Source organism: Eptesicus fuscus, chromosome 16 (assembly GCF_027574615.1).
Source record: "Eptesicus fuscus isolate TK198812 chromosome 16, DD_ASM_mEF_20220401, whole genome shotgun sequence".
NCBI classification, from domain to species: Eukaryota; Metazoa; Chordata; class Mammalia; order Chiroptera; family Vespertilionidae; genus Eptesicus; species Eptesicus fuscus.
The window spans coordinates 56,292,065-56,362,652 of NC_072488.1; the positions used below are offsets into that span (position 1 = coordinate 56,292,065).

Genomic DNA, 70,588 nt, shown 5'->3' on the forward strand with positions numbered 1-70,588 from the left:
AAAATTTGGAAAGGTAACACCCAGGGAAAAATTACCACCACTTCAGATCCTCCTTGTCTTCTAGAGTCAAGTATAGCTTCTGGCCTTTCAAAGGTCTCTTTTTTTGCCTTGGTTTGCATGTCTGTGAGAGCTGGTCTTTAGGTATTTGTGTCTGGTCTGTAAACCCTCAGAGAGACGATTTCAGAGGAAGCCTTGGGACCTATTAACCTGTCCAGTACTGTCCTTGCATCTACAATAGACAGTCACAGATGACTTTCACACATCTGACCGAAGGGGTTGGCCCAGCAGATCTGAGTGTGTCCACGTGGAGACCACACCTGCTCTTCTCTTAACTTCCTTATTTGGTTCTTAATTTAACAATCTGATAAAAAACAAAACAAAACAAAACAAAAAAACGGTTACTGGCTAATTACTCTTCTTCCTTAGGTATAAGCCCTCCTGGAAATGCCATGGAAATTCAGACTTGCATTTCTTGCGGTTTAGTCAGTGTCACACCGTTCCTCCTGACTCCACGCTCCTCCAGGCGTGCCCAAGCCCATCTCTGTCTTGTTCTGCTTTCCCTGCTCTTTGTCTTGGGCGGATGGCTCATCCCAGTCAGAGGCAGGGACAGACCTGCACCACCTGCCTCACTCTGCTCCTCAGTGCCTGCTTCTCCTCAGGCCCTGCACCTGCTCAGGATTCAGGTGCCCTCATTCCCTGACTCATTGCTCAGCTTCCTAACTTGACTCCAGCTCAGCCCTTCTCTGTCCACATGGAGCTTTCACACTGCTCTGAAAGGGAGCCTCCTACAAGGACAACCTTGGGGCAGTCTCTCCTGCCTGGAGGGCACGTGTGGCTGCCAGGCTGCTTCTCTGCCTCATCTCCAGTCTAGCGCTGCGCTGAGGCCGTGCTCAGGACAGGCAGCTTCTCCTTAGCCCCTGGCCTGGCTTTTGCCACTTTGTCTGCTGGAAAAGCCCTCTTCTCCACACCCCTTGCCTGGCACTCCTGATGCTGTGAGCACCATGAGGGCACAATCATGCTGATGACTCCCCACGTGGCTCCAGCACCAGCTTAGTGCCTGGCACACACTACATAGAGATGAATGAACTATGAGCTGCCCGCGGAGATCCAGGTGGCCCAGGGCGTACGTGGTCATAAGCACTCTCCCCTCCAACAGGAGGGGTTTAGGGAGGGTTTTTGCAGGTCTTTGCCCAGTTGTCAGACACCCAGGAGCCACAGAGCCTCAGCACAGCCATGGTGACTGCCTCCATCAGCTTTCTGAGCTGCTGATCTCAAGGGTCCTGGAGCTTTTCTCTTCTTTCTGCTCCTCCCACACTTAGGGAAGCCCAGGCCTGGGCCCCAGGCAGTAGGCACAACTGGTATTGCCTGGCTCCTGCTAGTCAGAGCCTGGCTGCTGGTCCCAATTTCCCTCTCTCTGAGCTGATTTCCCAAGTTAATGATCAGATGCAGGTTTCCAGTAAGTGACCAGAGGTCCTAGTTATCCAGGTAATATAAGGCCTTTGCAGAGAATTGAAAAATACGGAAAAATGGAGGAAAAGCATTATTAACTGCACCTTTCAAAAGCAATCACTGCTACCATATTTTTTTCCTGCGGTATTACAAAGCGCCCCTTAGTGCAGTTTCACTTTCTGCATCTTCAGTTGCCCATGGTCAACTGCGGTTCAAAAATATTAAATGGAAAATTTCAGAAATAACTCATACATTTGAAACTGCATGTATTCTGAGTAGTGTGATGAAATCCTGCTTCGTCCCACCCAGGATGTGGCTCATCCCATCGTCCCACTTCTCCATGCTGCACACGCTCACCACCCGTTAGTCACTTACACTCATCTCGATGAGCACATGGACATCCCCGTATAGGAGTGCTTGCGTTCGTCACCCGTTTTCTTAGTAAGGGCCCTAAAGCCATTCACATAATTTCCATTACAGTGTATTGTTGTAACTGTTCTAGTTTATCATTGGTTACTGCTGTCCTTAATTTATGAATTAATTTTGCCATAGGTATGCATTATAGGAGGAAGCAGTATATACTAGTATAGGGTTTGGTACTATGGTGGTTTCAGGTGTCCACTGGGGGTCCTGAAAAGTGCCCCTCCACAGATAAGGGGGGACTACCATACCTCTTCCTCATAGACATTTTTTATAGGAATTTCCAGACCATAGTCATGTCTGAGGTTCTTAAGTGAAAAGAATATTCAAAAAAAAAAAAAAAAAAGAAAAAGAAAGAAATAAAAGAAAAAGAATCTTCATTTAGCTGTGGAAACCAGGACAAACATATCTACATGGCCAGGGAGCCTGTAGTATTCTTTCATTTAACAAATATTATTGGGCATTTACTGTATGCTCCCGGGTGGCAATATGGACAAGGTGCCTACTCACATAAAGCTGTGATTTCATAGTAGAGAAAGCAAGGGGCCAGCTCAGTTACAATAACAAATTATGAAAATATTCAGGTAGTGACATGTTCAATGAAGACAATGAACTAGGTCTGTGGTTAGCAAACTCATTAGTCAACAGAGCCAAATATCAACAGTACAACGATTGAAATTTCTTTTGAGAGCCAAATTCTTAAAACTTAAACTTCTTTTAATGCCACTTCTTCAAAATAGACTCGCCCAGGCCATGGTATTTTGTGGAAGAGCCACACTCAAGGGGCCAAAGAGCTGTATGTGGCTCACGAGCCGCAGTTTGCCCACCTCGGAACTAGGTGATGTGGGGCGGGTGGCAGGTCTGTAATCTGGAGAGGTTGGTTGGGGACGGTGATGAAAGGGTGCCTGTGAGAAGGAGCCTGAGAAGGTCTGGGAGGAGCCTCTTCTCTGGCAGAGGACCCGCCAGGTCTGAAGAGCAAAGGAGGCCCATGCAGCATAGCGTGTGAGCCAGAGCAGGAGTGAGGTGCCCAAGGTGGGGCCTTATCAACCTCAGTGAGAAAATTTGGATGTTTGTTTTAAGGGAGACAGGAAACCATTGGACGGTTTTTTGTTTTTTTTTAACTGAAGAAAGCTGCACAATGCCTGCTTTCTTCATATTTCTTTAAAAAAAGTATATATTTTTATTTATTTCCGAGAGGAAGGGAAAGAGAGATGAAAACATCAATGATGAGAGAGAATCCTTGATTAGCTGCCTTCTGCACACCCCACACTGGGGATTGAGCCTGTAACCCAGGCATGTGCCCTGACCCGGAATTGAACTATGACCTCCTGGTTCATAAGTCGACATTCAATCACGGAGCCATGACAGCCAGACAGGAAACCAATGGAGAGTTTTAAGTGGGGAGTGACAGGATCTGATTTAAACCTTAGGAGGATCATCTTATTGGGGGCAGAAGATGCCTTGGGGCTGGGTGGTAACCGTGGGGACAGAGAGAGGTGGACAGGCTTGGAATACACCTCAGAGGTAAAGCCACAGGGACAGGTTCATAGACTGTGGAGGGATGGCAGGTCAGGGTGCAGATCCTGAGGGGAGCACTGGGGAGGAAGCAGGTTTAGGTGACAGAGAATAAAGAACTTGGTTTTGGCCATTTGCAATTTGGGGCCAGGTGTCCATGTCAAGTTGGTAGTTGGATAACACAGTCTGGATTCCATGGGAGAGGTGAGGGTAAAAGACATAAAAATGGGAGTCATTGGCTAGCAGATGGAACTGGATGTAATGCCCTGAGTATGCCGGCTCTTAGTCACCAGCTTTGGGCAGTGACAGCACTACCAAATCCTGCCAACCATGGGGACTGGAGGGCAGGGTGGAGTTCTGCTTGCAGGCTGGGTCCTCCTACCCACGAGTGGGTGTGGCTTGATTAGGAACCCACTGGTACTGCTCCCACGCCTTCCCCATCCCCCCTCTTTAGCTCACATGTTTTCCAGAAGCTCCCACACTCTACCAGCTGCCACACCCAACTGGGCTGCAGGGCCCAGACCATGTGTCCAATGGTCCTCATTTCCATATTGTCTCTATGGTTGTCACATCCTGGTGTTGCCTCTGTCTTTTATGACTGACTGAATAAAACTCCCATATTGATATTACATGGCATCCTTCCCAGTCCATATGAGTCCCTTCATCTCAAGAACTGCAAGAGTTTTTATGTCATTTGATCTTTATTTTGAAGATGGGAAATTAAGGGCCAGAGAAGAGAAGTGACTTGGCCAGGGTTACAAAAAAGAATCAGCAGGAACTGTGAGTTCCCGGAGGCCAGGGACCATTAGTACTGTATCTTGATCATTATTTACAGATGTGAATTCCAAGAGCAAAAGGGACCTTTTAAAATGAAAATGATACAAGCTTTTAAAACACTTTTTAATTTGAAATAATTCTAGATTTGCAGGAAAGTGCAAAGGAAGGTACAGGGAGGTCCTGAGCATCCTTCCCCCTGGGGTGTTTTGCTAGAATCTCTATGTTGAGTCTTTAAAGACCCGACCTTGTAGAAGCACATACTTTCTCAAGGATGCTTACCTTGCTAATTGTATCTAGAGGTTAATTTTAGTTTCAGCTGTGATGACAATAAAAGCCAAAGGAGGCAGGCGAACAGGGTACTTGGTGGTGATAGCCAAGTAGTGCCTTAGCCATCTCTTTCACAGAAACATATGTTAGAGTAATCCATTCATCTGTGGTTCAGGGTCTGCCAGTCAGCCCTGGCAACCTTCTTCATCAGCACCACCATCATCATTGTTACCATCCATCTTCATCATGACCACCGTCATCGTCATCACCATCTTCACCATCCTCACAGTCGTCCTCATCAGAACACCTGTGGACTCCCCACTTGCCTCAGGCCCTGTGCACTGTGCTGTACCTCTGATTTTAACAGCTGCCAGAGTTGGCCAATATGATCTTACTTTACAACAGGAGGAATTGGGATGAGCAAAGCTGAGGTGAGCCGGGTCACAAAGCTGCAGATGGAGCCAGGATTCACAACCAATTTCTCTGCTATGTCAGGGTTCCTGGTCTTTGCACCACTGAGAACCTCTCCAACCCCACAGCGAATTTTTGATGGATTTTTATAAATAAACTGCATCTACTAAACAAGAATTAGTTAATGTTTTAAATCACCTACTAAAGCCATTCAATGGTCAATTACAACTTTTGCGCAGTACAAGATTATCAAATCACAGCACAGAATTGAGGTAATTCCATCTACTAATAAAAGCAGACAGACCCAAATTCCTGGGTTAACTGGGAAGGCCTTCATGTGGTTAAATATGTAGTTTTTTTTCTGAAATTTTGAGATACTGAGAAGAGCTCATGACTCCTTCACTTCATAGCTCCTACCTTGGTGCATTGCAGGCCCAGCATAATTCATGGATCAACGAGGAAAAGAATAAGATAAGCCTTTTTTTTCCTGTCTGTTCTTCTCAGGTAAGAATGGGGTGGAGATGGGGATAGCATGGCCACTGCGTGAGGAACAGAACAGAGTCTCAGGGATGCTCTGGGCTGTTTAAAGATCAGAAGTCAGCTCAAAATTTCAAATTTCCAGGGAAGGAATTCAGAGTGGTAGAATGCCCAGGGTATGCCCAAAAGCTTCATCTTATATGCAGACCTTCATGAGCAATCTGTCTTATTTACCACCAGGACACTGGATTTATGGATGCCTGAGGAGGGGGTAGGGAAGAAGGAAGGGGTGCCTCTGGGGCAGTGGCCCTTCTCCTCTTCCATGGGAAGAAAGTGTGGAGATTAAAGGCCCACAGAAGAGGTACTTGAGCCAGGCTCCCAGGGGGTCATCATTACTCTACCTTTACTCTACTGCTGCTCATTCTAATATTAACCCTTTGCACTCGATTGCTTTTTTCTCGATTCCTTTATTCTATTCGGGATTTAATTTTTTAAATACCCCAGATTTTACAAAGAGTGGCAGTAGAATAAAAAACTGGAGTTTCTTTTCATACAAACTTATTTATTTGGATTTTTTTATATTTCAAATTATTGATACATTCAAAGAGTAATTTTAATCTTGACATCCGAGTGCAAAAGGTTAAGAACAGAAATAATTATGACCCCAAAGGATCCCCCACCCCCTTTTTGGTTAGTTAAAAACCATGTCCTCTTCAGATCTTAGTTCAAAAGTACCGTTCTCAGGGAAGCTCCCCCTGCCCTGCCTCACAGCCCTGCTGCTGTGCTTGCCCATGTTCCAGGCGACATTTCCTTTCTTGGTTGCAGCAGAATGCTGACTGTGGTCTGGATGTGAGGCTACACTCCGCACTGTTCATACAGTTGCTGGGGCCCAGTCACCCCAAATAGCTCTCAGCTGTGTCATGCATGTTACTGTGTTTCAAAGAAAGCATGTCAGGAAGAGGTGATGTTCCTCAAAGTGTGATCTAGAACCACCTGCACCAGAATTGCTTGGGGGAGCTTTGTAAATATGTACATTCTGGGCTTAGCCCTGGATCTGCTCAACCAGAATCTCCAAGATGAGGTCTGAGAATTTGCATTTATTGTTATTAAAAAGTTGGATAGGTAATACATCCACATGCTCCAATCCCCAAACTCTAAAAGGACATTCAGATTTTATAAAAAACATCCTCCCAATGAGATGAATACATCTGCCTTCATGGACGTGTATGGAATACCGTACATACCGTCTGTGGAATACACGTCGAACATTTGCCTACAGACAATGGTGGGAAGTGGGAGGTTGAAAGAGAGACAGACGGTAAGGAGATGTTTGTTAATGGCAATGATTATGGGATTGCAGCCATCTCTTCACTGGCTTCTAAAGCTTTTATAGCAAATATGACATCCCGTCATTTTCCCACCTTCTGACACCGTGTCCTGATCAGATTCTGTCCTGCTCACTGTTCTGTGGCCCCTTAAAAGTTACGGGTCTTCTGAGGCCCCTGTTGCCTGCTGATGGCCTCTCAGATGCTGGGCAATACCCAGCTGGGTGTGCAACATCATCTGACCCAGATTCCTTGTCCCTCCCACCTGCTGGGCCTGGCTGCTGTTTGGGTGGGACCAGTTCCCGTCTTACCTGCCGAATGCTCACAGACACAGAGCTTCTCCTGCTCCCTCAAGCCTGTGCTCTGAACACCGGACACTGGACACCGATGGAAAGTCTCCTCTGGGCATCCATAGCGGGTCAGTTTCCTAGCACTGCCCAGCATCGGCATGGCTGGTTCTAGAGAGGACAGTGCACCCTGCTGCCGTCCTGCTGTGCACACCTGGGCAGATCCGAGAGGGGAAGCCTCTGTGTGACACAGGATGGATGAGTCAGCCTCCAGCTCTTGACCTTGGGCTGCAGAACTTACGCTCAGTTGGGCTTCCCATCACTCACTTGACTGGGGCCAGGCCTGGGTCTAGCTGCCCTGCTGAGCATTGGTCTACCCAGCAGGTGTCCCCCCAGGACTGGGGGTCCACACCGTGTGGACACCCCGTGTCCTTCCAGGAGGAGCATGCACCCAGACGTGAGGCTTCGTGACCTCCAGTCAGCAAGGAGGGAGGAGCCATAGACTGAGAAGGGGCCCCCAGTAACCTGGATGGCAGACTTTCTGTCTTGTGGGCCGTGGGAGCAAGCGGAGAAAGGAGAGGACGATTCTTGCCATTCACACTTTGCCAGGCCCCTGGGTCACGTCCTCCATGCTGGGACGCTGGGAGCGTATTTTTGAATGTACCCCCTCAAGCTCCAGACTGGGCTGTCCCTCATCCCGTCATAGTGGAGATGGGGCTCCCTCTTAGACACCACACACTTCCTAACCCCATGGGCTGAGCCAAGTGTGAGGTTAAATACAGGGCTGCCTCTGGAAAATAACCCTCATCAACAAGGCCAGTCTGCAGCGTGGGGCCTCCCTCACAGCTGTGGGGCCCACAGCCCCTCCCTGAGGCTCTGAGGTCGAGTTCCCTTTGCTGCCGCACATCCACTGGACCAGCGCGCCTCTGATCGCGCTCTTATCATTCTCTCTCTAAAGGTCTGGTCTTCCTAAAAAGACTCGCAGAGCAGGAATCTTCCCAGTCCTTCTACCCAACCCCTAGCCCGGAGAAGGCGCTCAGGGACCACAGGAGAAGCAGGAGACAGGCAGCTCAGGGGTGAGGCTCCTCCACCACCCTCCGACAGGGCAGGACAATGCCCATCTGGCTTCTCCGGGCTGTTTGCAGAGTGGCTTTGAAATGCCCCCCGCTCAGGACCAGAGCTTCTGGTACGTGACCTAAACACTGAATGTCGTGGGACTTTGGTTGTCATCAGAACCGCGGTCCATATGACCAGCATGTGGCAGCATCTCACCTCATGAGAGGAGGCTGAGCTGGCTCTCACTGTGTCCGTCGCTCCGCAGTTTAGTGAAAGGCTTGAGACCTGCCTTCTCAGCCCCTGGGCTCTGGAGTTAGGCAGACGTGGGCTCAAACCTGCGCCCTCTCACACGAGGCGGACCTCATTTCATCGCACTTCACAGATATTGTATTTGTACAATTGAAGGCAAGACCCACCACCAGCAAACGATTACATGGCTTCCTTGTGACACTCGCTTTATTGTGGTGGTTGGTGACCGGACCTGCACCCACAGCACCCCCGAGGGGGTTCTGCCTGCGCTAGTGTGGGACCTAGAACACTTTCTAAGTTCTTCCCCCTCCATTTCCTCCTCCATGAAATGAGGGTGGTCGCAGGGCTGACCAGATAGGGTTGCTCAAAGAATTTAAAAAGTTATTTAGTGAACAATATTTAGCAAGGTGCCTGGACCATGGAGAAAAGATAAAAAAATTGTTTATTATTATTGTTGTAGTTCTTCTTCTTAAGCCTCCATCCTGTGCCCTCTCCTGGGGCAGCAGTGGGACACGTCCTGGCACTGGCCGGGCCAATGGAGGGGCAGTGGCGGGTGCGAGGTGGAGACAGGAAGCACAGGAGGCTGCATCATGAGACCAGCTGGCCCTGCAGGCCTGTCAGAAAGCAGCAGGGCTTGAGCCTGGCCTTCGAAGAAACTCCCTGAAAGGGCAGGACCAGCCGCAGCCATGGCCAGGGCATGTCCCCAGGGCAGGGCTCCTGAGAGAGCGTTCAGGCCAGCCCTGCCCACAGACACCCTCCCCACTGGGCCTCTGACTGCGCAGGTGGCCCGCCCTCTGCGGGGCTCAGGCATTTGATGGGTGGAGGCAGGCGCCCAAGGTGGGTCAATGGATAGTGGTTGTGAAATGTCAGACAGGGCAGTACAGTAACCACTGCACCGAGTGATGCTATCGTGTAAACTATCCGTGACGGTAATTACACCCAGAGATGAACTCGGAGGCCTCACTCTCCTCCCATCAGTAGGACTGTCTGTCTCCTCTCACCCTGGGAACAGGGACTCTTTCTGTGACACTGGCTCTCTGTCGCCTCCTCCTTGGAGCCCTCCTCAGCCCCTCTGCGTGGAGGGTTCCCCCCTGGGCAGTCACAGTCCTCTGCAGGCACACCTGTGACACAGGGCTGGTGTCCCTGACTCGTCTCCCTACAGCACTGGAAGGTCCTGAGTGCAGGTACCTGTCTGGCCTGGCACAGTCCTCCTGGGCCCCAGCGTAATGCCCCAAGGATCATGGACACTCGGTGCTTATGACAGGGATGACATCCGAAGACATTCTATAGTGACAGCATTTTAAAATGTGCTTGTAGTCGGGGGTGAGGTGCCCTTAGAAATCCCAGGAAGAGAAATTTGTGAACATTCTCTTCAGAATGTCCCCTGTCTCTGTTAATACTCACAGCCTATGGTGCGTTTGCAGGTGGGACCCCTCAGTGGGGCAGTGGCCTCAGAGTGTCACAGAGCAGCAGCAAGGATGGCTGGTGTCCCCGGGCCAGCAGCTGTGCAGCTGGCTACTTCATAGTTCTCAGGAAATGATGGCAGGATGTCCCAGCAGCTTCTGCACCCTGATCGTGGGGCTGGTCCGAAATGGACCTTGTAATTCTGCACACTTGCATTTGGCCCAACGCCCGAGAAACCTGATATGGAAATGAACCCGGTGTTTATTTACACTGAGCCCTGTCTGTGCTGTACATACACCAAGGAAGGGAAGGATGCCCCCAAAACATACACATAAAAACATGCACACACCGCCTGGCTAGTGTGGCTCAGTGGTTGAGCATTGTCTCATGAACCAGGAGGTCAAGGTTTGATTCCCAGTCAGGCACATGCCCAGATTGCAGGCTTGATCCCCAGTGTGGGGTGTGCAGGAGTCAGCAGATCAATGATCCTCTCTCATCACTGATGTTTCCATCTCTCTCTCCCTCTCCCTTCCTCTCTGAAATCAATAAAAATATATTAAAAAAAAAAACATGTACACACACAAGACACACAAAATACCCATAGCATATACCAGTGATGGGCAACCTTTTGAGCTTGGTGTGTCAAACTTCGCCAAAAAACTGAGCATAACTCGGGTAGTGTGTCACTTTGAGGAAAAAACTAACTCCAAGACTCTAGTTGCAAATGTTTCATCCTCAGGAGCAGCAGATGTTTCATCCTCGGCATGCGGCTGCGTGTCATCAGAAATGGCTATGCGTGTCAATGCTGACACACGTGTCATAGGTTCGCCATCACTGTCATATACAATACACATATAACATATACACAAAACATATACAACCACAAAACACACAGCACACAATAATATAAACACACAAAATACAACACACATACACATAAAAGACATAAACACTTTATGAAAACATACATGTACACAAAGTATATACACATAAAGCATAGTAACACCCCCATACACGCACACACACACAAAAAATGCACCAAATACACACACAGGCAGAAAAATATTGCATGTCAAAAGGTCTGAATGGTGATGGCTCTGTAAGTGGTTAAGGAGTGGTTAGATAAGTGAAAAAAAAGATTTATTAAATTAGATTCCTTAAAAGTCTCTAAGTCCTGGCCAGTTAGCTCAGTTGGTTAGAATGTTGTCCCAATAAGTTAAGATTTCGGGTTTGATCCCTGGTCAGGGCACATAAAAGAATCAACCAATGAATACACAAATAAGGAACAACAAATCTCTCTCTCTCTCTCTCTCTCAATCTCTCTCTGTCTCTCTTCCTTCCTCTCTCTTTAAAATCAACAAATAAAAAATTTTAAAATTCATTGTGTGATGCAAAAATTTTAAAAGTATGTAAGGAAGATATGTATATGCTTTGACCCAGCAATTACACTTCTAGGAATTTATCCCAGGAACATAGTCAGTGATGTATGCAAAGGTTTAATACCAAGCATATTTAGCATGGCATCCTATCTAATAAAAGAGTAATATGCAAATTAACCATCACTCCACTACATCCACAAGCCATGCCCACAGGCCATGCCCACCAGCCAATCAGGAGTAAATATGCAAATAAACCCAACCAAGATGGCTATGGCCACAGAGAGCAGGAGGGAGGCTTGGGTTTCCCTGGCAATGGAGGAAGCCAAGCTTTCCGCGTTCCCTTGCGGGCCTAGGCCTCCACTCAAGGCTACAAAGTTTCAATTATAGAAGATACATAAATCCCAACAGAAATGGTTGCCACCACGGAGCAAGCAGAAGGCTTGGCTCCACTCCAGGCTACAAAGTTTCAATTGTAGAAGATAAATAAACCCCAGATACCAGGGCCTCCACTTGGGTCGCCGGGGCATGTGGCCAGCCTGCAAACCACCACAGGCCCCTCGCCCAGGCCTCCCCACATCCCAAGGGAACCCCCACCCTGATCTGGGACATCCTTCAGGGCAAACCAGCTGGCCCCCACCGGTGCACCAGGCCTCTATCCTATCTAATAAAAGAGCAATATGCAGATTGACCATCACTCCAGCACAAAAGATGGCTGCCCCCATGTGGACACAAGATGGCCACCACAAGATGGCCAGCAGGGGAAGGCAGTTGGGAGGGACCAGGTCTGCAAGGGAGGGCAGTTGTGGGAGATCAGGCCTGCAAGGGAGGGCAGTTAGGGGCATTCAAGCCTGAAGGGGAGGGCAGTTAGGAGTGACCAAGCCGGCAGAGGAGGGAAATTGGGAGCGACCAGGTCTGCAGGGAAGGTCAGTTGGGAGGGACCCAGGCCTGCAGGGGAGAGCAGTTAGGGGCAAACAGGCTGGCAGGGGAGCAGTTAGGCATTAATCAGGATGGCAGGGGAGTGGTTAGGGGGTGATCAGGTTGGCAGGCAGAAGCGATTAGGCGCAGTCAGGAAGGCAGGCAGGCGAGCAGTTGGGAGCCAGCAGTCCTGGATTGTGAGAGGGATGTCCGACTGCCAGTTTAGGCCCGATCCCAGTGGGGAATCGGACATCCCTAGAGGGGTCCCAGATTGGAGAGGGTGCAGGCTGGGCTGAGGGACACCCACCCTGTGCATGAATTTCATGCACTGGGCCTCTAGTTGTATATTACAGTGTAAAAATTAAGACCTGAATGTTCAGAGATTAGTGTAATAAGGTTTATCCACAGGTGACCCTTGTCCTCTTCCTCAACCTCCAACAAATAAAAATGCAAATGAGCAATCAGAGAGCATCCTGTTGTGCATCAATGGTGACCAGATTACCAGGTTTACTGAGGTTGTGTGCCAGGGGCACTACAGGAACTTTATAGTGAGTGCTCCACACCCACAACATCACACCCCCTTGCCAAGGTGACCTCTCTCTCCACTCCCTCCTTCTGGAGCCTGGGGCAGGGTCTCCATAGGCCTAATTCCTGCAGACCCTACAGGGCTCCTCCCACCCCATCTCCTCCTGGGCCCTGGGAACAGGTGTACCTGCCTGGGAGGCAGTTTAGCAATGGTCTTGACTTTGCTTTTCCTTCATCTTTTTCTTCACCATCTCATTCCCATCCCAAAGGTTTATGAAGAAATTCTCCAAAGATCTTTCTTATGAATTTAACAGACAAAATAGGGATTTTAATTCCAGCTCTCAAGGGAATAACCTTTTTCCAGGCCTTTAGCTGAAGAATGAAGTAACTTGCAGCGATAAAAAATCCTGTTGTAGAACAGTATTGATCACATGAAACGACCCGGGGTATCATATTGAGTAGAAAAAGCAAGATGCATTGTTAGTAGGAAAGGCATGTTACAAAAGGATCTACAGATCTACAGAACATGTTTCTGTTTCCATGCATATATGTAGATGTGTGCATGGAAAACCATAGAAGGAGAGGCCATTTAAGGGATGGAACCACCATACGCTCATAAAGGCGTGTGCTCTAGTCCTGTGCTATTGGAACTAAGTGTGTGATCAGAGGTTAATTGCTTAACCCCTTAAACTACTCTGTCTTTTGTCTGGAAAGCAATGAGAACAGCACCTCCCAGCGGATAGTCAGAGGATCAAGAAAATAAAGACAGAAAGCCCTGGGCTAGGTTCAGGCCCAGCAGGTGCGAGCACACATGGCCAGGACTGTGGGTGTTGCTTTGTTCCCGCATTTGGTGGTGCTGGTGGTGGTGCCTAGAAGCTGTGATCTTACTTGGTTGTGTGGACTTTGATCTGAATTGACTGCTGGTTTTGGTGTTGTGAGGCTCAGCCATACTTGTGACTGGACAGGAGCAAATACAATGCAAAGCACATGGGAACACCCTGTGGGCTGTAGAGAGAAGCTGGTCGTTGGGGGAGCTTTGCACATCCCCACTGAAGGAAAGGTGGAGGGAGGTGTCGGTGATGTCCTGGAGTGCATCTGGAGGAGAGATGCCAGGAGGGCCTTTTTCTCGGCAATGTGGGCATTGTACCTGGGGCTGGGGCAAAGAACGCACGTGAGGGCAGGGACATTCTGCGGCACCGGGCCACTGCCTGACCATCTTGCGTCTCCCTTTCTTCCCCTCAGGTCTCGTCCCCACCCCTCTGTTGTGGGCGTACATGGGCAGCCCCACCGTCTGTCTTGAGCACCTTGAAATGTGTTGAAGGAAGGTGGCCCAGTCCTTGGCAGAGGTGGCACTGCCCTTAGGAATTTTGCTTATGCGCACACATTGCAAAATGGCAGGCGATGACGACTGATAACCTAAGATGCTGTTATCATTGGCTAAAGGAATGTTGCCATGGCTTTTGTATATATACTCCCAAACTTTATTCATACTAAGGGTAAAGCCTGGTTCCGCCACGTCAGAGATTCTGAGGACAGAGCTCCAGGGGCCCAAGACAGAGCCACAGATCGAGGGGATCCAGGTAGGTGGTCCTCACCACCCCCCTTCCCGGCACAAGAGGCCAACAGATAAGATAGGGAACCAGATGCTCTCCCCGCCCCCTCTGCTGTTTCAGCCCAGCAGCCACTCGCTGTCTCCTAGGATGGCTTCCCCAAGGAGCAGGGCCTTGCTGCAAGGCCAGGCCAACACAGAGCTTAGGACACCTTAGGGAGATGCTGCTACCTGGTCTGAAGGCTGAACTGATTTCCAAGTCGGGGAAGTACTGGACTTCAGAAGGAGATACTGGGCCCCCATATTTTGAGTGTCCCTAGGTGGCAAGAGAGGATCTCATGCGCCTAACACCCTGCTTCTTTAGGGAGCCTTGTGGACCCCACTTGCACCAACATTGATATAGGTGGCCCCCATAAGCAGCTCTCAGGGACACCGGGGGCCTCCCTCCTGGGCATCACCCTGTTCTCCCCCAGCAGCACATATTTGGGCACCCACATTTCTGCTAGACACCTTTTGTCTGGTGGCCTGTGGCTGCTAAATTCTCTGCCTTCTTCTCTGTGTCCCTTATTTACCCCCCAAACTGCAAAGGTAATTGTGCTTTGTGGGTTCAGGGGATGCGGACAGAAACCAAACATAAAATCAAATAGTGGATATCTGTGCATCCCTTAAAGCTCCTCCAGGACCCCCCACCCCAGGGCCTCAGTGACCATCCTCAGCTTTCTCCACAGTCCTGGATGCCGGGCCCTGGAGCCCTTCCTTTTCATGTTTATTTTTTGCGAAACCATTTACTTCCCTCTGTCACACGCTGAAGGCATTCTTGGAGGTTTGGTTTTCCACGTAAATTGACCATCTACAATGTTTTAAAAAATATATTTTTATTGATTTTGAGAAATAGAGGAAGGGAGAGGGAGAGAGAGAGAGACATTGATCGGCCACCTCCTACCAGAGATCAAGCCCACAATTTTGGCATGTGCCCTGACTGGGAATATGAACCGGCAAACTTCTGGTGCATGGAAGGACACCCAGCCCAGGGTGCCACACTGGCCAGCCCCCCTCTGCAATCTTAAAAGTGGTGTGGCCCTTGAGAAGTCGCTCAAGGTTTTCTTCTTGAAAACTTTTCATCTTGAAGGTTTTCAAGAACAAGAATTCTTGCCTCTGCCCTCACAGTGCTGCCCTGAGCTGACACTGGGGAAGATTCTGTGTGAACTGAGTGAGAAGTGATGCATGATATTGGGGAAGAGGGGTCTCCTCTGTCAGCCTCCTTAACACAGCAGGAGCTGAGCCTCCTGGGAGAGTTTGGAGGCTCCGTTTTCCATGACAAGAGGCTGCAAAGAAACTGCCTTTCTTTGCAAAGATTTGACTGCGAGGAGGTTGTGTGTGTGTGTGTGTGTGTGTGTGTGTATGTGTGTGATTTTTTTCTGTAAAGGTTGGGACAGTCAGCATTATAGGCTTTACTACCTATCCTTGAATACTCATCTCTGCTGTGTAGCTGGAGAGCAGTCACAGATGACATACAGATGCCTGTGTTCCAATAAAACTTTATTTAAAAAACAAGAGTGGACCCTGGCTGGGGTAGTTAGAGTGTCATCCCAATATGACAAAATTGTGGGGTAGATCCCCAGTCAGGGCACATATAAGAATCAACCAATGAATGTGTAAGTGGAACAACAACTTGATGTTTTTATATCTCCCTTCCTCTCTCTTTCTCTCAAACAAAACAAAACAAAAAACAAAACAAAACAGGAGTGGGATGACTTGGCCTATGGACTATAGTTTGCCAGCCCTGGGATTCGAGCAATGCAGTTTGAACTGTCTATGTCATTTTTATAAAATGTTGTCAAGATCCATAAAAATGGTATTGTGACCCACAGGTTGGAAAGCGTCACTTTATAGGGGCGGAAATCAAAGGAACACTGGAGGGAAGAGCACGGTCAGCTGGGCAAGGCCGCCCCAACACCGCCAACAGTTCTGGGCAGAGAGGGCGGCCGGCGGCCTGCTGCACAAGCAGGGCATTGGCAAGGTGTCCTAGGTCAGGTGCCATGACAGTGTCCTTTCTGTCCCCTCAGGTCCTGCCTTTCATCCCAGGCTCTGGGTCATTTCATCACCCTGACGATGTCCTTCCAGGAGCAGAGCATAGGAGCGCAGGTGGACTCTGCAGACGGGGAAGGGGCCGGAGGCCAGGGCAGCGCCGAAGGTGAGGTGCTTGTGAAGATCCGCCCCCACCCCCTCAACCCCCCACCCCAACCCCGCGAGGAGCTGTGTACAGGCCCCTGCCTCAGGGACCCTGCATGGGTGAATTTGAGGACAGAAATCCTCAAGGGGAGATGAAGCTTAGTCGCAGGCGACTGGGGCAGCTGGTGGTGGATAAATGGGCCAACTTTATCAGCAGCTTGGGGCGTGACGTCCTGACTCACCATTGCCATGGGATGATTTTGAACCCTCCACTGGCACCTGTGCTCCTGCCTGCCCAGCCCAGCCATGGAGGGGCCTGCGTGGGGTCTCTGCATCTCGGTGGGCAGTGACCCAGCACCTCTGAGCACTCCCGGGAGGAAGCACTGGGCACTGGCTCAAGGGAGACATTAAAAGCAAAACGCTGAACCCCGTGGCCGTCCAGTGAGCAAGTGTGAGGGGAGGGGCCCAGAACACACCAGAGGCCCACATCCCTGAGCACATCCCTCACACGTGGCCGTCACAGTTCAGAGCTAAAATCAGGACGTTGGTCTGACAACTGCAGGTCCACTAAGGGTAACAACAGGGAGGTCGACATCCAGGCCCGCTCCTGGCGCAGGGCTGCGGGCAGCTTCTACTCACTCTGCCCTGCAGTGCGGGGAGTGGGCGCTGGGCAGGGCTGGGCACGGGGAACTTGCAGCGACGGCACTGAGCCGTGTCCTGCGCTGCCTCTGTCATCAGTGCCCTCTGCTTCTCGGAAGCCTGGGGCTTCCTGAGCCGGGGACACGTGGGGGCACGTGGGGACACGCAGCTCCGGGCGGCGTCAGACTGCCAGCGGTGGCTGAGTGGTGGCAGAGCCAGGCTGGCAGATCCTGTTTGCAGAGCACAGGCCGGTTCTTCTCCCGCAGCCCCGTGCGCCCTGAGTCTGGTTCCTCCCGGCGGGCGCTCCTCAGACTTGGTGAGGGATGCTCTGCCCTGAGCTGTGCATGTTCTATGGCGGGTTCTGCACTCAGCTCCAGTTCACCTCTGTTCCCCAGCATTTTCGACCAGAAAAGTTATTTTTTAATGTCACCACTGCCTCTCTTCTTAGTGTTGCTGAAAACACACACAAACAAGTAAGGCATTAAGTGGCCGCTGGTGCTCCTGGCCCCTGAAACACCCCACCTCACTGTCTCTCATTCCAGACCCAACCCACGGCGCCCTGGAGCCCGGCCCGAGCCTCACCTCCCTCAGCTTGGCCAATGCAGGTACGGCCCAGGGCCTGGACAGGGTGGGGTGGGGAGGGTCCCTCAGGGCTCTCTCAGGGGAAGGGGAGAACCAGAGACGGGGGACACCTATAGGTGCCGGGGTGGGGCTAACGCTTCTCCTTTGTAGAAGCACATCTCAGCAGGGCCAATAGGAAAGATGGGCTTTGGTTTCTGCAGAGAGAGAAGGTCACACAGACCTCTGAGTGGCTCAGGAGAAAGAAGGCTTTGAGCCTGGGAACCTTCCAGGTTCCTCTTCTGACTGTTTCTGGCAACCGTGACTTTCCCACAGCGACTATGAAAACCAGGAACTGTGCAGGAGGGGCATGGGGGACCCACACTATGGGTGCCCCAGCCACACTGAGCTAGAACCTGTCCCACAATAACCCAGGAGAAATGTTAGCATCACCACGTGCCAGGTGCAGACACTGAGGGAGAGAGGGGGCTCTCTGCCCAGGCGCACAGGGAGTGAGCGACAGATGCTGGGGTCTGAGGAACTACACCTCTCTGCCCAAGTTAGGTTTCAGGCTCCCACAGCCCTCGCCCCGGCACAGGGCAGAGTCAGGAGCCCGTGGCCTGAGTCCCAGCTCCACCCCAGGCCATGGGGGCACACCGAGCCTCAATCCCTCCTGGGGAAAGGGAAGTGAGCCCCACAGGAGACGAGGTGCACACTGTGCCGGGATGGCCCTGTGTCCCTGGGAGCCACACTGCTGCTGCCTCAGGGATTTGGTTGGGTTTGGCCCTGTGGGTGGAGGTGTCTGTTCCTGCTCCACGCTTGCCCTGCTGGTGCCCCCGCCCACGCAGAGGCAGAGGTTCTCAGGGTGGGGTCCCTGGACCAGCAGCAGCAGCTCCTGAAAATCTGTGGGAAATGAAACATCTCTGGCTCCACATAGACTCTCGCATTAGAAACTCAGGGTCTGAGGCTCAGGAGGCTGTTTGAGCAGCCATCAGGGTGACTGTGCACAGCAGTGGGGGTCACTGCTCTGCAGGGAAGACACCAGCCCCTGGAACATGAGGCTGTACTGAGGCCTCTGGAAAGACATCGGAAGGATGGATTGGGTTCAGGAAAGATGCGAGAGAGGACATCACAGACCTGAGGGCCCAAGGCAGGCTGTGGCAGGAGGGAACAGAAGTAAGAGGACAGATTTAGGAAAGACAGGGTGTCCCAAAAACATATGCACACTTTAGCAGATGATAGTTCATTCTGAAAATGAAATCTATTTTAATAATCACTGCCTTCATTGTTAATCAAAGTGAGGGTGCATTTTTGGGGTTACCCTATATTTAAGAGTTAAACAGCATGAAGTTAGTGCTAGAAATGCAACTTACATAGCTTGTCTGGGTGTCACTCTGGACCAATTGAATCAGAATCTCAGGGTGTGAGGCTTATGCACACATGGTCTTAAAACATCACCCACCAGGTGGTCCAATGTGTAGCCAGGTGGTGCTCAGACCAGCAGCAGTGCCAGCCCTGGCGCTGATGGGAAGGCAGAGTTGCAGGTGAGGTTAATGTTTGAGAAGTTGGAAGGTTTAGCAGGGGTCCTCATACTTTTTAAACAGGGGGCCAGTTCACTGTCCCTCAGAGAGAAGGAGGGGAGTCGGAGAGTGCGGCGCACATTCCACACATGTGCACTGCGGGCCCAGGACAAGTCGGCTGCTAAGCACGACAGGCAGCGGCGGCAAAAACACCCGGCGGGCCGGATAAATGTCTTCGGCGGGCCACATGTGGCCCGTAGGCCGTAGTTTGAGGACCCCTGGTTTAGAGTTTATCTGCTTTCATGATTCTGAATCAACCTGCATAAGCCCCACGAACGCAGAATGACTGGGGGTGGGGGTTCGGAGGGGAGAAGGGCAGAAAGAAGCTCCTGGGGAGATTCTAGTGTAAGCCGGGCTGTGACCCCTGAACCTCATGTGACCCCCGGATCTCACATGACCCCTGGTCATTGCAGTTACTTAGGGTCTGGCCTGGGCCACCTACCCTGTCATAAGCACAGAGTGTCCATGACCCTTGGGGCACTAGGCTGGGGCCCAGGAGGACTGTGCCAGGCCAGACAGGTACCTGCACTCAGGACCTTCCAGTGCTGTAGGGAGACGAGTCAGGGACACCGGCCCTGTGCCACAGGTGTGCCTGCAGAGGACTGTGACTGCCCAGGGGGGAACCCTCCACGCAGAGGGGCTGAGGAGGGCTCCAAGGAGGAGGCGACAGAGAGCCAGTGTCACAGAAAGAGTCCCTGTTCCCAGGGTGAGAGGAGACAGACAGTCCTATTGATGGGAGGAGAGTGAGGCCTCCGAGTTCATCTCTGGGTGTCATTACCATCACAGATAGTTACACGATAGCATCACTTGGTGCAGTGGTTACTGTACTGCCCTGTCTGACATTTCACAGCCACCATCCATGAAGATAGATTATAGGTCCACTGTGGGCTCCTATCTCCACCCATCAAGTACATGAACCCTGCAGAGGGCGGGCCGCCTGCGCAGTCAGCGGCCAAGCGGGGAGGGTGTCTGCAGGCAGGGCTGGCCTGAAAGCTCTCTCAGGAGCCCTGCCCTGGCCATGGCTGCGGCTCGTCGTGCCCATTCAGGGAGGTTCTTGGAAGGCCAGGCTCAAGCCCTGTCTCTTTCTGAGGGCCTGCAAGGCCAGCTGGTGTCACGATGTGGCCTCCTGTGCTTCCTGTCTCCACCTCGTACCCTTTACTGCCCCTTCATGGCCTGGCCAGTGCCAAGATGGGTTTCCCCCAGGAACTGCTGGGTGCAGCAGAGGGGTTAAGAAGAATAACGATGAACATAATAATGATTAACAGCTCCCTGTCTGAGTTCTTTCCATACTCAGACACCTGGCTAAGTGTTCATTTGTGTAACATTTTAATCCTGTCAACACCCCTTCGAGGTAGGTGCTATTCTTACCCCATTTTACACAGAAGGACATGGAGGTTGGAGAGATTAAGTGACGTCTGCTATGTGCTGGAGCAGTAACTCACAGAGCTTGGAGTTGAACCCATGTGTTAAAATTGGGAACCCATGTGCTCACACATGTGCTGAATCGCTGGTCTGGAGCAAGGCAGAGAGCCTGGGGTGGGGAGGTCTTCAGAGGGCTGATCTCTGAGCCCACAGGCAGGAGGGGTCTGGGCTGGGACCCTTCCTGTGTCCTAAGAAGGATTGAGTTTTCCATTTTCAATGTGAAGTGTTGACATCTGGTTATATTCATCTAGATCCAAAAGTCAAGAACCAAGAACCACAGACATTTACCTTTTACGACCGGGACCATAAAGTATTGGTGCTGGTTTCTGAGACACTCATAGCAGTTCACAAAAAACCCTCCACACGCCCAGGTGACTCTGACTCTTCTTCTCTCTCTCTCTCTCTCTCTCTCTCTCTCTCTCTCTCTCTCTCTCTCTCTTTCTCTCTCTGCTGTTTTCTGTCCGCCAAGTCCTTCCAGCTGGGGCTCAACTCAGGCTGTAGGAGGACACCTCCACCTCCAGCAGGGGGCAGGCAGTGGGCAGAGGGGCCCCGGGGACTGCTAGGAATGCAGTGGTGGAGTGGAGGGTCTGTGAGGGTACAAGATCTGAGGGGGGTCTTTCTGGTCTGTGGGGGAGGAGGAGGCTTGCACCGAGTAAAAGAGCCTGCAGCCCCACAGACAGAAGGCTCATCCCTGATCTGAGCACGACCCTGCTTTTTGTGACTGTCTTTTCCCAGAGATTGTCTACGTCTTAGCCTCTCCCATGAGCTCAGCGGGTGACAAGGGAAACCCCGTTTTCCTGGCTGTGTCAAAAGGAGAGCTCTGTCTTTGCTGTGAGATGGACAAGAAGAAAGGCCGACCGGCCCTCCAGCTGAAGGTGAGCATTCCCACTCAGTGTCCTGTCCTCTCAGCCACCTCAAAGGGGAAGGCCAGGCTGGCAGTGCCCCTCGCTCCCCACTATGCTTCTCCCCTTGGCCAGTGCCACAGGAGCCCCTCTGGGGAAAGCCGGTGAGAGAGCTGCTGGCCCTCCTTGGCTCCGAGCTCCAAGATCCCATGGCTGAGGTTTCCCTGGTCAGAGGCTGTGCTGCTGACCACTCCCTTCTACCTCACAGAAGAAGAAGCTCGCTTGGCTGTCTAACTCAGCCACAGAAGATTTGAAGGGCTTCACCTTCTACAGGAGGAAAAGGGGCTGCCGGAACACACTGGAGTCTGCGGCCCACAAGGGCTGGTTCATCAGCACCGGCCATGAGAATGAACCTGTCAGAATGACAGACAAGCTTGGGAGAGAGGAGCTCACCGACTTTGCATTTATAGCAGTCAGCAAAGCTCCAACAAGCCCCAATGAGGTCAGCGAGTAGGACACGAATCTTGATAACTTTCTAATTTGCATTCAGCTGCTCAGAAAATAAAGAAGTAATACCAGAAAATTAAATGCTTCATTTTAAGGAGAGGGTAGGTCTTTACTGCTTCACATAGTCAGATCTTCATAATTTTTGTCATTTGCATTTAAAAGAACATTTCCCAGTAAGTTGCACTGAAAATCCACAAAAATTAAGCATGTGGTGAAAAAAAAGTACCAATATGTATGCATTTCCTGCTAAATACTTTCATGTAGTCAATAAAAATCTGAGTGTGTTACAAAATAAATGTGTTAGTCATATAAAAACAATTAAAAACTAATTTGCTGAAGGTACAAAGACCAAAAGTTTACTTTAATTAATCAAATAAATTTGATTTTGTCAAACTATTTTTTTGCATTTACTTCACTGTGAAATAGCTTTAGTCACTAGATTTTGGCAGGTTAATATTAAAAGTTGGTAATAAATATACATGCACATGTGCACTGAACTGCAAGGTAAAATGTATTTCAAAGAGTGCACTGTAGTGAAAAAGAAGTTTGAAAAGCACGATTTCCTGGTTATGAAAGCGGTCAGCCAGTGGGAACAGACAGAGCTTACTTAGTTTAACAGGTTGGCCCAGGTGTAGGCTCTGAGGCTGTCACTCACCGTCACTCAATGTCTCTCGTTGTCATGGTGCCCTCTGCTGGTCACAGAAGGCAGAGCTGATGGCTTCGCAGACCCAGGGATAGGTGGTAGTAAAGGTGAAGGTCTCTGGATGCCCTGGCAGCTGGGCCCTCTCTGCAGCAGGACCCATGAGGACGGTTCTTTAAGGGGTTTGCGATGAGCCAAACACTTTCATTTGTGAACCTAAGGTGAGCAAGGAGTGAGCAAGGAGGTGAGCAGCATCAGCTCATAACAGGTCTTGGGGTCTCACTACAGAGCTTTTGGGGTAGACAGTGTGGAGGGCTGTACTCAGGGGAGTGATGTGAAGGAGAGGAAGGTGAACAGCCTGGAGCAGGGCGGACAGTTAAGGGCTGGCAGGAATCCAGGTGATGTGTGCCCCTGAGCCTCAGGTGGGGTGCCCTGAATCCACCAGCCCTACACCTGTGAGACCGACCCTGTGGCCAGTTTCTAAGGTCTCTTGTCCTGTCTCCGGGTTGTGCTCAGGCCACAGGAGATCAGAGAAAGGGGAGAGTTAGGTTAGAGTAGTTCCCTTGCTAGCTCCAGCCCTCTCCTACCCTGTCACGGCCCACCCCTGCCCCTTCCCGTATGGAGGAGGTGATGGACTTCAGCGTGGCAGCTGGTCCTTCTCCATCTCCCAGGATTTCTCTGGACCGGCCTGCACTTTTGCACACACTCCCTCACACCCTGTGAGTGTGCCCTTGTCCCTAGCCAGGGCACACGCCTAAGAGCTTGCACTTTATTTATTTTATTATTTTATTATTTTTTTAAAAAATTTCTTTATTGATTAAGGTATCACATATTTGTCCTCGTCCCCCCATTTCCATCCCACCCCCCTCCCCACACATGCCCCCACCCCCCTGTTGTCCTTAACCGCTGGTTGGGCTCATATGTCTGCACACAAGTCCTTTGGTTGATCTCTCCCTTTATCCCCACCCTTCCCTACCCTCCCCCCGAGGCCCGACAGTCTGATCCATGCCTCCTTGTTTCTGGGTCTGTTCTTGTTCATCAGTCTATGTTGTTCATTATTTCCCCTAGATGAGTGAGATCATGTGCTATTAGAAATACACTTATAAGAACCAAAAATGAGACAAGCAATAATGGTTATGGTGACAGGCAAATGAATCTGTCTGTAGTGAGTTTCTTTCTGGGCCAACAGTTCTTTTAAGACCCAATTTCAATGTCCAACAGTTCCTTATGTGTACATGTCAGCACTGACATTTCAGTTCTGGATGGTGGACAAATGGTGGTAATGCAGGTCCGACTCTATCTGGTTTGGTCCTGGGCAATCTGCAGTGATGCACAGCTGCTAACTGCTAGTATGGGAAGGCCACATCAGCGTCTTCTGTCTCTGGACTGCTTCTCTTCTGTCTTCATGGCTGGAGTAGTCCTATTGATTCTTCTCTTGCTAGAATCCACATGGTCTCGGAGTTGTTTTCTGAAAATATACAAACATATTCTCGACCAAAAGTTAATAAAGGAATATTTTCTATAAATTTGACTGGGGATCCTTTTTCAATTTTTGCCCAAATGATTTTCCTCTGGCTTGTTTTATCACCTTGTGTGTTTTTCATGGGTGTCTTGCTTTTAGCCTTACAATTAATTTTCTAAAGTATTAATTTTCTAGATGTAATTTACTTACAGGATATTTTTCCTTACATGATATTCCTCTACTATCCCCTCCTTTTTTGATTTAAGTGTTAGGAGGCTTTTGAAAATTTTATAATGTAGTCTTGATGGCTTTTAAATTTTAATTTTTTGTACTATAATATTACTGTTTTAGGTTCATTACATGGTGCACAATTTTATCGTGAGATGAAGTATCAATAAAAATTTTAGTTGACACTTTAGGAACACCTTTTTGTCCAATACAATTATTTTTTCTAGAATATTCACTTGTTTCAACTGGCCAATTTAAATTTGCCTGAAAACTTGACTACTATTTTACTGTCAAATTTATTACTCTAACAATAATCTTGTTTTACCCTGTAAATATTGGTGGAAGGGATTATTTGCCTTCTTGAGTAGGTCCTGAGCATTCCTGGTGGTAGGCTGGATTTAGATATCATAAACCCACTTCCCCACAACATGGGTACAAGAAAACTCAAACAATTCTTGTTGGAGTGAGAGGGCAGCTGCTGTCGGCCAAGTCTCTGTCGGTCACCTGGGTCCTGATCTGAGCTGGGCATGGGAAGCACGAAGCAGCCATGGGGGCAGGAGACCTCCCTCAGAAGGGGCAAGGATTCAGGCCCCTGCAATGTTGGGGGGGTGAGGGTCTGTGCCCCACCTCTGTTGATCCCCAAATTCTCTCCTGATGGCCCCTCTGCGACTGTGCCTGTCTTAGGTTGTTCCTTCCTTGAGGAATCTTACCCGTCTCTGGCTAACCAGCCATCCTCCGGGGCCAAAGAGCTTGCACTTTATTGCTTCAGCAATAGGGACCATTGAAGGTTTTAGAGACCAGTGCAAGAGCAGATGTGCATTCTGGAAAACTCTGTCTGACTGAAGTGAGCAGGATGTCCTGAATCAGTGAGGGTTGGAGGCAAGCGTACCAATAATCGGCAGCAGGGGGAATCGAGGTGACACACAGTGGCCTGAGCCCCACAGCACCGGGTCTGGGGGTTAGAAATGTGGAGAAGCCGAGCCATCAGATGAGCAGGCCAGCTGCACATATTCCTTGGTAAGTAACTTTAAAAAGCTGGGAACTCAATGTTTTGTTTTTGGGGTTTCAAAAATCAGTGTGTTAAACGTGTCACACCGAAATGTGCTTTGCCCTGTCTCTCAGCCTCCACCCCATTCTCACAGGCTGGGAGGGCAGCTGGGAGGGTAGCTGGACCCTTCAGCACACACTGTTCCTGGGTCTTTCTGGCCCCACAGTTCACTCTTAGACTAGTGTCCAACGTAAGCATAACGTGAGGCGCAAATGTGAGCCATGTAGGGAATTCAAAATTTTCTGGTAGGCATATTAACCAAAGTACAAAGAAGGTATGAAACTTAAAATATACAAAGATCTCTTAAAACTCGTTCATATAAGAACAAACAACCCAAAACTGGGCCAAAAAAATTGAACAAGACACTTCACCAAAGGAGATATGCATATGAAAAGATGCTCCACATCCTATGTCATCAGGAAAACGCAAATTAAAAAGCAAGGGGATAGCACGATGTACCTATCAGCATGGCCCAAATCCAGAATACTGACAATACCAAATGCCGGTGAGGATGTGGGACAACAGGAACTCTTAACTATTGCTGGTGGGGGTGCAACACGTTCTAGCCACGTTGGAGACAGTCTGGCAGTTTGTTTTTAACAAAGCTAAACACAGTCTTGGCATATGATACAGCAATGGCACTCCACACAAACATTTGCAAACAAATCTTTATAGTAGCTTTATTAATCATGGCCCAAACCTGGAAGCCATCGAGCTGTCCTTCAGTAGGTGAATGAACATAAAGCTGATGCCCTTTGATATTTCGCTTGGAGTACGGAACACATCTCATAACCATGGAGGAAGAACCTGGACCTGAGATGTCCTTTTATATTTCGCTTGGAGGAGGGAACACAGCTCTGATCCATGGAGGAAGAACCTGAGGAGTAAAGGCTCAGACTCTGCTGGATGGTCTTCCAATCACCCTTCGAGATCCACAGGAAGGACCCTGGAGGGAGGGGGAAGTAAGTTGGGTTTTTTTTCCCTGGTGACTTTCCTGTGGGGTCACCCCAGGATGACTACTTTTCCTGATGAAGACCCTGTCTCCTATCTAGTGGTCCTCTCCACAGAGCTCTCTCTGATCTGGTAACCACCCTCCTCGTGTCCCCTCAGGCCTCCTGGTGCTAAGGGGAGTATCCTATTGTCACTAGCCCTGGGTTCCGCACTCTGTATTGGGGTTTCCCTATACTTTTGTAAATGACTCCCGTATTGCACTTACCTCGAATTGCCAGGTTTGAACGTCACGTTTCTTGCTAGAGCTCGACTGACACAACATGCCACCCAAATTGGCTCAGACAGGCATGGGAGGCTTTGATGTGGAAGAGACATCTCTTTCTTGCACAATGTAAATGAGCGAGCAGTTCTGACCACCACAGGTAACGCCTTACAGACGTGGAGAACCTGGTCTTAAGTGATGAGTGTCGGTTTAGAGAGTTAGAACAATGCTGATCCCTGCAGACATAGTATAATGATTAGATTAGCAACCCTGATCCTCTACCACTTCCAGACTTCCAATGATGTGGTCTAAATACTGTTTTTGTTTTATCCACGTTGAATTGAATTTTCCCAGCTTTTGAAGTGGAGAGTTACTTAACATGTAGGTTCTTTTTTTAAAAAAATATATTTTTATTGATTTCAGAGAGGAAGAGAGAGGGAGAGAGAGATAGAAACATCAATGATGAGAGAGAATCATTGATTGGCTGCCTCCTACATGGCCCCTATTGGGGATCAAGCCCACAACCTGGGCATGTGCCCTTGACCAGAATCAAACCTAGGACACTTCAGTCCTTGGGAGGACGCTCTATCTACTGAGCCAAACCGGGTAGGGACACTTTAGGTTTGTAATAGCTTTGTGAAACTGTTTCCTCATCCACACTATGACTGTTTTCTCACAACATTGCCTACAACCTTTTTAATTTGTGCCTCCTTATGGCCAGAAACGGAATCTCATTATTGCTTTGATTTGAATTTTGCTAATTACTAGTACAGATAACTGTAATCACTTCTATTTACTGGATATTTATATTTTCTTCTCAGTGGAATGCTTTTTGCATCTATTCCTCACTTTTCTATAGAATTACTTGCATTTTCCTTATTGGTGAGTTGAAGCAACTTTAAAACTTTGGCTAGTGATTGTTAGCTTGTTAGATGTATTGCAAATTTTTTCTACCAAGTACCTTAGTTTTTAATTTCATTTCATGATGAATTTTGTCCAACATTCTACAATGCTGATGGTGTTCAGTTTTTCACTTTCTCATTCATGGCATGTGTATTTTTAGTGATGTGGCTCATTGAGTGAGGGCCAAAAGTTGTCTGTCATTTGTTTGGCTCTTTGTCCAGGAATTTTAAACTTTAGACATTAAACCTACAACCCTTCCTTAAATTTTGTACCATGAGCTGAACAATTAAGGCTTTAGCTATTTTTTTTTTTTTTTTGGTTGCACATAAGTGTCCAATTTGGTCAAAAGCTGTTTTAAATTTAGGGAAATGTATCCTTATGGTGGTCCTGTAGAGCTGGGTTCTTTTGTCTTAATGCTTTTAAAGCTTCTGCCATTTTGGTGAGTAATTTATGGGTCATTTTTGTTAATTTGTCCTTCATTTTTACATGAGGGAGAGGAGGTTAAATGGCATGTTGGCTCACACCCTACAATCTGGGTTTCACGGAGAGACTGGCTTTAGGAAGATGTGATGGTATAGCCCACAGGGAAGTAAGGCATATGCGATTGGCTTGGGATGCCTGGGAGGGGACAGAGGTTTGATGCAGCTACACCCCCCTACCCCCACTGGTAATGGCTGCCCTGCACAGGCAGTTAGGATTTCCTTGGCATTTTCCCAAAACATCTAGAGTTCAAAGGGCCCATGCTCTTCTCTGTGGTTCACAGTACACACCACATTGACCCCTTGGTTGAACAGAGGTGGGTACCGGTTGCCATGCCCAGGCCAGACCCCCAGCCCTGCTTGCAGGTTGCCCAGGATAGGACTTGAGCTGCAGTAGCATTGGTCCTCTCAGAAGTCCCAGGGGAATTGGTGAGCTCCATGACAGGATTGGAGGTTGGGAGTTGTAGATTCTAAGCCCAGTTCTACTATAAATTTGATTCTGTGTAGTTGTTAACTGTGGGGGCCAGATAACTTCTACTACTTCACAATTCCTTCTACTTTATTAGTTGTGACTGTCAGCTTGGTTACACAGATAAGTTATTATAGAAGCTGAGCCTCCATGACAGATTCTGGAAATTCCAGTGGTGAATGGTCACCCTCTCTCACCTCACCTGGTTCCCACGGATGGTCCCTCAACTCAATGATATCATTGGCAGGTGAAGTGAGCAAGCATGTGACCAAGCAAGCATGTTTGATAATGTTGGAGAGCTTGAAAATTAGAATCTGGATTCAGTGATCTCTTAAAAATTATTCCCATGTCTAGGATCTCTTCTTAGTTGAGTACTTACTTGTAGTCAATTCAAGCCACACTTAATGATGTACACAATTTTCCTTGTTCCACATGACAATAAGGCATTAATAGAAAGAATCTAGCAAACTTGGTGATGTTTATGTAGCAGAACCATTGTTCCTTCCTTTTTATAAACAGCATAAACATTGAAAGCCTTCTCAAACACAGCTAGGGTATCCCTTCTACCCCAAGACCAAAGTTATGGTCCATTTCTTCAGTAGATAGGCTCTCTGCTCTTCAATTATCCATCCTAATGTTTCAGTTCTTCCCTCTAATCACCATCACCCCTGTTCCCTCTAATTCCTCTGGTACTTATTCACACTAACATTTAAACTGGGGACTTCGGAATGGATGCCAACTGCTGGGGAATCTGGGAAGACTGCATTCTCTGAATGTTGGGAAGCTAGGGCAAGGTCAGGATCAAGTGGGACAAGGGCTGAGGCAACGAGGATGCACAGCCCATAATGCACGGACTTCTGCAACCTTCACCTGAGCATAAAAAGTTTAAGCTACACCCAAAGGTTCTTGAATCAATGAAGATACAAGCTCTCTGGGCTGTGCCCCTTGGGCCCTCTGAGAGCCTCCTGGGCTTGCCCTTCCTCTCCGTCTCTGCACCTCATGCACCCAGCACAGTACACTCTATTTTCATTGTCCAAGCATCGGTGTGGCCAAGGGTCCCTCCTGCGATCTGGACATCAGTCCTACAAGGTCCCTCCTTTGAGCTCCTGGCTCTTTTGTTCCCTGTCTCCTTCCTGCAATTGTTACTATCTGGAATTCATCAACAACTCCTTAGCCTTCTCACAAATGTGCAACCAAAAGTCCTTGAGCTCAGTTCTCTTCGTTGGCAATTTCTCATGGGCTTCTGCTTTCCAGACTGGATCCCGATTGAAACAGAAACAAAAGGATTGTGGGGCCTTTGACATGCTGTCTTGTGGGAGCATCCCCAAAACAGGATACATTGACCGATACATACTAGAAAGGCTGGTCAGCTGGGCAGAGGGGACTCGAGTAAAGGGGACTTGAGCTTGGCTTTGAACAGAATGTGTCTGAAATCATTATCATACTCTCTCTTAGGGGAACAGAGAAGATGGAAGCCAAAAGTGATGGGATTGGAGACTCAACGGGAAGAGGCTATATACTGCCAAAATCAAAGAGGATATGGAGTGCAAAGTATGAGGGGGTGAGCAAGGAGGCTCTTTTAAGAGCTGGGAAGAGAGGTTCATGGAGGGGCTAACCTCAAAGCTCTTGTCTCATTCTCAGCACTCTTCTCCCCAGCTAGACAGGTGTGTGTGGAGTTGTAGGTACTTCTGGTTTGCCTCCTGACATTCACTTTAGTCAGGTTGACTTGGGCCTCAGGAAATTGCTATGCTTGACTTCAGCAGATGGGATAGTAGATGTTTGGTGGTGTAGGTGGTGGGGATTGTAACAAATATGATAGAAAAATAAACTTACCATTTATTGAGAATGAGCAGAGAGTGGGGGGTAAGTGAGAGCTGCTCAGTTTTTGGAGAAATCATTGCCGACCTCTTTTAGAACTTAGTCAGTTTTGGAGTCCACTGTATTCTGAGGGCACCAGGGGCCAGGCCTCCCTCGGTTAGGAATGTGGTTCTCAGTGCTCGTGGCTCCAAGGAGATGGTGTTTCATCTCTGAAGGGCTGAAAGAGTGAAGGTAGGGGGCTTTCAGCCTGACCCTCCATTCAGGGTGGCAGCGCTGGAGTGGATGGGTGGCCTGAAGCACTGAGCCAATTTTGTAATCACAGGAACCCCTTTGTGGGACTGTGGAAGGCCAGCTCCCAGGACCCCGGAGATGGACTCCTTCATCAGGGCCTGGCAATTCCAGTCCCAGTCCCAGAGGAACAGGCAGGACACTGCACCGGGGGAGGCTGCTCAAGCTTCCCTGTCTGAGAAACCCAGTGTCTGTCATCAACTCTACTTCCTCCTGGGGCTCAGCATGGGGCTCACTTCTCAGGGAGCTCAGGTGAGATTTCTTCATCGGAGCCTCACGGGACCTTCCCGCAGGAGGAACTGGCTTTCTTTCCCACCTATGTTCATCACACCCAAAGGAAGCTGGAGCCTCCTGGTGCCCATTGGGTACATGACTCAGGCTTCGTCAGAGCCGCCACTGCTCCTGGGGGCTGCTGAGCTGTGATTCAGCCACAAGATGTGTAGGAGAGGCACTTCCTTGCCAGGAGAGCTGGGAAGTCCTGACAGGGAGCCCTCCCTCTTTCCTGTGCTTTGGGGTCAGTGGGGGAGTTGGCCTGCCAGCCTGGCTCTGCATTGCATCCTGTGGTCCTGTGTGGGCCTGGCTACTTCTCAGGGCCCTCTGCTCCCAGGCAAAAGCAGATGGGATAGTAGATGTTTGGTGGTGGAGGTGGTGGGGATTGTAACAAACATTCACCTCCAATGGGTGGGGGATACTGTGAGGAGACACAGGCATCAGGGGGCTTTGGGTGATTTCGGTCAAAAGTCCTGCCTGCCCTTTGGACTTCTAGGGAAATGCTGTTATTGGCCTGCTCTCCCATCCCTGAGATTGCCTAGGAGTTGTTTTTTCCCCACAAGAAGCCATAACTTTATTAATGATAGCAATAGTACAAATTTCAAACCAAGCTGCAATAACGCTTTTGAAACACACAAAAAAAGTGTCCTCCTTTTTTAGATGGTTACATTGTTAATCCCATAATAGTATTTACAATATTATTAGAGGCCCAGTGCATGAATTTGTGCACAGGTGGGATCCTGGGTGGGGGGGCAGGACGTGATCGGCCCTCCAGGTGGGTGGTGGGACTGCCCTTGCTGGCCTGGAATCTGGATCCATCCTGTTGACATTCCTGCCAGTTGTCGGGAGTCACCTGGTGGCCGTTTTTATATTGTTTCTTCCTTGTGGAGCATCTAGGGAGGTGAAGTGGCCATGGTACCTGAGGTCGACTTCCAGAAGGCTGGAGGCACTGTTGGGATAGTGCCAGTGGCACTGGTCTGTGAGTGCCTGGCCAGTTCTCCAGAGATTGGATCTTTAGGACTACTGAGGGAGTGAGTGGCTGCCGCCAGGCTGGTGGGCTGCCTAGATGGGTCGGTCAGCTGAGTGGTGCTCCCATTGTAGGAGTGCACTGATCACCAGGGGGCAACTCCTGTGTTGAACGAATGACCCCTGGTGGTCAGTGCACATCGTAGCTACTGGTCAACCAGTCATTCTGGTCATTTGGTTGTAATGGTTTCTTAGGCTTTTATATATATACTAGAGGCTCAGTGCATGAAAATTTATGCACTCAGAGGGGGTCTCTCTGCCCAGCATGCACGCTCTCACAATCTGGGACCCCTCAGGTAGGGTCCAGTCCCGTCACAGCATGGCTCTGGTTCTCCAGGCCTGAGGGCAGGGGGGGAGGGACCAAGAGGCCAGTCTGATGGCAGCATGGCTCTGTTCCCACAGATCCCTCCTGCTGCTGCAGCATGGGTGGCTGGGGCCCACAGGTCCCTCCCACAGCCACGACATGGGTGGCTGGGACCCTAGCCTGGTGTTCAGTTGTCCATGCGGATGTTTAGGTCATGACGGACCCTGCCTCTTTATATATTAGTACATACTAGAGCAGTGATGGGCAACCTTTTGAGCTTGGTGTGTCAAACTTTGCCAAAAAACTGAGCATAACTCGGGTAGTGTGTCACTTTGAGGAAAAACATTATTTCGCAATGTTTCATCCTCAGCATGCGGCCGCCTCAGCGGCCGCGTGTCATCAGAAATGGCTACGTGTGTCAGTGCTGACACGCGTGTCATAGGTTCGCCATCACTGTACTAGAGGCTTAGTGCACAAAATTCATACACTGGTAGGATCCCTAGGCCTGGCTGGCAATCAGGACCAATCAGGTTCCCCACCTCCCCACCACCCTGCCTCCTTCTTCCTCACCATCTGTGCGCTGCCACTGCATGATTCCCTGCCTCCCTGCCTCCCCCGTCTTCCTTCTCTTGCTGCCCCTGTCTACCGCCATCCACTCCAGTTCTCCATCCCAGCCTGGGGCCCAGCCCTAATTGGGTGATTGGGACCTGCCAGTCAGGGGGAGGGGCCAACCACCACCGCAGCAGGTGAACAGCGGGCCAATTGAAGCCTGCCAGCTGGGGGCAGGGACCTGGGAGTTTGGCTGCCAGCCCCTAGGAGGGAGCCAGCCTTTTGCTCCCCTGGGAAAGGGGCCATGTCTGCTGCCACCCACCCCCAGTTCCCTGTCCCAGCTCAGGGACCCAGCCCCGATCAGGTGGTCGGGGCCTGTCAGCTGGGGGAAGGGACCAGGAGGTTGGCGGGCAGGCCCCATCAGTGATTGGGTCCTGCAGCCTGGGGGCAGCTCCTGTGTTGAGTGTCTGCCCCCTGGTGGTCAGTGCACGTCATAGTGACCGGCTGTTCGGGTTGTTCAGTTTTAACAGTCACTTAGGCTTTTATATATATAGATTACTGTTGTTCTTCAGGGCTTGGACTGCCTTTGCTCTTGACACATTTGCTTATGACATGACCAATTCTGTGTCCTTAACTTCCACACCTGTTTCATCAGCTTCTTCCTCTTCACTCTCCTCTTGTACAGTTGGAGTCTGTGTGTTTTCTTGAATGTTTGAGACAGTGTCACCTTGAACTTTGAATTTCTCAGCAGCTGCTAGCTGTGCTTGCTGAGATAAATCCTCGATCTTGGCTTCCCCCAAAACTATGTAGGTATCTGAGGCTGGGCTCTTGTTTTGTGGTGACAAAGAGGATATTCTAGATTTCCGTATAGTCACCCTTGTAGCCCCCTGTAACCTGTCGAAGACCCAGTTTGGACATAGCCTTGGGCGCCTTCTTTTCACTCGGGATCTGTTTTGCTTTGCTGACTGGTTCTGCATTGATTTCAGCTGCCACCGACAGCCGGGTTTGCGTGGTTGCCTGTGTGGAATCTTGTTCCTCGAGCTCTGGTACTGATTCATCACTGTCAGATTCGGTTCCAGACCCTGTCTCAGCCTGGACTGTGGCAACTCCTCCTCTGTAGCAGGGATGGTTTCTGTGGCTTCACCAGGCATTTTGCATTGGGAACGTGGAACCAAGATGATGGCAGAAACAGAGCAAGCCTGCCTGGAAGGTTTTTCCAGGATGCGGCTCAGGTGTCCTGTGTAGGGCCTCCTGTGGGGCCAGGCTTCCTGGTCCCCATCCAAGAGAAGGACCTGAGGAACCAGTGTCCCAAGAAGGTCTTGGGAATATCTTCTGAGGCTCATACTCTTATTGCTGCTCCCACAAGTGCTGAGACGACCCCACAATAATAGTCATCCGAAGAGCCCCTATCTTTGGGTTGTCCCTTAGTGCAGGTGAGGTTGGGGGGTTGGAACACCTGCACTCAGACCTGGTTCTTCTCGACACCCCAGCATCCTCTGCCCTCTCTGTGCACGGCCCTCAGCACCCAGTGCTGTCCACATCCCCCTGGGCCAGGGCTATTCACTGGGGCAGCTCCAGACCCAGACTGGAGCCAAACGTGGCTGTGGCTGGGCCTTGGCACATGTGTACCCTGGAATGGATGGTTTGGCCTCTTAGGCCACTTGCCCTCACCAGAACCCACAGCTTTACTGCAAAGAAACGCTGGGCTGCTAGGTCCCTAAGTGCTGCCGTTTGGGTGTGTAAATCCAAGACCTTTCTCCCTGGAGGGCCTGGGTTAAATGATCTTCTAGCATCTCATAATCATAATGTATTTTTATTCTTTGTCATTTAAACTGCAGTGAGGGAGGTCCCTGACTTGAGTCAGCCGATGTGGATTTTCCAGGGTCTGACACCGTGAAAGTCCCATGGAGTGACAGCGTGGCTCACAGAGTGACAGTGTGGTTCCTGTGGGTGGTCACACTGTGGCTGCTCCTTCACAGTGTGGCTTTATAAGGGGTAGGAGAATGTCATACCTGACTTGGAAGGGTCATCAGGGAGAAGCCTGTCTGGGACCAGGGTAACGAAAGCAGAAAGGGTGAAGCAGAAGGGCTACTGGTGAGGTCTGCCTGGCTTCAGGATGTCCCAACAGGACCAAACGGGTGGATGGCAGAGAAAAGCAGATTCCACATAACATTAGGCAAAACTCTCTCTCTCTCTAAAAAATCAATGAAAACATACCTTCAGGAGAGGATTGAAAAAGATACCTTCAGGAGAGGAAAAGAAAAAGAACCAATATTTGACTAAGGTTCTAGTGGGTTTGGTTCTGTGGTTAGAGTATCAGCGCTCAGATCAAAAGGTCATGGGTTTGATTACAGGTCAAGGGCACGTACCTCAGTTGCAGGCTAGATGCCCAGCTGGGTCAGGGTGCGTGTGGGAGGCAACCAATCAATGTGACTCTCCTATAGCAATCTCTCTCTCTCTCTCTCTCTCTCTCTCTCTCTCTCTCTCTTCCTCCTCCATCTCCTCCTCCTCCCTCCCTCCCTCCCTCCCTTCCACTCTCTAAAAATCAATGGAATAATATCCTTGAGTGAGGATTAAAAACATTTTGACTAAGGACCCTATGGAGCACTGATGGTTAACCACACTTGGGATGTACTCTTCTGGACTTCCCAGTGGAGTTTCATTTATAAAAACTCAGATTAATCATATTTTCAACAAGTTATGTGCTTCTACAGAAACAAAGAAATACATAAAAGTGTATATTTGTTACTGATTTGTTTGACATTTACTTTGCTAAGATTGTCCTCACTTGAGTGACTTAAAAGCAAATTGAACAAAATGACTTGAATAAAAACGTTCAAACTCTCAAATAAAATTCCTATATCTCTAAGATGGAAAGAACCCAAATTTCCATTAACCAGTGGTGGTATATTCATACAAAGAAATACTGCTCAGCAATAAAAGATCGACTACTGGTACACATTCAACTAGATGAATGTCAGCAACCTTAGGCCAGACACAAGGGGTTCATATTGTATGATCTTATTTGTAAGAACTTCAAGAATAGGCAAAACTAACGTATGATGATAGAAATCAGAACAGTGGCTGTTTTGGCAGAGGTGAGAGAAAATAGAAGATTCTAAAAGTTGTCATAAAGCTAAAACTGATCACATTCAAAGAATTAAAAACACACACACACTGACCACATTTAGGTGAAAGTTTCGTTTTTGGAAATGCAAAATCAGAGTGAAGAGGACTAGTGAAAAATTTTCTTTTTCTATATGAAAACTCAGGTTGTGTTCAGGGTCTCAAAAATAATGTTGTCTAGTACACCATCAGTGATCTAACCCTGACTATTTGAATTAAAATGATTTTCCTTTTTTCCCAATAGTAGTCTTGTCTTAAGCCAATTGTGAATTTGGGGTATAGACCAGGGGAGAGGTCCTTCCTCTGGAAGAGGTATTCCTTCCTGAGCTTGCTGAGATTGGGCTCAAGTCCACGGAGAGGGACTAAGCATCTTCCTTCTTCATGGATCCATGCCTTTGGATTGGAATATCTGGGTATTTATACTTCAGACTTTCATAAATATTTTTAAAATATTTTTTCTCTTTGTAAAACTTAGATGCAAAAATTTCTGGTGTTCTCATATGACTGAATTCATTTTTTCCTCTCTCTCTCTCTCTCTCTCTCTCTCTTTCTATTACTGATGTCTGATTTATTTCTACCTTTTAAATAGTTAACATTTTAGCTTGTTTTGTTTTACATATGGCTTTTAAAATAATTGTTACATTTCACTTTTAAAAGATTTTTTTAAACTAAGGAATAAAATTGTGGTAAACAATAAATTACAACTATTATTGTGTTATTATATTCAGAAAATACAGAAAATCTCTTTAGGACCCATTATCTATGTTTTAAAATAAATATTGAGTAGGTTTGAGGGAATATTAATAACAACTATATCCTAGATGTAAATAAATGGTACCCACGTGAACTCATCACCCAGCCAAAACTAGGACCTTTGGACCCCCTGTACATTCCTCTTCCATCTGGCTCCCCTCCCTCCCTCAGATGTAACTGTCACCCTAAATTTCATGGTTATCATTCCCTTGCATTTTGTTATACTTTCACCACATATGCATATCTCCCCCAAATAGTTTAGTGTTGCCAGCCTTTACATTTTATAGAATGAAACCATACTGTTTGTATTCTTGTACATCTTGCCTCATGTCCCTGAGTTCACTCTCAGTTACATCATGTTCCTTTGGATGCTCTGAAGACAAGATGCCTCAGTGAGATTAGACAGGCAGGGAATGTGTTAGGAGAAAAGTACAAGAAAGATGTAGGAGAGAGGGATCAGGAGCAGGCAGTCAGAGCCTTCAGGCCATAATGCAAGTGGGACACTAGCAATGGGGAAGAGAGGAGTGGGTAGGAAGAGCCTCGGGCTGCACTGCAGCTGTGACTACTTTGAGGAAGTCTTGACCTGACTGATGGGGAGCCCCAGGCAAAGCTTACCTGTAGAGGCTCCCGGTTCCAGAAAGGGCCTGTGCTGCTGTGCTCAGTCATGGCCTGGGAGCAGCCCAGGTTGTGGCATCCTGAGGCTGTCGGTCAGTCTCCTCCAGCAGCAGCTTCTCATAAAGGGAAATCTAAATCACTCCTGTTTTCCCAGCTTTGCTGAGATACAATTCACATACATCATTGTGTAACTTAAACGTAAAAAATGTGGTGATTTTAGACAGTTTTATTTTATTGTGTCCTGGAGAAGATAAACTGGGGTTGAAATTTCAGGGGCATTGATGAGCTTCATGAACTTGGATGTCCAACTCTCTCTTCAGGTTTGGGAAATGCTCAGCCATTATATTTTAAATAAGCTTTCTGCTCCTTTCTCCTCTCTTCAAATTCTAGGGCTTCAATAATGCATAAATTCTTTCTCTTAGTAGAATTCCATAATTCACATGGGTTTTTTTCACTCTTTTTTTTCTCTGACTGAATAATTTCAAATGACCTGTCTTCTAGTCCATTAATTCTTTCTTCTGCTTAATCCAGCCTGCTATGAAATTCTTCAGTTTATTCATTGCATTCTTCAACTGAAGGACTTCTGTTTGTTTTGTTCTTAATGGTTTCTATGTCTTTGTTCATGCATTGCTTTCCTAATTTTGTCTAGTTATCTGTTGCTAAATTTCTTTAAGAGGATTATTCTGAATTATTTTTTAGGCAATTCATTGATCTTCATTTCTTTAGAATCATTCTATGTAGCTTTATTAATTTCCTTTGGCGGTTTTATGTTTCCTTGATTATTCATGATTCTTGTGTCCTTCATTGGTGTCTGCACTTTTGAGGAAGAAGGCATCTCTTTCCATTTTTACAGTCTGGCTTCAGCAGGAAAAGCCCTTGACCAGTCATCCCATACAGATATTATGGGTGGACTGACTGTGGTATCTGTGGGAGGGCTTGCTGCTAGAGTCCTTGGATGGGCAGATATGGTTTCTGGGTCAGCATGTGGGCAGGCCTAGTGCTTGGGTCCACAGGGGCTGGCTGGTTTCTGGGTTCATTGGGGCAGGGCTGGTGCCCTAGTCTGCAGTGGTGGGCCTGGGACCTTCGTCTGTGTGAGCAGGCCTGGATTTTAGGTCTGTAGTGGCTAGTCGGGTGCTGAGGACTACTGGGGTGAGCTGGCATCTGGATCTACAAAGACTGTCCTGGTACTGGGGCAGGCTGGGAACCTGGGTTTGTGGGAGTTGGCCTGGAGTCCGGGGCCATGGGGGCCACCCTGACACTGGGGTGAGCCTAGAGTCTGGGGGCTTGGATGTTGGCCTGGAGCCTGGATCCATGAGGATCATGGGGGACCAGCCTGGAAGTTGGGTCCATAAAATCTGAGAGCCAAATTTTTTAAACTTAAACTATATAGGTAGGTACATTGTTATTAACTTAATTAGGGTACTCCTAAGCTGGCCTTCACTAAAAACTCAAGGGGTCAAAGAGCCGCATGTGGCTTGGGAGCCGCAGTTTGCCGACCGCTGACCTAGCCCGAAACCCCGGCATGTGCCCTTGACTGGAATCGAACTGGGGACTCTTAAGTCCGCAGGCTGATGCTCTCTCACTAAGCCAAACCGGCTAGGGCAAAAATAGGTATAATTTTGATTTATTCACATCGGGTGGCTATTGTTGTGTTGACTGTTGTCATTTTTTTATTTCATAATCTAAAGGAAAAGAGGTAAATAGGTATTGCATGTTATAAAATATATAGGTATTGCACGTTATAAATAGGTATTGCATGAGTAAATAGGTATTGCGTGTTATAAAAATTCTTATGGCTCACCGGATGAAAATCGCTGGACTGAGAAATAAAACCCCAAGGCAGATCTAGTTGGGCTACCTGAAGAAAGAGGGGAGACTTTATCCACAGACTTTATCCCTACGGAGTCCTTTTCTTGAAGTGAGAGAAATTTTCTTCTTCATATTTGACACAATGTCCCTTCTCAGGAGACTCTATCCCTTGACTATAAAAGATGTCACCTCCATACTAGGGAGAGGTAAATATAGACCTTGGGCTATTGGGTATCACCTCCAACAACTCTTTCCAACCCCATCACTCTGGATTAAGTGCCTGGCCACACAGAGCTCCGTGTGTTTACAGGATGAAATGAAGAATCTGAAAGGACCCTTATGTGGTATGAGTGAGTTTGCATTAATTTCAATGTGTCCTGGAGGCTTGCTTCTTAGTGCCCAATGGCAGAACACTGAACCCTTCCCCTCAGATATCCAACTGGGTCAGTCCTATTGAGGGAGCACAGCGGTGATGTCAGAGGCTCCTTCCTAGAGCATGGAAGTGAGCTCATGCTAATGGCCACATGGGGCAGCTCCTCTTCGTAGACCCAGCTGGATTTTGAACCCTAGTTCTGACTCAGGAATACCTGCTGCACATTTACCTGTGGGGGCTTTATGATTTTACACTCCTGAGGAGGAGACTGTGGGGCCACCCAGGACAAGAGTGTAATGGCCATTTATGCTCCCTTGCAGCCAGGATCCTGAGGAGGTTACCGGGTGTGAACAAGAGGGTGTCTTTATGTGGCCAAGTAGGCTGATGAAGTAGCTCAAAGGTGAAGACGAGGGTGATCCACTGGTGGTGACAGTCAAAAGGCTGGTAGAAGCAGTGTGGGGTCTGGTGACACATGTGGGGGCCTCACTAGGCCAGTTGCTCCAGTAGGCTGTCATGTTTAGGGGTCTGCATAGTCTCCTTTAGCCTGCACGGTCCAGCAAGGCACACTGCTGACCCAATCACAGATGTGAAAAAACTTTGCAAAGGACACAGGTCTGAAAGTTGCAAAGCCAAATTTTGAATACACATCATTTGAATATAAGTTTCTTGCTTTTGACACTAAACTGCTACCTTAGTGTGGATTGTCCCCAAGATAAACCAGGGAACTCATTTAGGAGAGGATCTCAAGAAAGCCAATGAAGGAACTCTAGTGCTGGTCAGGGCTGTGGGCAACTGGGGCAGGGAACCCTCTGAGAAACCCTGGCATGGTCTCACCAGAGGAGGGGAGGCTGGGACACTTACCCACCAGTCCCTCTCCCCTTGGTTCAGCAGCCCCGGAGCGGTGAGGCTGACAGGGGCTGGGCACACCGCAGGGGCAGTGAACTCTGACAGCATTGCTCCAGCTTCCTACTTGGAAGACACACTGCGCATCTGCTAGCTCAGATCCCTGGAGCATTGAGCCAGGCTCCCTTCACTGCCAATCTAGAGAAGTGATCGAGGGTCCACATGGGCAGGGTGCCTGGAGCTGGTCTTGCCAGGTGAGGCACCCTGAGTGGAGAAGCAGCTTGCACACCTCCCCTAAGGAGCTGGAGGACTGTACCCTGGGCTGTTTTTTTCCTGGTGTGAGGCTGGCAGATAATATACTGTTTCTGGACCAGGAGTGGCAGAAGCTGCACAGTCTCAGGAGGTCCACCCCTGCCTCACCTACTGAGGGCTTCACTCCTACGAATAACTTTGCTATGCGTCATTTTGCAGCATCAGCATCCAATCCTTGGCCCTGGGGCAGTCCTCTAAAGTTTCTTTCCTCAAATTCAATGCTGATGACTCACTTCCTGGTTTTGCTCTTGAAGGTGTGGGCGGCCCTCCTTGCTCAGGCCTGGTTTGTGATCCTCCTATCACCTTAAGCATTTTTTAAATAACAGAGACTTGCAATTATTGAAATGCTTATTATGAAGAATTAACTTTACACATGTGGGAAAGGAAGGAGGTTCTGCCTTGTGAGGGCTGCTCCGCACACTGGTGCCCGCGGGTACCTCCTGCCTGAGGCTCAGTGAGGCTTTCTGTGAGGAGAATGTCAGCTGCAGTGGCCATGACTTGTCATACACCCTGAGCAAGGATTGCTGGGAAGGTAGTATCTTCCCAAACACAGGTTTCTGCAGGCCTCACTACTTTACTGGGAGGGGTGGTACAAATAGAGTCTCATGATTAGAAATCACACTCCACACTTCAGTGCATGATGCTGGCACACAGCTCATTGAAAAGTAATCGCCCTGTCCTGGCAGGGCCTCTGACATCGCCATGGGCTTTCCAGGAACTCATAAGCCATAATTCCATGTGCCTCCCAGCCATCCAGAGCATATTGATTTTGAAGACTTATCTTGTCTAACTTTTGATGGATCATGGGTCCTGCCCACATATCAGTGAACTTTGTTCTCTCCAATGTGGTTCCTCAGACATTTAATCCATGTACTCTTTCCTTCACATTTCTACTTGTCCCCAAGATGTGAAGAAAGATGTTGGGCTACTATTTTTCCAAACACAGTACTGACTCCCAGGGCCCACAGGCATTGTCCCAACCTCCTCCCCCTCTGCTGAGATCTGCCTCCAGCCTCTGAGTGACCATGTTGGTGTCAGAGATTATATTTCTTCCAGGCGACAGCACGACATTCCCTGAGCTTTCGTATTTCAGGGTTCCTACAAAATTGTAGAATTGCATCTCTTCTGTCTTTCCATTGTCAGTAATTTCCCTAGAGTTGTGGACACGGAGGAGAGTGGAAGGGGCTCAATTAATAAGTACACCGGAGTGATGGGCACCGACGTGGGTGCTCTTGGACCAACTGAGGTATATGGCCTCCTGGGTACAAGGCTGGAACCATGTCAAATTCTTCCCAGAAGTCTCTCCTCACACCTGGCATTGGCCAAGGAGCCAAGGTGGGCCCAGAGTTCTCTCCAGTTGGTAACAAAGCAGCTAGTCTCCCCTACTTGTCTGAGAGGTTCTCCCAGGGCACTTTAGCCCTGACATGGGGTGGAAGAGCATCTCTAGTCTCCTACCACAACTCCCTTTTTCTCCTCCCAGTTTTCCTATTTTTCATGGGAACACTTCATTCAGTCCTTTGTATATTCAACAAATATTAATGAATTCTAATAATGGACCAGACACCATTACTGATACAAAGCACATAGTTAATAAGACAGACAAGTGCCCTAGTCTGATGGAGTTGGCATGTAGGTGATAAGATCATACCTCATACGTGCATTTTAATTTGCATCTCTCTGATGATTAGTGATGCTGAACATCTTTTCATGTGTCTATTGGCCATCTGTATGTTCTCTTTGGAGAAGTGTCTATTCAGATCCTTTGCCTGTTTTTTTTTTTTTTTTTTAAATTGTGTTATTTGTCTTCTCGATGTTAAGTTGTATAAGCTTTTATATATTTTGGAAATGAACCTATTATCAGATGTATCATATTCGCCCATGCAGTGGGATTAGTTTTTATTTTGTTGGTGGTTTCTTTTGCTGTACAAAAGTTTATATCACCTCATGCCTGTCAGAATGGTTATCAACAACAAATCAACATCAACAAGTGTGGTACGTGTGGAAGGCAACTGATAGATGTTTCTCACACTGATGTTTCTCTCTTAAAAAACAACAACACCATTTTGTTAATGGAACTATCTTTTGACTCAGTGATCCCACTTTTAGGGATATATCTGAAACACAAAACACTAATTCAAAGGAATATATGCACCACTATGTTCATTGCAGCATTATTTACAGTAGTCAAGATCTGGAAACAGCCCAAGTACCCATCAGTAGATGAGTAGGTAAAAAAGCTGTGATACATTTACATCTTAGAATACTACTCGGCCATAAAAATGAAGAAAGTCTTACCATTTGTGACAGCATGGATGCACCTGGAAATTATTACTCTAAGTGAAATAAGCCAGTAAAAAAAAAAAGACAAATACCATATGATCTCACTTATATGTACAATCTAATCAATAAAACAATTTAACAAAATAGAAACTAAAGCATAGATACACAGAACAGACTGACAGCTGTCAGAGGCGAGGGACTTGGTGAAAAAAGGTAAAGGGATTAAGCAAGAAATAAATATAGAGATATGACAGATAGATACAGACAATAGTATGATGATAGCGCAGCTGGAGCAGGGAGTCAAAGGGGCAGGGGCAGGGGGCAGGGGCGGGGCAGAGGCGGAGGTGGGCCATGCTGAGGGCTTCAGTTACTACTCTGGGTGTGATGAAGCCATTCGAGAGTTCTGACAGGGGAGTGATAGGACCACATTATACCTTTGACCCTGATCTTGGCGGGTGGACATTTTACTCTGTGGGTGAGAACAGAGGCAGGGAGACCAGGGAGGGGCTATGGCAGTACTCTGGGGGAGAGAGTTAACAGTGGATTTCAGAGAACAGAACCAAAGCCAGTGGTTGTGAGTTTACATGGAGGCAAATTTTGGCAGAGAACGAGTAGGATTTTTTAACATTTAGGGCTGACCGACAATATTGGGCTTCAAGGGTAATGATTCCCTTCTATGCCATTGCTGAGGCCGAGTCTGATCCCCAGTCAGAGCTGGGAAGCCACAGGCCTCCCAGGTCCCTCCGGCGCATGAATCCCCTGCATTGGACATAGTCCAGATTTCAGCACCCACAATGGGTCACAGGCTGGTGTCGCAGCTGCTGGAAACATCACGCAGTGGTTAAGAACAGAGACATCTGGCTTGTATCTTGGCCATGTGACTTTGGGTAAGTTTTGTTATCTCTCAGGGTCTCTGTTTTTTGCATCTATATTATAAAAGGCCAGTGGCCATAACGCCCTAACAACCAAACGACTGGTCACCAGGAGGTGCATTGATGGGTTTGAGGAGTGGCAGGTCTTGAAGTGCAGCAGGTTTCTGGGATTTCGCACACTGGGCCTCTAGTAAAAAATAAAGATTAATAGCCCCTCAAGTGTTGTTATGAGGATTAAATGATTAATCAGGTACTTCTCTTAGCTTATCAACATGGAATAAGCTCTGGATATTTGGTTGTATAAAACTCCTGAAAGTTGTGAATGAGATGTGACTCAGTCAGTGACATAAATCACACCTCTGTCCCCAAGGCAATCCCAAGAAATTTTCAATCACAAAGCACTGGCTTCATCCGTGTTTCTTTACCATTGTTTCCTGGCTTCTGATCTGCTTTGGTCTCTCTCGGACACCAGAATGACCACATCTGTGTTGCCTCCCAGTTACCCAGTGACACTCACAGGACCTCTGTGCCAGACCCTCCTTCTTGACAATGTGGGCACACCCAGACCAGGAAGTGACCCAGCCCTTAAATGCTCATTAGAAGGCCGGGAGTCCTGATCAGCTTTGTAGAGGAGCCCTTGAATGCGAAGGAGCCTAAGGTTGCATTAGCCCAGGCACAAGAGCATCTCTTTGAGCAAAGGTAAGCCACATTGTGGGCAGCTCTCTCATGGCCCTGTGCCTAGCCTTGAGGAGCTTCTGGGGCTGAGGGGCCTGGGATCCAAGGCTCAGGGCATCAGAAGAGCTGGGCTGCTTCCACGAGTGTGGGTGGCTGCCTACTCCCCCTCTAGGGATAACTGTAGAATCAGGCACTGAGGGTCCTGAGGCAGGGAGGGTGGTGAACAACTGCTCCTCACTGTGGGGAGTTCTTCCTGCTGCCCTGACCAGAAGCCCAGAGACAGGTGTCCTATGACCTGAAGCCTGTGGATGTCCACCGCAGGGTCCTTAGAGATGCCTGTTTGGATGGGGAACAGGGGAAGATGGGGGCAGAGAGACAGGCTTACTGCAGTTACTTAGGATTCTCAAACTTGAAGTCAGGAGAAGTGGTGACTTACCAGCTGTGAGGGCTAAACAGAGATGAACACACCCTCTCTAAATCCAGAAACTCATCCTAGAAGGTGCCTGGGGGTACTCTGGAACCTCCTAGCAACCCCATATGTGATGGGTGGAGAGTACCCCAAGGCCACCACTGTCTGGAGAGCCAGGACCATCTAGTCCCGACAGAAATGGGAGCTTCCACTTGGGGTTGTCTGGCCTGGGAACATGCTCTTCCCATCCTCAGTCTCACATGTGCAGCTGGGACAGGATCTCAAGGCAGCATCTTCCAAACAATTTTTACATACAGTCCCAGGGGGAGGGCAGGGCAATGAACAATGTGTTTTTCTTCCCTCCTTCCTTCACAAGGCCAGATGATGACAACCTCCTCGCCACCATCTGATCTGTCTTATCTTCTTGGAAAATCTAAAGGCAGCGTGGCCACCACAGGAAGTAAGTGGCAAATTACAAACCAGCATGGCAGTCTCCATCGGACCTCACCAGGGCCAATGGGGCACCATGTCCTTTCATTTGCTCAGCTACAGATGTATTTGCTGAAATACTCACATCATGAAAGCTGCACTTGAAAATCTCAGAGCATTTAGTTCTTGTCTTACTTGTGTTTAGAATTGTTTGCTTAGTTTGATAAAGAGGGCAAAGAAAAATACAAACAACATACTGATGACCAATTTTTATTTTTAATTTTTTATTTTATTTATTTATTTTTTTTAGTACTCAGAGACTGTCAATCAGAAAAGGACAAGTTACTAATAACCCTTGAAAATCTTTGGGGACCATGATTTCAGACACTTTGATCCACAAAACAGCCCCTCCCTTTCTCCTTATAGCCACTCTTTCTTAGAACAGTAAATCTACCCCAGAAATTCATAAGCCAGTACAGTCACCCACCCCCCCTCAGCTTCCAATCTGAGGGAGATATGTTTCGAGATCCTCAGCAGATGCCTGAACCCACAGATAAGTACCAAACCCCAAATATATTATGTTATTTCCTATATATCATATGCCTTTTCACTGAACGAAAGCACCTTACGGCTATTCTTTGACACATCTGAATTACCAGCATCACTACTCTTATGCTTTGAGGTCATTGTTAAGTAAAATAAGGGTGACTGGAACACAAGCACTGTGATACCACAAGAGTAGGTCTGATAACTCAGACGGTTATCGAGTGACTACTGGGTGGACACTATATACAGTGAGGACATGTTGGACAAAGGGACGATTCACATCCCAGGTGGGATGGAGTGGGTGATGTGAGGTCCCATCACAACTTTAGAATGATATGCATTTTAAAACTTATGAATTATTTATTTCTGCAGTTTTCCTTTTAATATTGTCAGACCACAGTTGAGTGTGGGTAACTAAAATCGAGGGAAGTAAAACAGTGAATAGGAAGGGGTGGGGGTGGGGAAACCACTGTATTACAGGATGCAGCCCAAGTCCTGAAAGTTGATAGTAACCTCACGTGTGCTTTGTACTTTCCCCCCATCACCTGGCAGAGTTAGGACATCCAGGAACCTATAGTATTCGTGATAGTCTACAGATGGTGTGGGTGCTGGAGGGAAAGTCTTTAATCGCAGTTCCTTCTGACGACAACAATGTCAAACCTGGTGAGTGACAATGTTTGCCTCTTAAAGGGATACCAGCTCCACTGGGGATGGGGCTGACCTTGTATGAGCTCGGCTGTGGCCTCTCCTACTTCTGGGAACCAGCACAGTGTCCACAGGAGGGCAAGAAAGAACAAGGTGGCTCCCTCCCGCAAAGGAAACCCTGTACCTAGAAATGAGGAGTGAGGGATGGGCAGTTCTCCTTACCCAAAGAAAATGTCTTCAACAAGACAGGGTTGTCCAGTCAGCAGCCAACCTTTTCCTTGGAGCTTCTCTCCTTTAAATTTCATCTATTGCTACCCATGTCCTCAGATTAAATTCCTTCACCTTCCACCACCAAACTGCACACTCTTCTCACTTGGTGCCCTCTCTTCTGGTAATAGGAGAATATTTCTTCCTCCTATCATGGGTCAATCATGCCTCAATGAAGCTGTGGGAAGAAGTCAGTGCAACTCAGCTCTTTCCCTCCCCCTGGGATTCAGTGTTTGATCCCGTCATCCCTCTGTTCCCTGCATATCCCACCTTTATCTATCTATCTATTTATTTGGTCTTTTCTGTCACTGACAAACATGCTCTGATATATTTCCAAGCTTAATACTAAAAAGCTCTTCTTGATGCCCACATTTCATTCCTACCATTGCTCTGTTTTCCTCTATACAATGCACCATGCTATATGCCAACCACAGCCAAATTCCATGGAAGAGTTGACTACACAACCTGTCTCCATTTCCCCTTCTGCTCATGCATACATCATGTGAAAGAAGCCTGAGCAGGCGGCTGAGGCCAATGTGATGAGCCCATGGTGCTTTATGAATCTCACGGTCATGCCAACCATCACCTAAGTGTAGGAAGACACAGGATATATAGAAGGAGCTCAGCCCTAGCCCATTTGGCTCAGAGGATAGAGAGTCAGTCCACTGACTGAAGGGTCCCAGGTTCAATTCAGGTCAAGGGCATGTACTTCAGTTGTAGGCTCGATCTCCGGCTTTGGTCAGGGCATGTGTGGGAGGCACCCAATCTATGTGTCTCTCTCACATTGATGTTTCTCTCTCTGTGTCTCTCCTCCCTCCTACCCTCTCTAAAAATCAATTGGAAGATACCCTCAGGTGAAGATTAACAAAAAAAGGTGCTCCTTCCAGCTGAGTGAGCTCCCCTTAAAGGACATTCTTGGAAATCCCACACTATACTTCCACTTAGAGCTCATGGGTCTGGTCAAAGTTAGCTGAAGTGTGGTGGAAATCCCACACTATACTTCCACTTAGAGCTTAAGGTCTGGTCAAAGTTAGCTGAAGTGTGGTGGGGAATTTTATTTTTATTTTGGGGAAACTGGGCTCTGGCAGGAAGGAAGGAAAAAGGAAATGGGTTTCTACCACCCATCTATGATGGAGCAGTTCTACCCCCTGGCTAATTGGGGGAGCCTTCTGGGAAGACCTGGCTGGTCAGCACTGGGCTGGGAAGAGCAACCGAGTGTTGGCAGGACCGCCTTTCTGCCTCCTGGAGCTGATGCCTGTTTCCATGTCCCTATTTCCAGCTACTATTTTCTCAGTGCCATGCACAGACCCTAACATCTCTAATGAAAAAGGCAGTCCAATATACCTGGGAGTCCAGGAAGATCTCTGTCTGTTCTGTGCAGAAATTAACGGCCAGCCTACTTTGCAGCTTAAGGTGAGTGGTTGTGCACCTAATGAGAGAAGTACTGTGACTTTTCATTTAATTTAATATATTACTGAGTAAAAATAACATTTTTTCAACCTTGGGTTATTCATTGTAAGGAAATCTGACTTAGTCCCCAAGCCAATACCTGCTCCCTTTGGAATGGGTGTAACACTTTAATGTCAGAGCATCCTATGAATGCCAGAAAGGACACCACAAAGGTATTTCAGGAAGGCCAGGATGGCAGCTTCTCCATTCCTCGTCCTCTTTAAATGCCTCCCAGAAACCCTCGGAGATGTCGGGGCTCTCCCATGTGAGCTCAGGCTACCGCACACAGAGGAGGGAAGGGCAGATTGTGAGTCTGGATTCTGCAGATTTCATGTCTGTGGTCCCTGCACTGAAAGCAGCATTTATGGTCATGAAGCTCGTTCTTCTTCTGTGATGGATGCTGCAATGTGCAGACCCACTGGAGACTGGGAATCTCATGAGACTGGTCTGAACCTGTAGATGGGTGTCTAGCAGGAGCATCTATGACACTCTGTTCTGGAAAAGATGGTGTTGTCTCAAAGAATCAGAAGTACCTGATGTTGTGGGATCTCAGAGAGAGCCAAGCTGTTGGGAACTGAAGCGTTGCCTGTGCTGATACCTGGCACCCTCCTCTCATCAGCCCATGCTCGTCCCTGAGGGGAAAGCAGTCACTACTGAGGCTGAGTTAGTTGAGCTCTCTCCTCCCGGTAATCCTCTCTGATCGGCCTCTTTCTGCTCCTAGGAGGAAAGCATAATGAAACTGTATGAGGAGAAGGAGGCAAAGAAGTCCTTTCTCTTTCTGCGCGGCATAGAGGGCTCCACCTCCACCTTCCAGTCCGTTGCCTATCTCGGCTGGTACATAGCCACTTCCTCTCAGGCAAGACAGCCTGTCACCCTCACCAAGGACAGGGGAAAAACTTACAACACCAACTTCTATTTCAGTTCTTTGCAGCCTAGGCTGTGAGTGGCTGATTCTGGGACAGAGAACCTCTAGGTCATGGTCCACCTCACACCTGTCAGAATGGCTGTCATTAACAAATCAACAAATGACATGTGCTGGTGAGGATGAGGAGAAAAAGGAACCCTCCTTCACTACTGGTGGGAATGCAGACTGGTGCAGCCAGTATGGAAAACAGTATGGCATTTCCTCAAAAAATTAAAAATGGAACTGCATTTGACCCAGTAATACCACTTCTAGGACTATATCCTAAGAAAACAGAAACGCCGATCAGCAAGGATATATGCACCCCTATGTTCATAGCAGCACAATTTACAATTATTAATATTTGGAAACAGCCTAAATACCCATCAGCAAATGAGTGGATTAGAAAACTGTGGTACATCTACACAATGGAATACTACGCTGCTATAAAAAAGAAGGAATTCTTACCATTTGCAACAGCATGAAAGGACCTGGAAAGCATTATGCTAAGTGAAATAAGCCAGTCAGTGAAAGAAAAATACCACATTGCCGAGACCGGTTTGGCTCAGTGGATAGAGCGTCAGCCTGCGGACTCAAGGGTCCCGGGTTCGATTCCGGTCAAGGGCATATGCCTTGGTTGCAGGCACATCCCAAGTAGGGGGTGTGTAGAAGGCAGCTGATCGATGTTTCTCTCTCACTGATGTTTCTAACTCTCTATCCCTCTCTCTTCCTATCTGTAAAAAATCAATAAAATATATTTAAAAAAAAAAAGAAAAATACCACATGATTTCACTCATTTATGGATAATAAAGAACATTATAAACTGATGAACAAAAATAGATACAGAGACAGAGAAGCATCGAACAGACTGTCAAACTATAGTGGAAAATCTGGGGAGGATGGAAGGGGTAACAAATCAACCAAAAGACTTGTATGCATGCATATAAGCATAACCAATGGACACAAGACACTGCAGGGGGCGGTGTGAGGGCATGTGCCAGGAGGTAGGGGAGGCCGGGGAAAGGTCAATGGGAAAAAAAAAAGAGATATATGTACTACTATTTGTAATACTTTAAACAATAAAATAAAAATTAAAAAATTTAAGAATAAATGCATTAAAAGTAAAAAAAAAAAAAAAGGAGAGACCACCGAGCACTAATGTCCATCCACAGCCCACCTCATGCTCAGCACCCAAAGCCACCTCCTCTAGACATGCACTGGCACACTACGCCTCCCAATGGAATGTTGTTCCAGTATCAAAGCCGAGAGTCACTTTTTAAAAAAATATATATTTTATTGATTTTTTACAGAGAGGAAGGGAGAGGGATAGAGAGTTATAAACATTGATGGGAGAGAAACATCAATCAGCTGCCTCCTGCACACTCCCTACTGGGGATGTGCCCGAAACCAAGGTACATGCCCTTGACCGGAATCGAACCTGGGTCCCTTCAGTCCGCAGCCGACGACTCTCCATCCACTGAGCCAAACCAGTTAAGGCCAAGAGTCACTTTTTATTCTTTCCTGATCTTGTCCTATAATCCACTTTGTTGTCAAGTCCAGTTGCTGGAAACCAAGATCAACAGTAATTAATATAAATGTGAGAAGTCCATTAGAAGGCTGACCTGGGGTCCTTTGATATTCACAGGGTGAATTTGCATTTTATTACCCACTGCTGACTCAATGGCCTAAAGCAAACTCCCCCCTAACCTGATAATCTTACTGTTTACTAAACAATCACCTTTGATATGTCTGTTTGCATTACTAAAAGGCAATTGTGTATTCTAGTAAATAAAAGCAGATGGGAACGGAGACTCAGTGGAACTTGACTACTACAGTTAAGTTTTCTCTGGCTTCCCCCCATAATTTCAAAATTATTTTTTGTCTTGTGTTTTAATTTGCGCGTCAGCTCTTTCTCCAAGCCTTTGAACCCGAAAGCCACGCTGGCCATGGCTTTTCACATCCAGTTAAATCAACATCCCAAATGCTCCTTGTACACAACCCTCTCCTGTTCCTCCCTCCAACCCATGGCCTAGAGATGTGAATTGCAAACATTTTTGTTCATACCACTCTTTCAATACAAATATTATTTATTAATTTTATACATGTTCATTATAAATATTGGAAATTTACTCCCAAAGAGAAATGTAAAGAATAAGATAAATATGAAATAAAAATTTTACATATTCATACTCATGATGAATTCTAAATACCATTAGTTAATAATGTGACACATAGTATATACTTTGGTTAAAGATGAATTGTTAACATATGAATGCAAATTAACAATATGAATGCAAATCAATTCATGTTTCAAAGAATCACTTATATCAGTTTGAATTATTTTTCAGGCAACTTCTCGAAACTCCTTGTTTTCACTTTCTAAAGTGGCTGGAAGTAGGTCAGCTATGACATTTTCTTGTTATTTTTTGGAATTTTAGTAGAAACTTCAATCAACAGTTTCTTTATTGGGATGTTTTTAAACCCATTGTCCATTTTGTGAGGGTGACTTTAGTTAAAGCCTGTAATGAAATCTACAAATTTACATCACCAATCACATATAAGCTGCAATTTACTATAATATCCTGGACATGAATGTGAGTGCAATGGGCTCTCCTCTCAGGAGACCCTGCCCTTCTTTGCACATGATAAGTGGGATCATCAGGTTTTGCAATGGGTACCGATTGCTAACTAAGTTTGCATTTCTCAGCCAGGCATAATCTGTTCCAAGACCTGTCCTTCTGGCATTACTTCCTGTTGCTTCACTGCCCAGGATTGTTGGTGATAACCTTTGAACCCCACCTTACACCCTGCCTTTTCTTCAGTCACTGCTGTGCTTTGAGAAGTCATCTCTGCTGCACCAGCCTGCTCTGGGACACCTGGGGGAGGACACTTGCAAGGGACCTTCTCGGTACTCATGCATGCACTCACCTGGAAGTTAGAGGGAGCTTCTCCAGAGGAAACCTTCACCACTGAGGGATGGGAGGGGGTGGGAATGCTACCTCTCCCATCACTTGGTGGACAATTCTGAGATGCATTATATCTACATGGTCCTCAGAGGGTCCCAGCAGGACTTGGTCATAGCCGCCCATGGCAGTGCTGAGCCCAAGAACACATCCTCGTGTTGGCTGCCCTAGCATTCCTGCTTCCCATTTTCCCAGCCCCTACTCCTGTTCGCTTCTCATCACCCTTCATGCAAGCCTTATCTCAGGCTCTGCTTTCTGGTGTAAACTGAAGCTGAGACAGATTCAGAGTGAGCTTCTTTCCTCTACTAGTTACTTCCAGCACATCGGCTTTCCTTCCTCAACACCTCCTCTCATGCAAACATCTCAGACACGTTCATTCCTGTGTATCTCACTGCCCATGTCTCTAACATCCTTCATGTCTGAAGTGTTGACCGACCTCTCCTGATCTCCCCAACCAAATGCAGTATCTGGTCTCCTTTAAGGTCCATAACATTTTGCCTTCTCATGTGACATTTCTTTTGCTAGACTTTGTGCTCAAATTTTTCTTCTTGTCTTGGCCCCTTTGCTCTCTTCTCTCAACCAAATTCTAGGTACATAGAGAACAGAGATTGTGTCTTTTATGCCTATTTACTCCCCTCAAGTGCCAACTATTGCCTCTTATATAACAGTTTCTCAAAAAAATATTATAAGTGCTTCTTTTATTTTCAACAGATACTGGCAATCTGCCTTTTGATGTGGCTTTTCCAACTTATACTCCCAACGATGTGTTTATCCTTCCTTCCCTGACCAAAACCTACTTTTAAATTAAAAACCATTGTTCATCCAGTGTATAAAGAATATCTTGTTATTACTGTAACTTGTATGCCTCTGAGTACTAGTATGCCATTGACTGCTCAGCACATTCTAGTCTTGGCTTCTAACTTCTCCACCAAAACATTTTTTGAACATCACCAATGACATCTCTGTTGCCAAATACCATGGACATTCTGCTGTCCTCATCTTAATCAGTGTTGGACACAGCTTGCTGCTCTGCCTCATTCTTACACTAACATCTAGGGGTGATGGCCACAGAGCATTCCCCAACCCCAGTGGTTTTTCCCTCTCATTCCTCTTCTCCAGTTCCTCCTCCTGTGACTTCAAAAGTTGAAGTTCCTCAGGCCTCATCTCTCCTCTATGCTTCTCCCTGGATGACATTACTGGTTCTCATGAATGGAAAACTGTCCTGATGGATGGGACAGTTTGATCTAGCCCAAGGCTCTTTTTGGAATACCAATTTATGTTGTCCCAGAGCATGCAAATTGAATATGTCCTAAGTAGTACCCTCAATAATTGTCCAACATGCCCACTCCCACACCCAGTTACTCAAGACAGAAACCTAAGACTCATCTTTGATTCCTCCTTTCCCTGAAGCCCTACATCCAACCCATCAAGTCTATCGTCTTTTCCCTAAAGAGGTTTATCTTCAAAATACACCTCAACTCCACCCATCTCTCTCCAATGTTCCTGCCACCCACCACTGCATATAGAGCAACTGCCATCACTCACCAGTCTGTAAATTAGAATCCTGGTTGGCTGTCTCCACCCACTCCTCCATCTATCTGTTAAATCTATTCTTCATGAATTAGCCAGGATTATCTCTGTAAGTGGAAATTTAACTGTATCATTCCAGTATTTAGACTCCTCCAATGCTTCCACTTGCACTGAGAAGGAAATGCAAATCCCTTATCTCTGCCTCCAACCCCTTTTGCAGCTTACTTTTTCCCTCTATTGCTATCTTCAGTCATGCTAATCCATCTCCATTCATTTTTGAACGTGCCAAGCTCCTTATAGCCCCAGGACCTTTGCATCTGCCATGCTCTTATATATCCTTGTTACCTATATTGGTTTCTTTTTATTATTTGCCTTTCTGGCTTCTTCAAGTTACTTCTTCATATGTCGCCCCCTCAAGAGGCCTTTTCTAACCACCATATCTGAAGTAAGCTGCTTCCTCTACCTCCTGAAATTTCTATCTCCAGTTTTTTATTGTTTCCTTCACATAACTTGTAATGACTTCATTTATTTGTCTTTATATTTCTTTACTTCCTCCTTTCATTATAAAGTTCCTGATTGCCAGGAAGTAGCAGTTGTCTTGTTCATCGTTATATCCCAGCCCCTAACACAGTGTCTGTGTTTAATAAATACATGTTGAATAAATAAATTATTCATTAATAAATTGGTCAGTGAGTGAATGAATGAGGATCTGACCTCCTCCCTAGGCAGCCAACCCTCCTTAGCAGGACTAGCCTCCTTAGGAATAAAACCTACCTTCCTGTTCCTAAGCCTTGATGTCACAGAGAAGGGAGTGCCAGTGTCCACAAAGTCCTTCAGCTTGTGAAGGCAGCTCTTTGGCCCTCTTTTTACCTTGTTGTTAATCCTCACCTGATGATATTTTTTCCATTGATTTTTTTTTTTTTAAGAGAGAGTGGAAGGAGTGGGCAAAGAAGAGGGGGTGAGAGAGAGAAACATTGACATGAGAGAGACATTTTGTTTGGTTGCCTCCAACATTCCTCAGACCAGGGGCAGGGATGCAACCCAGGGACATGTTCTTGATCGGGAATCAAACCTACCAGTCTTTGGTATGTGGGCCGATGCTCTAATCACTTAGCAACACTGGCCAGGGGTCTTGTGGCCCTCTTTAATGTCCGTTCTCCTCTGATGGAAACTGCCAGAGGGAGAAGAGTGCTTCCCCACTCTTGATGTCCCCTTCTGTTACACACCTGGCCTTCTTCTCTGCCCTCACCCATCTACCCAGTGCAAGGAAAACCACATGCCCTGGTGCACACCTATCATCCTCCTGCTCTCACAGGTGCCACACTCTGTGATACATTATGTGCTCATCCTAGTTATTAGAACCTGGGGTGGTGTGGCCCAGCCACTTCTTACCTGCCTTCTGCCGGGAGCCAAATGAATGGAAGAAAGTGTGCATTCTGCTCTGCTCCTCTTCGATCTAGGTTCTCAAGGCTCATCCTCACATGAGGAGGGCGCGACAGTCCTGCTGCCAGTCACTGGGTGTGAGTGAGTCTCATGGTCTTACTCTGTGCTTCATTGGTTTGCAGAAAGGAATCCACACTCTCCAATGTCAGCTTTATCAATGACAAACTTATCATTCACCAATACATATTAGACTTTATCTTTTAAAAAGTAATTTATCTTTATCATTGAAAGTATTGCAGATGTCCCCTTTTGATCCCCCTTACCCAAGAGTTTGTCTTAATCCTCAATTGGTTCATAACACAAGTGGGAAAGACAATGTATTTATTACTTCTCCTCTTAAACAACTAACCTGGCAAGAATAAAAAAACTATTCTCAACTTACTGCCAGGGTCCCACTCCAGAGAGACCTTGCATTGGGGACAGCCTGAAAGGACACCTGAAAGGACAATGGAGCACAGCAGCACAATAACACTGGTGAAGGGAGAGGCTGGACATAAGCCGGGCAGCCACACGAACACTGGCCACTCATCTGGAATATCACGACGTATGCTTGGATCTGCTGCCAGAGTCAACTGTTAAGGTCCCATGACTGATTCTCACCTGTCCCTGCCCCTCAGCCTAAACCACCAGGAATAGCTCTGCAGGTTGGCAGCATCAGGTTGCCATGAGGGGGACTGTCTCCCAGGAGCTGTGGCTGTCTCACCAGACAAAGGAAGAGAAAGTTATTGTCAGAACTGGGGCAATGGTAATGTTTAGGCACAATTTAAAGCAGTGTTTCAGTGGGCCCAAAGCAGAGGGGATGTGTGGGAAAGGGTTGTATCAGGTCAGAGTGTGAAAGGACCCAGGTCTGTGTTCTCTGAAGGCACAAAGCGAGGCAGACATAGAAGGCTGTGTCCAGACCGTTGCCTGGACCTGTGCTCAGGGTGGCATCGAGGCTGCTCTTACGTGTTCATGGGACTCACAATTCAAACTGATATAATTCAAACACCACATTTTGGAGAGTCGATGATTTTAAAGAACCAAGTCTCTTAGAAACTGAGAAAGCAGCAGTCACTCAAAGAAGGGAGATGTAATGGCACTTGTGGCCCGTCCTTGGGAGAAGCCTTGCTTCCTGTTCATGGGCTGCTGGCTGTGTCTGTGTCTTGCCATCTAGCCGGTGAATGGCTGGGAGGGTTTACTCTCTCACTGCCCACGATGTCTCTCAGTGGAGCTTCTCCTCTTATTCCAGAGTGGAACATGAAGCTCAGGAAGACCTATGAAGCCTGGGAGAGCACACACATGGAAAGCAGACCCACCAGCAGTCATGGGCTCTCTCAGCCTGTGAGACCACGGGAGGACCCCGAGGCCTTTCCAATCACCAGCTCCTCTGACTCAACCACAGGGCCGAAGGGATTATTCCGTGATGGGCTGGGAGGTGAGCATCACAGAATGTGAGTGGGTCCACTTGCTGAGAACTTGCCGTGTCCCTGCCCTGGATGAGCATGCCCTCCCTGTCATACTCAGGACAGCAAGAGACAAGTCAGGGGATGACATTGTCCTCTCTCAGAGCTCAGTGTCTCTGGGCCTGTCTCCTCCCAGAGGGCCCAAGGCCACTTCAGAGCCAAATTTCTTCGATGCCCGTCTTCTCTGTCTCCAGCCCTGCTGTGAGGAGCACATACAGTCCCAGCAACCTGCTGCCCAGTGAGAAGCATCCATCCCTTTGATGGTGGCACAGGTCAAAGGCACAGCAGAGCTTGGGCTCAGAGGCCCAGACCCTGGTGTGGATCAGCGTCTCCAGCTCCCGTGGACATGGCCCCCTGTACTCGGACCGTCTCAGGTTTGGCTTCTGAGCATTTAGCCACAAAAACACTTGGAAGCTCCTCTTTCTGGAAAGTGGCTTCCTGGTGGGGCTTTGGGTGGGCAGTGACAGTGCAGCACAGGTCAGACTCCTTAGAGCTACTCAAGGAAGAAACCCCCAACAGGAAGCACAAAGGTAGGAAATGACAGGGAGGTTTTGTTGGACTGTCCTGAGTCAGGTCCTGGGCCCTGTGCTGTCTGGTCCTGGCAGCTGCCTGGGGCCAGGGGAGGGGGGTAAGAAGGGGAGAGGGGGTGATCCGAGGGCTGTATGAAGGTGTCTGGTGAAGGTGTTCCACCTGCTGGTCCTGGCTTCTCGGGGCCCAGCACAGGCCACCGCTGCGGGCCTCCTGGCCCTTGAAGGAGGACTCAGAGCCCTAAGCTAGGAATCCAGAAGAGAGAGGCATGTTCTCCAGGGCGGAAGCCTGGCCTACAGCTTTCCTCATCGCCAGTGCCTGGAAAGTGTGGGGTGTCCTGGAGGTTTATGAAGATAGAGACTCCAGCATTCCCTCCACCAGCAGAGATTAAATGGAGTGTGGGTGCCATCCTGGGAAGCAGCAAATGGAGATTCCCACCCCACTCAGAGCTCTGATATGCTCAGGGTGGGTGGGAGAGAACCCCAGAGGTTCTGGTGACTCCACATGGAGAAGCCTGAGGTGGGAAGAAGGCTTGGACCATGGGGTTTTGTTCCAAGGGATCAGTGGGTCAAGTGATGAGACATTCAATCTGGAAAGAGTTTGGGCACAACGCAGGTCCCTCTGTGGTGCTTGGTGACAGGAGAGACAAGTAACACTGGTGGTCACATTCTCTCAACAGCTACACACCCACCTTCTAAAATCAGAGAGACCAGCATGCCCCAGAGAGTGCGGATCCTCACCCCAGCGCCTAAGTTTCTCCTCTCTCCTCGAGTTTTGTCCCCAACATCTGGCCTGGTATCAAGAAGGGGACACCTTCCTCAGAGCCAAAACAGCATCCCTCAACCCCCCACCCCACATTCTGAGAAAAATGACAACAAAGTTGTGCCACTTGGACTGGGACATTGTTCAGGAACCAGATAGATACCCAGTGGAAAAGGCGAGTATATGCAGCAGAAGCTCAAGTCGTGACTGCAGAAGAGGGGAAAAAATGTTTTGATATTTATACCTAGAAGATTTGATTGCTCTTCCCTTTCTTTGGGTTAGAAAGGCAAATAGCCAGGAAGAAGAAAAACCCAGGGCCACAGGAGAGGGACTTTGCTGGGAGGTGCCTGGGGTTCCTTTCCTCAACGGACCTGAGGATTGGGCTAAAGAAGGACAAGCATGGCCTCGGGGGCATGGGAACTCAGGGAAGGTGTGGCCGGGCTCTATTATTTGTAGTTTTGCATTTTTTAATTCTATCTGATTTTAAAACAACATGCAAATATCACTCTGATGAAAATGAACTAAAATAGTCTGATTCTGGGCCCTTGTTTTCTCATCTGCAACATGTTCCCCCACGCCTCCACCCCCCACCCCCCACACACACTGGGGAGGGAACCGAGTCCCCTTTAAGGAGATAAACATAGAAAATTGGGAAGGTTTATCCAAGTCACAAACCATGACATCTTTCCTCTTTCCTTTTACCAAACATCTGTGAATGCACTTGCAGGCTCCAAGCACGTTCTCCATGGCCAGGTTGGAAGTTCTGCCCCTATCCCTGGCCTTCCTGGTGACAAATGACGAGTGGTAGCTCAACAACATCTCCTGCCTCCAGAGGAGTACATTTCTATCGGTGCCCAGACAGGTCACTCTCAGTCCTGCAGAGGCCCTGAGCCAGAGAATGAGTAAGCTCCTGACTCTGCCCTGAGTGCCTCATCCTGACTTCTCAAAGCCGAGAACCCAGGAGCCATTCCTGCCCTGGTTTAGAGAGAGGTGGATGATGTGGGAGGCCCAGCTGTGGTGATTCAATCCCAGGAGGCTCCATCTGGGCCACAAAACCTAGGGCTGCGCCTGGGCTGATGGCCTGCCCTGCCTATCTTTCTGGGTACCAGACCCAGTGCCTTGTGAATTGTGAGGCTTTACAGTCTGCTTGGTGGGAACAGGTATTGCTCCATCTAATCCTCTAGAGGGTTTTTACCTGCAGCTTTGATTAGGTCCCTCACCTGCATGTACTGCTCAGGACTCTGGCGATTTTTGCAATGGGGACCCTCCGTAGACCTCCTGGGTTCTCTTCCATGAAGATGCTCCCTCTCTGCACTCTGTCTGTGATCCCTAACTACGTTTATCTGTTGACTCTCAGCTCCATCTCCTCTACTTGGAGAGAATGCTGGGATTTCTCCTCCAAAGCTGGGTAATTAATAGGAGCACTGTCCTTTCCTGGCTGATGCTCAGTGCTTTCAGACTATTGTTTCTCAGGTTTTATCTCCTCCTCCTCCTCCTCCTCCTTTTTCTTCTTTGAGTAGATTCAGGTGGGAAGTTAACTTTGATTCTTGTTACCCCATCTTTCTGGAAGTGGATACAGAAGCCAAGTTGCATGCATAGAAGGAGTCCCTGGTTAGCCTCTGTGTGACGCGGTACAGCCAGGCTCCCAGTGTGCCTGATGAACTGGTCTTCTCAGGATTTTACTGTGTAGCTGCAGAGATCATTCACATGCAGATGAAGTCATTACCAGAAATACCAGATCGAAGTTAGGATGCAGGTGATAATGCTAACTGACCTTCATACCCTTCTGGTCCAATTTATTTAAAGCACATAAAATTGGTCCCGAGTTATCACTTACAGACCTAACATGCTGTATAATAAACATAAACTTAAAAAATAAATTTGAATACATATATAAAAATTTAAGTAAACCATTAAATAATAAAAATAGAATGGTATGCCTCTGACACATTATCAGAAAATTAAGTGAAACAAAAAAAAAGAATAAATCAATTAAACAAAAAGTGTGAATATAACAAAACCAAAATTATGGGAGGCAGAAAACCTAAAATAAAATGATAGGATAAGCCCTAATATGTTAATACTCCCAATAAAAGAAAATGGATTAAATTTATTATTCAAAGTGGCACACTTTTCAAAGCACATGTGAAGACACACTCTTAGTTCTTATGCTGAGATAACAGGAGTAAGACTAAACTGTTCCCAGCAAACTGGGGCATATTGGTAGGGATTAGGGGTTGGGTGGATGCTAGATTTGGCTATAAAGGGGGCCTTGTATGATGGAATATTTCTGTATTAAGATTGCATGGAGGTTGTACAAAGCTACAGGATGGTAGCATTGCAAACAAATGTGTGTGTGTGTGTGTGTGTGTGTGTGTGTGTGTGTGTGTATGTGTGTGAACAGAGAGGTCAGTTTTCCAAAAAGACATAATAATCTCAAATGTGTGTGCACCTAATAGCAGGTTTTCAGAATGCAGCAAAAATTAATGGGATTGAAAGGAAAAAGAGACTTATCTCCAATGATAGTTGGAGAATTCAACACTCCTTTCTTCATAATTGCTAGAACAAGTAGACAGAAAATCACATATAAAAGACCTGAAAAACACTGTCAACCAACTTGACCTAATTGACATTTATAGAACAGTCTTCCCTCAAACAGCTGAATACACTTTGTTTTTCAGTGGACACAGAATATTCACCAAAGTAGGTCATATTCTGGGCGGTAAAACTAATCTCAATAAATCTCAACAGAATGGAGATTACAGAAAGTGTATGCTCAGGCCATAAGTGAATTAACTAGAAATCAATAACATTTCAAAGCTTACCACAAAATGTAGTAACCAAAATGCTGCCATACTGTCATATATAGACAGACATATAGACCAGTGGAATAGAATACAGAGCCCAGAAATAAATGCACACATATGGTCAAATGATTTTCACCAGAGTATCAAGGCCATTCAATAGGAAAAGGACAATCTTTTCAACAAATAGTATTGGGAAAGTTGGCTATCAACATGCAAAAGAATAAAGTTGGACCCTTACCTAACACCATTTACAAAAATTAACTCCACATGGATCAAAGACCAGAATGTAAGAGCTACCCAATAAGACTTTTAGAAAAAGACATAGGGGAAGAGCTTTGTGTCATGGGATTTGGCAATGATTTCTTGGCTATGACACCAAAGGACAATAAAAGAGAAAATAGATAGATGAGACTACATCAAAATAAAAAATTCTGTACATCAAAAGACACTATTAAATGTCCTTTAAATAAAAGAATGAAAAGATTTCCACTGATTGGGAGTCTTTTTTTATATCTGTTAAGAGGTTAATATCCAGAATATACAAAGAATTCCTATAACTTAACAATAAAACAACCATATTAAAAAACCGGCAAAGGACTTGAATAGTCCTTTGAATTTCAACAAAGAAGATATACAATGGCCAATAAAAACTTGAATCAGTGCTTAACACACTAGTCATTAGGGAAATGCAAATCGGAACCACAATGAGACACCATCTCAACTTGTCAGGATGGGTATTAAAAACCACAAAACAAAACAAAAAAATAAGCGTTGGTGAGAATGTGGAGAAAATGGGGCCCTTGTGCATGGTTGGTGGGATTGTAAAATACAGTCACTGTGGAAAGCAGTGTAATGGTTCTTAAAAATATTAAAAATAGAATTACTATATAATCTGGCAATCCCAATTCTGGGTATATATACCCCAAAATATTGAAAGCAGGGACTCAAACAGATATTAGAACACCCATGCTTACATCAGCATGACTCGCAACAACCAAAAGGTAGAGGCAACTAAAGTATCTATCAATAAATAAAAGGAAAATTAAAAAAAATAAAATAAAACAAAGAAAATAAATCAATAAAAAAGGGAAAAATAAGGTGTGGTCTATCCATACAATGGAATACTATTCAGCCTTAAAAAGGAAGGAAATTCCCATACATGCTACCACATGGGTGAGGATATTTTGTTAAGTGAAAAAAGCAAGTTACATGTACACCCAAGGCTGAATTATTCCCCTTATATGAGGTACTTAGAGTAGTCAAATCCAGAGACAGAGGTGGAATGGTGGGTGCCAGGGACTGGGGAAGGGTGATGAGGAGTTATTGTTTAATGGGCTCAGAGGTTCAGTTTCGCAAGATAAAAGCTTCTGGAGATGGATGGTGGTGATGGTTGCACAACAGTGTGAATGTACTTAATACTGCTGAACTCTACGGTTAAGACAGCAAATAATATGTTTATTTTACTACAAATATCCTACCAGTATACAATAAAAGCCCAGTGACCATAACGGCAGAACGACCAGAACAACTGCTTGATCAGTCACTATGAGGTGCACTGACCACCTCTTGGTTCCTTTCCCTGCCAGCAGGCTCCGATCGCAGATGGTGAATGGGGACACGGGATGGGTGGCGGGGGATGCCGGTGGCACCAGGCCAAGGCCTCCCCCCCACTGGTCGCCCCACACACAGAGGGCGACAGGTGGCTGGGATGGAGTTGGCGAGTGGGCAGGAACAGCCGACCTCTCGGTCCTCCCCCAGCCACCAGGCTCCCATCGCTGGATGGCCAATGGGGAACTGGGGTGGGTGGTGGCAGGGGGCGGGGCTGGCTGCCAGCAGCTGGGGAAGATGGCTCTGGTCACAGGCTAGGCCTAGGGACTGTACCCACACATGATTTCATGCACTGGGCCTCTAGTAATAATAATAAATTAGAAAAGACGTATGTAAAAACACCTATGTGATAATTGTTATCAAACACACACACACACACACACACACACACACACACACACACACAATATTAATTAAAAAAGAATGAACAGTCCCTGATCTGGAGGAGCTCATGAAAGAGGATGATCCCACCTCTCGGTGCCAGCATCGCCCACAGAGGAAGGAGGGCTGGGCCTCCCCTGGGGGAGCCTGTGCAGCTCTCCTTGCCTGTGTGGTGCTGCTGTCGGGGACTCACTGCTCCTTTGTGGAGAGAGACAGGAAACAGGAGGAAAGACCTGGTAGCTGTTTGGAAGACATGCATGCAGTGTGGCCTGTCCCATCGAGGCTGGCTGAGAGCGCCCTCTCTGGTGGGTCACAGCCATGTATGCAGAACCTGCACTCTGGTGGACAGGCAGGGATAGCGCAGTCTGACCAGCTTGCTGACCTTCCACGTTAGGCTTGTTTCCAACGTCATGCCCAGCTCCAGAACCTGCTCAAGTCCTCCCTTGAGGTCCAGCAATAGCCAAACCTCATAACTCTGAGAGGTGAGACCTTGGGCTCTGGAGGCCTATGAGGAGCAGCCGAGGGAACCCCTGGGCCTGCCCTGGAGGGTCTCTCACTGGGGTCTGAGGTGAAGAGGTGGTGGGTGGCTCTGGCCCTGCCCTCAATGACTCAGTTGGCAGCAACTGCCTGTGGGTGTGACACATGGAGCCTCACCCTGCCTTGTGGGTTACCCACAGATCTCCCCATCCCAGCTTATAGAGCAGCCCTTCCCAGCCCCCACCCAGGAAGATGCCATGGTACTAAGCAAACACATCTGGGCTCAGCCCTCAGCTGCAGCACCCTGACCTACAGCCTCCCTGTAATTTCACAAGGATCCCGTGTTTCTCAACTGTGCTGTGAGCGAAGTGGCACCTCTCCTCTGTCGCTCCCCACAGTGACCCTAGGCTGTGTCTGGGGCTAGGACTGGGGAGGGGGAAGTCCCTGTCCGCTGACTGCTCCCTGGAGGCCATGTGTCCTTGCATCACCGCCATCTCTCCCATGCCCACTAACAAAGTCTCCGAAAGGAGCAGATAATTCTCTGTGCCCTGAGGCGGCCACTCTGTCTTGGTGGAGACTGTGTCTCTGGTCCAACTCTGCTGGTTTCCATGGTCTTTCCTGAAGCCTGTCCTTCTCAGGGAGCCATTGGTCCTTCCTGCACACAGACGCCGGGCAGGGAGATCGGCCGGTCTGCCCTCACCCTCTGCTGCTTGAATCTCTAAGCTTGCCATGGTGTATTTGTTCGCCTTGGGGAGTAGGGTGAGTCAGTGTGGAATTTAACCACCAGGGCACCAACACCAGCTCCATCTGTTACTCATCCGTACCTTGGGTGACTTACCCTCTCCAAGTCTCATTTTGTCTCACCAGTGAAATGGGACGAGAATAGCGTGTACCTCGCACATTGTGGCACAGTGTCGGCACCACTTTTGAGCGAATGCCTGACAGCGAGTGTGTGCACACGTTAGCCTTCCCTGTGAGTAATCTGAAAGCCCCACCGCATATGCCGCAGTCGGGCAGCCAGCCGAGCCGGCCTCCTCCCCCTCTGGGGCAGGTGAGACGTGTTAGCAATTGTTTGGTCTTGAACCAGCCTCAGATTTAGGTCAATGTGAACCTGGTCTCTGCCACGTTCTCAGTGTCATCTTGACACACCTGGGAGGAGTGCAGGAGGAGGCGACACATGGGGTGCAGGGAGCAGGTGTCTGTGGGTTTGTGCTAAGTGCTGACCCTGCCTTTTACCGCCTCTGACTCATCCTGGCAGTGAGTGGGACAGTACTGTCCTCTTTAGGGAGAAACAAAAACAAGGCAAAAGAAATCATCAGATCAGAGAGATGAAGCAAGTTTCCCAAGGCCCCACAGCTGATGGTGACAACAATGATGATAAAGCTGACATTTAAACCCCTACTATGTGCCAGGCACTGTTCTAAACACTTCACATGACTCACTTAATCTTTTTTTTTGTTGTTAATCATCACCCGAGGATATTTTTTCCCTTGATTTTTTTTTTTTTTTTTTTTTTGAGAAAGTAGAAGGGAGGGGGAAAGTTAGAGCGAGAGAAAGATCGATGTGAGAGAGACACATCAACTGGTTGCCTCCCACACATGCCCCGACCAGGGCTGGAGATTGAGCCTGCAACCCAGGCATGTGCCCTTGACCAGAATTGACCCTTTAGTACTCGGGCCAAGGCTCCAACCACTGAGCCAAACCGGCCAGGGCAACTCACTTAATCTTAACAACAACCCCTGAGGAAGTACTATTTTGTCCCCATTTTACAGACAATTGCGAAACACAGAGAGGCTAAATAAGTTGACCAAAGACACATGCTAATAAGTGACAAATTTAGGACTTGAACCACGATAGTCTTGACCAGCATTCAGCAAACTTTTTCTTTAAAGGGCGGTGTACTTACTATCTTAGGCTTTGCCAATGATGCAGTTTCTGTCACAAACATCAACCCTGCTGTTGTCGCACCGATGCAGCCATAGACTATGTAAGCAAATGAGCTCAGCTGTGCTAGCTGTGTTCCAATGAAACTTCATTTATAAAACAGTGGGCCCGTCTTAGCCTACACGCCACAGTGTGTCCACCCACAGTCTTAATTCTACATTAAGAGGGTGAGGACCCAAAAGCATCAAAGCTGTCTGAGAAATAAAATCATAATTGTGAACAAGATGTTGACAGTTCTCTGGCCTTGTCAATGTGATAGTGTTCATTCAGTTCCATGCAACATTATTTATTGAAGACAGACTGCACACCAGGTATACCTTCCACGCTTGAACAAAACAGACTTAACCTTCACCCCCCCCACAAGCCCCCCATCCGTGAGCTTATCTTCCAGCACAGCCAGGCAGGGAGCTGGTGAATAATATTTATCACAAGTGCACACGATACACAGCTGAGTTATACAATATGCGAATAGTGAGGTCTAGAGAGAAGCGGATCACAGTGAGGGATGTGGGAACAGGAGGAGAGGCACGGGAAGGCGAGTCGGTCTCACTGAGAAGGTGACATTTCAGCCAGGACTTTAAGGAGGGAAAGAGGTGAGCCCCGTGTGTATCTTAGAGAAGAGCTCTCCAGGCAGAGGAAACAGCCAGTGCAACAACCTTGAGGTGGGAGCAAAAGGCCTTCGTGGTCTGGGGGTCCCGCACAGGTGGTGAGAGGATGAGGCCAAGAGCTAACAAGAGCCTGATTCTGTGATCCCAGAAAAGTAAGCAGGAGGCTGCCGTGCCTTTATGATCTGGGCTCTATCACATCATGCTCTTCAGAAGCAAGTCGCCAAGTTCCCTATGCTCAGGGGAAGGGACCCAAGCTCCACCTCTTGAAGGCAGAGTATCCCAGAATGCGTGGACACATTTTAAAGCCACCACACAGGGTGTGGGAATTTGAGGCAAAATAACATTGTCTTAGGTAGTGCCAGTTTAATTTTCTCAAAGTCTAAAACATGATGCCCATACAAGCACATAGCGAGCACGTGTCAAAGATTTATCATGATTAATAGATGAAGGGTGATAAAGCCGATTTAAAAGATAAGTCAGGCCTGGCCAGCGTGGCTCAGTGGTTGAGTGTTAACCTATGAACCTGGAGGTCATGGCTCGATTCCCAGCCAGGGCATGTGCCCAGGTTGCAGGCTTGATCCTCAGGGTGGGGTGTGTACGAGGCGGTCAATCAATGATTCTCTCTCATCATTGATGTTTCTCTCTCTCCTCTCCCTCTCCCTTTCTCTCTGAAATCAATAAAAAGCGTTGTTTGTTGTTGTTGTTGTTTTTAAAAGGTAAGTCAGGAACAGAGGGAGAGAATAGTTTGGCTAACTTGGGTTAAAAACACACACAACCTGCTTAAATTGCAAGGCAGTAAAACTGCACCCTTTGGGGCTATCTTTTCTATCAGACAACAATAATTTGCAAATGATCAATTTTCTTTTGGTTCAAATCTAATGTCACAGAATCTGGTCTCTAATCCAAAGTAGTAAGTCAAACAAAGGTGTGTGTTTCCTAGAGAACTGAGTCACTTCTGCTAGGGCTGCCTGACCACGCCCCAATACGACACCAAAGGCACGTGCAGCCATCATTTTGTCTTTTTTCCAGGTTTGGAGAACTTTTCTTAACAGGGGGTTTGTTTTATTTTCCTCACTTCCACCTTCTTAGCTCATCCATTCGTTGTATTTGTCTCAATGGAATCACGTTGCAGCATAGACAGCGTGGGCAGAGACCTGCAGAGCGCTTCCCCCTACCTTCCCCCCCCCCCCCCCCGCCCACCCCACAGGCCAGACAAGGCCAACACTGGCGTCATTCATTTCTAGGCAGAAGGAGGAAAGAGTGAAGCCATGGTGTGTCCTGGGCACACGGTGCAATTCACTGGGGCCAGGGGCTCAGAGCAGGCAGCCTGGGGAGATGGCATTTTACCTTTTTAGGTGAAATAATATCCACTTCTGTATAGTCACTTTGCAAACAAAAGCCCGTTTGCTTAAAGTCATTTTGCCTATAGACCAACGCCTTCGGCATTTCTTTCTGGTTTTATTACTTTTTGCACTATTTCAGTGTCATTTTTGTTTGGTCAGTTTAATAATTTTGTAATAAGGTAACCTCTACACCTTTTATTTTTCTGAAAGGGGTTTATCACATTAGGGGCATTATATGAATGATAGAAGATTATTTTCTAACTTTTGAACAACTTCATGTTTTATTTATCCTTGAACACTTTAAGGATCATTTAGCCCATAAGCCTGAACACAATTAAAAAAATTTATGCCTTAACAGTCAATGATTATCACTGGCACTCAAGACATAATTAGACTGTTTATTATTAGGCTTGGACCCTTACCTTTCATTCAGATCGATCACAGAGAGTATATGAATGAATGAACACTGCCTGAATCATTACACAGCCACATATTATTTTACCAGTTAGGGACTGAAGAAAGATCAATCACAGAGAGCATGAAATTGATTTTATTTCCTAAGGAAATCCTCAGACAAACGAGCCAAGAAGCTGATACAAATATGTTTGTCACAACTCGATTTCCAATAGCAAATGATAAGCACAATGCAAAGGACTAATGATGATTGATTACTATAAGTATGTGATGCTGCCTCTATACCAGTGGTCGGCAAACTGCGGCTCGCGAGCCACATGCGGCTCTTTGGCCCCTTGAGTTTTTAACAAAGGCCAGCTTAGGAGTACCCTAATTAAGTTAATAACAATGTACCTACCTATATAGTTTAAGTTTAAAAAATTTGGCTCTCAAAAGAAATTTCAATCGTTGTACTGTTGATATTTGGCTCTGTTGACTAATGAGGTTGCCGACCACTGCGCTATACAATGGAATACTAAACAGCTGTTGAATGCGAGGACATCATTATTTACGTTTGGTATGGCAAGATGCTCTGCGGTTTCGCTACATGAGCAGCAGGTTGAAGAGTGTAGGTCCTGCGATGCAGGTGTGTGAGGGCCGCAGGCAGCTCCCCGTGTGCAGAGGAAAAGCTGTGCGTATGGGGTTTCTGGCCGTGCTCTGGTAGCGAAGGCACACTTTTTTCTTCTTTGCTGACCTGGATTTTCAAGTTTTTCTACAATGAATATGCAGACTTACACATCTAAGCAGGAGAGCCCCACCTCCAGCACCTTCCACAGGCCTGGGGGATTGAGGGGAGGAGGGAAGGGAGGGAGAAAGGGAGGAGAGAGGGAGAGAGGGAGGGAGAAGCAGGGAAGGTAGGAGAGAGGGAGGAAGCGGGGTTGTGAGTCTGCTTTCCCTGAGTTGCTTCTGTGCTGACACTTTTGGGTCTGGAAGGGCCTGAGGTCCAGGAACCCAGTGTTCAGGGGGAGCTGGAAACCCTGGAAATGTTCAGAATTGCTGGGAGGAAGACTGTCTCCAGAACTTTCCTTCCCTGGGAGAGAGGGGGTGTGAAGCCGCATGGGGAACCCTGCTCATCCTGTCTGGGGCAGTTTCAGGCCCCTCCCTGGCATGTTATTAAAGGCCAGGCCTCCTGTGCTGCCCGGTCCCCGCAGGAGCAGGCAGACCCGGTGGCTCTGCTGGGAGAAGGGGGTGCTCTCAGGTGTCCCCTGGAGCTCGTTCCATCCTTCCAGCAGGACCGGGGTTCTCTCCTGACCCCAGACCAGGATCCCCTGATCTGTGGGGGCTGCTCACATGCTGGGGGTCGGAGGCCGCTGCCAGCTCAGCCTGTCTCCTCCTAATACCAGTTATTTCGCGACAGGACGGTCCTCACGCTGAAAGGCAGGATGGTTCTGAATGGGGCCCTGTGCTTCCGGTGAGTATGGGCCTCGGGGCTGGCCGTGTCCTGGGGGACCGCGCAGGTGCCTGCTGTCCAGCCTTTTCCAGGAGGGATGGGCCTGGCCCAGCGGAGCTGTAGCTCCCCAAGCTGGGTGGGCAGCAGGCCATTGCAAAATGCCCTCCCCCAAGCCCCTCTTTCCCCCTCCCTGCTGCCTAAGACACATTCTTCTAGCCCCTCCCGGGGCAGCCCCTCAGGGGCTCCTCTGTGGGCAGAGGGACAGGGGCCCCCTCTGTGGAGCTGCAGCCTCCTGCGTCCATATTGAGATCAAGTCAGGAGACCGCCTGAGCCCTGCTGTCATGCCCACGGCGCGACCAGGCATCCCCGGCCCCTGCCCCACTGGCCCTGCTGCCTTTGGGACAAAAGAACCACAGCAACAAAACGACTGTCAGGCAGTCTGCCCTCTGGGGTGCACGACAGGGCCTTAGGCCACGCTCTGGACATTGTAGCCATGAATGACACTCGTCCTCACTCTCACTGCACTCAGAGCCTCGACAGCTTTTCCCAAAGTGTGTTCCGTGGAGCCCAGTCCTGCGAGCTGCTGTACACAGGGGATTTCCTGACAGAGTGAGTGCGGGACATGTTTTTTATGGCTCCATGTGAGTGGCAGCGTCTGAGGAACTTTGAGGCAGAGATTTGTCCATATTAACCGACACCGAGCCAGGTGTACACAGTGCACTTTATTCCACGTGGCGTCTGGGGAACCCCCGCTGGACACACCTTCACCTCACAGGACGCCAGGGAATCAGCTGAGCTCACAGAAGAGAAGCCCATGTGAAAAGTAAAAGGAAAGCATTTTACATGAAAGATATTCGGACGGCGGCAGGGCGTCTGTGGCCGAGCAGAAGGAAAGCCCCTGATGTCTTCAGTGACGACTGAGGGTGGGATTTTCATCTGGGAGAGCCGGGCATGTCGAACTCACTGTCTTCGCGTGTGATGGGCAGACCGGACCCTGGGGTGAGCGGTTTGTCCACTGCAAGTCGGCAGCCGTGGTGCCGGAGCAGGACGGGGACCTGGGACTCCAACTTTCCAACATGACACACAGGGGCTGCTTGGTGTAGGAAAGACTGGATAGGGTGAAGGAGAGAACCCCAGGTTCTGTGGGAGGCTGAGGGGCCAGTGGGGCCGGAAGAAGGTCGCGCCATTCCTTTGGCATAGCGGGCAGAGAAGGACAATGTCTGGGACTGGGGAACTCCGGCGCGCGGCAAGCTGGACTCCCCCCTCCCCTCCCACTTCCCTGACTGAGTGTCATTGTCCTGCTGTTCCAGAATGAAGGATGCAGCATTGAAGGTGCTTTATCTGCAGGATAACCAGCTGCTGGCCGGTGGGGTGCATGCAGGGAAGGTCGTGAAAGGTGGGTGGCAACAGACCCTTCTTCCCTAGGGCTCTGCTCTGAGGGGAGGGGCTGGGAGGTGCTTAGAACAGCCTTGCAAGACCCAGGCCTGACACAGTAGCCAGGGCACCCTGAAGCCCGGCTCCTCGCAAGGACAAAAAGGGTGACACCTCCCTGCAACGCGAGACATGTGCCCAGTGCCACCTGGCGCCACTGTGCGGGGGGGGGGGGGGAGCGGGCTGTTTTTTAAGACAAATGCTTTGTCCTACCCTCACAGCTGGACTTAGGCCACACATCCTTTTCCTGGGACACATCCGGTGCTGGGAGGACCCGGCGGGCTCCCTGGGCCTTCATTCCCATGGGGGCGGGTTTCTGACCCTTTACCCTGGGTCCTCTCTGCTCTAGGGGACCCCTGGTCACTCAGAGTGGCAGGACCCTGAGAGCTGGTGGCACCCCTGGCCTGGTGCTTACTCATTCTGTGCCACACATGGCGAGCAGCAGGCCCTTCTCTCTGCAACAGCCCTCACCTGCCCGCCTGGGACAGGCTCGCCGGGCCTGGGGCCAGGCAGACCCTCTGCGAGGCTGTATGTGTGCACGCATATGTATGCATGTATCTGAGTGCCTGTGTGCACACATGTGTGCATGTGGGGGGAATGGCACAGAGGCTTGAGACCCTGTCCTGTTCTTAGGCATCTCCCAGGGGTAGAAAAATGTTCAAGTAACTCTGAGGAGAGGCTGAGTGTGGAGGGGTATTAAAGGCGGAGGTCAGGTGTCCTGTGAGGGCTGGTGAAGGCTTGAGGATTTGATC

At 48.1% G+C, this 70,588-nt stretch overlaps 3 protein-coding genes and 1 pseudogene across 3 annotated transcripts in view; 3 read left to right on the forward strand and 1 right to left on the reverse strand.

The window, feature by feature from the left end:
* The first annotated feature begins 16,117 nt into the window (after positions 1 to 16,117).
* Positions 16,118 to 21,732, forward strand: IL37 (interleukin 37). Its single transcript, XM_028137395.2, has 5 exons — positions 16,118 to 16,199; positions 17,359 to 17,421; positions 20,628 to 20,747; positions 21,112 to 21,251; positions 21,487 to 21,732. The coding sequence occupies exons 1-5, from the start codon at positions 16,118 to 16,120 to the stop codon at positions 21,730 to 21,732; spliced, it is 651 nt and encodes a 216-aa protein (XP_027993196.2).
* A 9,475-nt stretch (positions 21,733 to 31,207) lies between these two features.
* On the reverse strand, positions 31,208 to 33,573 carry LOC103303239 (nascent polypeptide-associated complex subunit alpha-like; annotated as a pseudogene).
* Positions 33,574 to 44,870: 11,297 nt separating this feature from the next.
* Positions 44,871 to 48,768, forward strand: IL36B (interleukin 36 beta). The gene is made up of 4 exons (XM_028137397.2): positions 44,871 to 44,949; positions 46,017 to 46,127; positions 47,656 to 47,789; positions 48,547 to 48,768. The coding sequence occupies exons 1-4, from the start codon at positions 44,871 to 44,873 to the stop codon at positions 48,766 to 48,768; spliced, it is 546 nt and encodes a 181-aa protein (XP_027993198.2).
* A 19,629-nt stretch (positions 48,769 to 68,397) lies between these two features.
* IL36RN (interleukin 36 receptor antagonist) overlaps positions 68,398 to 70,588 on the forward strand; it is a 2,951-nt gene continuing 760 nt past the window's right edge. The window contains exons 1-2 of the mRNA XM_008160252.3: positions 68,398 to 68,426; positions 69,716 to 69,801. Of these exons, the coding sequence (XP_008158474.1) occupies positions 68,398 to 68,426; positions 69,716 to 69,801 (115 nt within the window). The remainder of the gene's footprint in view (positions 68,427 to 69,715; positions 69,802 to 70,588) is intronic.

What these genes read in the sequence shown, in the direction of transcription:
- IL37 (XM_028137395.2), top strand. Translation starts at nt 16,118, where the DNA reads ATGTCCTTCCAGGAGCAGAGCATAGGAGCGCAGGTGGACTCTGCAGAC. An exon ending in CCTCAGCTTGGCCAATGCAG is followed by an intron (nt 17,422 to 20,627) that starts GTACGGCCCAGG and finishes ATATTCATCTAG; the next exon opens with ATCCAAAAGTCAAGAACCAA. An exon ending in GACCGGCCCTCCAGCTGAAG is followed by an intron (nt 21,252 to 21,486) that starts GTGAGCATTCCC and finishes TCTACCTCACAG; the next exon opens with AAGAAGAAGCTCGCTTGGCT.
- IL36B (XM_028137397.2), top strand. Translation starts at nt 44,871, where the DNA reads ATGATGACAACCTCCTCGCCACCATCTGATCTGTCTTATCTTCTTGGA. An exon ending in CAGCGTGGCCACCACAGGAA is followed by an intron (nt 44,950 to 46,016) that starts GTAAGTGGCAAA and finishes ATCACCTGGCAG; the next exon opens with AGTTAGGACATCCAGGAACC. An exon ending in AGCCTACTTTGCAGCTTAAG is followed by an intron (nt 47,790 to 48,546) that starts GTGAGTGGTTGT and finishes TTCTGCTCCTAG; the next exon opens with GAGGAAAGCATAATGAAACT.